This window comes from Chiloscyllium plagiosum, chromosome 28 (genome assembly GCF_004010195.1).
Source record: "Chiloscyllium plagiosum isolate BGI_BamShark_2017 chromosome 28, ASM401019v2, whole genome shotgun sequence".
Classification (NCBI taxonomy): Eukaryota; Metazoa; Chordata; class Chondrichthyes; order Orectolobiformes; family Hemiscylliidae; genus Chiloscyllium; species Chiloscyllium plagiosum.
Window position 1 is genome coordinate 12362888 of NC_057737.1, and position 63321 is coordinate 12426208.

Here is a 63321-nt window from a genome sequence, read left to right on the forward strand (position 1 = left end):
CCAAACACACCCACGCCCCCCTCCTCTAGCTTATCTCTCCACGCTCCAGGCTCTCTGCCTTTATTCCTGATGAAGGGGTTTTTCCCAAAACGTCGATTTCGCTGCTCCTTGGATGCTGCCTGAACTGCTGTGCTCTTCCAGCACCACTAATCCAGAACCATGCTGAATGCATCTGGTATTCAGAAAAAAAAACTTATTTCCAACTTTTAGATTCCCTACAGCATGGAACAGGCCCTTCAGCCCAACAAGTCCACACCAACCCTCCGAAGAGTAAACCACCCAGTCCCATTTCCCTCTGACTAATGTGCCTAACACTATGGGCAATTTAGCATGGCCAATTCACCTGGCCTGCACATCTTTGGATTGTGCGAGGAAACTGGAGCACCCAGACCCAGGGAAAACATACAAACTCCACACAGCCAATTGCCCAAGGCTGGAATTGAACCTGATGCTGTGAGGCAGCAGTGCTAACCACTGAGCCAACATGCCACTCTTTGAAGGTATAGATCCCTGAATGTAACAGTTCCTATAATACCAAAGGAGAGGGAAACAAGTTTAAAATTTATTTTTAAAGTTACGCTGAACGGTCTCGTCTGCTACCTGTTCAATAAAAAGGCAGTGAGGGGATTGAACAGTCAATGGCAAATCAAAATGTGCAATTAACTGCTCATTACAAAAATAAAGTTTCTGAACCAAACTGCAATTGATTTTTCACTTCACAAAAATATTTTCAACATGAGGTATTGCCACCCAAGAGCTAATTCAGATTGATAAGCATCCAGGGAATGGGTCATTGAGACTTGAAGAAGGGTTTGTTTCAGTGGTGGGGTTTCCCTCCTTGCCACCTGAAGAATTAGTGGCAGCTGCGTGCCACTAGAACTGATCTCCCAAAATCTGTTAATCCTTCTAGGGAACCCCCTGCTGTTAAAATTTCTCTCATCAGTCTCAATATTAACATTGGGTGGGAAATGGCCTTCCAATTGTCAATGATTAGCCACTTAAGGGCCTCAAATATGACAAGAGAGTGTGGTTATTCCACCATAAAGTTACAGAGAGGTCAGCACAATGGGAACATCATCCCGGGATTGTTTCAAACCCATGATTTTGGATACTAGAACCATAGATCCCTATAGTGCGGAATCAGGCCATTCAGTCCATCAGTCTACACTGACATTCTAAAAAGCATTCCACCCAGACCTATCCCATTCCTGTAACCCTGCATGTCCCATTACCAATCCACCTAGCCTGCACAACTCTGTACACTATGGACAATTTAGCATGGCCAAGCCATCTAACCTGCACATCTTCAGACTGTGGGAGGAAACCAGAGCACCCAGCAGAAATCCACGCAGACTCAGAGAACATATAAACTCCACACGGATAGTTGTCCGAGGGCAGAATTGAACCCAGGTCCTTGGTGCTGTGAGGCAGCAGTGCCACTGAACCCCACTGTGCTGCCCTAACTGGCAGCAGAGCTTTTTTATAAACTGAAAAAAATGAAAGATGTCCAGGAACATATTAGAAGTAGTGAAATCTGGTAGTAACAAAAGCACAGATGAGAGTTTCAGGGAAGCTAAGGCAGGGACAGAACAAGCAGTGTTTCAGAGTAGGCAGTTTTGACAGTGGTTCAGATATGTAGGCAAAAACTTATCTCAGGTCAATTAGAGTGCCAAGGTTGAAAATAATTTGGTTGAACCTCAGAAAGTCACAGTATGAGCAGTCCTCAGTGCTGACCACTGTGTTGTAAGAGATTGTCTGCACTGTTGCTCACTATATGGTAGGAGAAAGTGAGGACTGCAGATGCTGGAGATCAGAGTCGAGAATGTGGTGCTGGAAAAGCACAGCAGGTCAGGCAGCATCCGAGGAGCAGAAGAATCGATATTTCGGGCATAAGTCCTTCATCCAGAAGGGTTTAATATAAGCTTCACTATCGGGTAAGCCAGCATTGTCTGTTAGGGAAGGGATTGACAGGGCTTGCTCGGTCTAGTATGGTACAGGAAAGCTACCTGATACTCTAATAAGAAGAAGATCCTGTATTAAACAGCATGGAATTTATTGCACGTAAATACAAGTAACTCTGATATGATAGGCATTTTTACAGAGACTATGAGGAGGACCTGGATAGTTAATCTCACTCTTTCAAGCTGTACTCCATCTGTGTCTGTTTGACATCATCATTGTTAGTGGTGCTTGAAACATGCCTCAAATTTAACCCTTTCTGTCCCTTGCACCCTTACACAATAGTGATCACAGAGTGAGATGCTGTCGTGACTAGGGAATGGATGTTGCAAGGGGGAGCAAAGATAATTGCTTTTGTCTTCCCAATACCGATTTTTAATCAGCAAGGGAACCAAAGGTTATGGGATAAAGACAGGAGAGAGGAGTTGAGGGTTATCAGATCAGCCACAATCCCTTTGAATGGTGGAGCTGACTCAATGTTGTGACTGGCTTGCTTCTGCTCCGACATCTTATGCTCTTGTATTTACTGGGAAAATATTTCTGGACATTAAGTACTGGACATTGGACGAACATCCTGAAAAATGAGAGGCAGCATGGAAGCTGTGGTGATGAGGTGGAACTGGATATCACCAACACACTCAAGGAACCTGTCAATTATTTTCTGATAATGCTGTCAAGGATCAGCATGTGAGAACATACATGGGCATGAGGGTGGTATCTTTGTAGAACCCCTGAGAAAATACTGAAGGAGCAAGAAGACAGACCACTGCAAGAGATTGGATGGTATACTGGCTCGACAACATTTGAAACTGGTGAAAGTGGTCCCATCTCCCTGAACACCAGGAGAGAGTGATGGATAAGGGTGGTGTTGTCAACAATGACAAAGACTGCTGACAGGTTGGAAAAGATGAAAAGGGCTAGCCAATTGATCAACAGAAGCAACACACTTTTAAGAATAACCACTAGGCACCAAGTCACATAGTTGATGATTCAGAAAGCAGGGTTGTGGGCAAGCCCATGAATCAATGCCTTTGTTCGTTGATACCTTTAAGTTAAAATCAATACCCTGTAGGTATGGAGCAGAAGCCAAGATAAACTATGAAACAGCTGGAAGAGCAGTTTGATTTCAACCAGAGCTGACCTATACAGTCTTGTCATTCACCTCTGGGATCCCTGAGAAACCACCCACAATCAGTCAACCTTGGACAAGCCTTGTCAAGGAATACTGTTCCATTTAAATCAAAAGTATTCTTCATTGTTCCTAATTGAAGCTCAATGGTTCAGAGCTACAGGACCTATAGAAATATCAGGACATTCTCCTGCAAAATGTGATTTTTTTTCTCTCAAATGGTTGCTATTGATTGAAACGTGCACACTGCTGCATTAAAGCTTCTATTACTCAAATTTAGCCTGATACGTTACTGTCAATTAGCTAGCTAGTTTTATATGTGTGGTATTTCATTTTTACATTATATAAAGTGACTATGTGAAGTTTGGGACATATCAGATGTAAAAGCACCCAATGTATAACACCAAATGGATTGCAAACCATAATAATGGATAGTAAAGCACAGTTGTGCTCTCATACTCAAACATGTGAAAAATGGCACCCTATCCTATGTACTGTGCAAAGATGCTGCATCGTCTACAAAGTTCAAAGTACAGTTTTATAGTGTGTGGATATTACTGTTCAGTTTCAGCAAATTCATCTCTGAGGTGGCCCACATCAGATTTAATATATTGAAATTTACAGATAATGATTTGAAGAAAATGAATACTTCAAACAGTTTCATTGGAAAGGTGCTGACATTCTGATAATCAGATATTTGTATATGTTGACTAATGTTACCATTTATCTGGTTTTGAACTGGATATGCTGGTTTTTGAACAGGTTTTGCCAAGAACGCCTTAACGCACACCCAAGGTGTGTCTTTTATATGTATTAAAGTCCATTTTCTGCTGTATCAGAGAATTTGGAAGGAGTAACAGGAATGCAGAGTACTGGGCTGATGGTAAGATTCTTGGTAGTGTAGCTGAGCAGAGAAGTCTCGGTGTCCAAGTACAAAGATCCTTCAAAGTTGCCACCCAGGTTGATAGGTTTGTTAAGAAGGCATATGATGTGTGAGCTTTTATTGATAGAGGGATTGAGTTTCGGAACCATGAAGTCAAGCTGCTGCTGTACAAAACTCTGGTGTGGCCACACTTGGGGTATTGCGTACAGTTCTGGTCACCACATTATAGGAAGGATGTGGAAGCTTTGGAAAAGGTTCAGAGGAGATTTACTAGGCTGTTGCCTGGTATGGTCTTATGAGGAAAGACTGAGGGACTTGAGGCTGTTTTTGTTAGAGAGAAGAAGGTTGAGAGTTAACTTAATTGAGACATATAAGATAATCAGACAAGGTGGACAGTGAGAGCCTTTTTCCTCAGGTGACAATGGCTAGCACAAGGAGACATGGCTTTAAATTGAGGGGTGATAGATATAGGTCAGATGTCAGAGGTAGTTTCTTTACTCAGAGAGTAGTAGGGGTATGGAACGCACTGCTTGCAACAGTAGTAGACTCACTAACATTAAGGGCATTTAAATGGTCATTAGATAGGCATATGGATGAGAATGGAACAGTGGAGATTAGATGGGCTTCAGATTGATTCCAGAGGTTGGTGCAACATTGAGGGCCAAAGGGCCTGTACTGCACTGTAATGTTCTGTATTCTATGGTGAGTGCTATGTATTTGGTGTCATGCCTTACATATGACCACAGTTTGGATCTAACCTGCAGGCTTTAGAAGAAGACACTTCAAGATGGAAGGGGTCTCTTTCCAAAGTTTTCAATTCAAAAGTCTAGTTCTGAATTTAATATAATATTTTAAATAAAGAAAATAGCTTTATTTATGTGGTGTTCCAGTTTGACATTATAGAAAATAATAATGTGAGGTTTGGGATATATCATATATAAAAGCACCCAATGGTCACATGGTGTGTGTGGGGACAGTTTTTCTACAGGGTGGCCTGCAGCTGTTACAGCACCTAAGACAAGGTCAACCTTAGTTTTCCAATGAGTGGTCAACTCCATGCAGTTAAACCGCACCCTAACCCTATGAATCTTGCACCTTTAACAGACCTTAAGCAGTCCTTAATGAGCTTGATCAGCTAGTTGTCATGTACAGGCGAGCAGCCTGCTGTGCCTCTCTCCCCCTCTAACCCACCTCTGTGAAAATATTCTGCAGAGACACAGTGGAGTTAGGGAATTGCTATGCCAGCTGATAGTGCAATTCTTGAAAACCAACCTTCCTCCATTTCTGGCACCAGCAGTGCCTAAACACGAGGCCCAGGTGAGTCATATTGTCCAACATCCAAAATTGTTTGAATCACACCAATACTCTTGATGCATTTAGAGAGAGTTGGATACTGCAGGGAGTGAAGTGCTTTATCTCCCCATCCAACTCCATTGTGGTTACTTCCCCTCTCTCTCTGCCTGTCTTACCCTCACTTTTGGTTTTGTTATACTACCCCTTATAGGCCTTGCATTGATATTTGATTGGAAACATGGGTGATTTAGTGGTGATGGATAAAGGTGAAAAGTAACTTGGGTGCTTTGGTGGTGAGAAGCAAATATTCTGTTGTCTGTGAAACCACTTCTCGATATTTAAAAAAAAGCATAAACCAAAGTTATAACAATTGAGCTTCCTTGATATACAAGCTACATTTTAAGATTTTTAAGTTTGCCTTCATTCGTGTTTCTTCAAATACTTGAATGCCAACTGAAAAGAGGTAGGATAAGATCAAATGCAAATGATTTATTTCACAATGGATGATAACACAGAGCAACAGCTAGAATTAAACATATTTAATCAGCCAAAATATTCACGATGATAATAATCATATAAAATGGCTAATATACTACACTTCCCTACAAAAGGGGATCATTTTACTTGACTTAAAGTAACTTCCACCTAGTCTGTATATTCCCACAGCTATAAAATTAGAATTTGTGGGCCTTGTACCCACTTTCCAGGCTTATAATGGGTGCTACCATGGCAATTTATTAGTAAGATAGCTGTGGGCAGCCTGCAAGTATTCGATCCCACTGACAAATATGTAATTCCATTTTCTGGGGTTCCTCAAGGGCCCCATGTCAAATTAGTATCTTGATAAGCAGAGCAGACTTGCCCACTGCATGCTAAACCAATGAAGGGAATGACCTCTGCCCTTAACTGCAACCAATGGGAAGAATGATTGGTTCCAGGTTCTATCAAATTGGAAAGGAGCAATTATAACTATTCAAGAAGGGAGGAAGGCAGAAAACAGGAAACTGTAAGCAAGTTAACTGGATGATGGTCATGGGGAAGAAGTTAGAATTATAGAGTCATAGATATACAGCACGGAAACAGACGCCTCAGTCCAACCCGTCTATGCCGACCAGATATCCCAACCCAATCTAGTCCCACCTGCCAGCACCCGACCCATATCCCTAAAAAATCTTCTTATTCATAGACCCATCAAAATGTCTCTTAAATGTTGCAATTGTACCAGCCTCCACAGTTCTTCTGGCAGCACATTCCATACACGTACCACCCTCTGCATGAAAAGGTTGCCCTTTAGGTCTCTTTTATATCTTTCCCCTCTCACCCTAAACCGACGCCTTCTAGTTCTGGACTCCCACACACCATGGAAAAGACCTTGTCTATTTACCCTATCCACAACCCTTGTGATTTTATAAACCTCTATAAAGTCACCCCTCAGCCTCTGATGCTCCAGGGAAAACAGCCCCAGCCTGTTCAGCCTCTCCTTATAGCTCATATCCTCCAACCATGGCAACATCCTCGTAGATCTTTGCTGAACCGTTTCAGGTTTCACAACATCTTTCTGATAGGAAGGAGACCAGAAATGCACGCAATATTCCAACAATGGTCTAACCAATGTCCTGTACAGCCGCAACATGACCTCCCAACTCCTGTACTCAATACTCTGACCAATAAAGGAAAGCATACCAAACGCCTTCTTCACTATCCTATCTACTTGTGACTCCACTTTCAAGGAGCTATAAACCTGCACTCCAAGGTCTCTTTGTTCAGCAACACTCCCTAGAACCTTACCATTGAGTGTATAAGTCCTGCTAAGATTTGCTTTCCCAAAATGCAGCACCTCGTATTTATCTAAATTAAACTCCATCTGCCACTTCTTAGCCCATTGGCCCATCTGGCCAAGATTCTGTTGTAATCTGAGGTAACCCTCTTTGCTGTCCACTACACCTCCAATTTTGGTGTCAACTGCAAACTTACTAACTGTACCTCTTATGCCCGCATCCAAATCATTTATGTAAATGACAAAAAGTAGAGGATCCAGCACTGATCCTTGTGGCACTCCACTAGTCACAGGCCTCCAATCTGAAAAACAACCCTCTACCACCACCCTCTGTCTTCTATCTTTGAGCCAGTTCTATATCCAAATGGCTAGTTCTCCTTGTATTCCATGAGATCTAACCTTGTTAATCAGTCTCCCATGGGGAACCTTGTTGAACGCCTTACTGAAGTCCATATAGATCACATCTACTGCTCTGCCCTCATCAATCCTCTTTGTTACTTCTTCAAAAAACTCAATCATGTTTGTGAGACATGATTTCCCACTCACAAAGCCATGTTGACTATCCCTAATCGGTCCTTGCCTTTCCAAAAACATGTACATCCTGTCCCTCAGGATTCCCTCCAACAACTTGCCCACCACTGAGGTTAGGCTCACGGGTCTATAGTTCCCTGGCTTGTCTTTACCACCCTTCCTAAACAGTGGCACCACGTTTGCCAACCTCCAGTCTTCTGGCACCTCACCTGTGACTATTGATTACCTCTCATTCTTCAAAACTCTAAGTAATACAGATGGTTTCTTCAATCTCTCCCCATAAGACAATCCTTCCATCTCAGGGAATAGTCTTGTGAACCTCCATTGCATTCTCCCTGTGACATGTACATGCTTCTGTCAATAACAAGACTGAAACTTATACATTACTCACCAAGGCTCTGTACATTGCACCAAGACATCTTCACACTTGTATTTGAATCTCATTGTGATGAAGGCTAACATATCATTTACCTTCCTGATTGTTTGCTGCCTTTGCAAGCTTGGTTTTAGAGACTCACAAATGATTATACTCCAATATTTCTGGTCAGCTACACTTCCCCAACCTCTCGCTATTTAAGAAATATTCTGCCTTTTTGGTTTTTTTCAATCAAAGTGGCTAACCTCAGACTTACTCACATTATATTGCTAACCTGCAATGAAGGACTATATCTGAAAATCCAAATACAATACAGCTACTGATTGTCTTTTATCTCTGTGACAAGTAACACCCTTAAAAAGAATGTTCTAAGCAAGGGACAACGCAGTGACTTTATATTTAGCACTGCTACCTTCACAGCACCAGCGACGTAGCTTTGATTTTAGCCTTGGATGACTGTCTGTGGGGAGTTTGCAGTTTCTCCCTGTGTCGGCATAGGTTTCCTCCTCAGTCCAAAGATGTGCAGCTTAGGCCATGGTAAATTGACCATCGTGTCCATGGGTGTGTAGGCTAGGTGGATTAGCGATGGTAAATGTGGGATTATGGGGATGGGTTAGGTTTGGGTGGGGTGCAATTCAGACAGCTGAATGGTCACTTTCTGCACTGATTCTATGATTTTCCTTTTATAAATGCATAATCACTACTATCTATTTCTTAAGTGTTCAGTTATTACATTCTTTTACAATATATTCAAACATTTTCCCAACTTCTGATATCAAACTAACAGGTCTGTAGCAATGTTCCCTTGCAGTCGCTCTGATTTTCTGCACACAACATTCAGTATCAGCAGGCTAATCATGGCAGTGGTGTCTGGTTCTGAAAATCACTGTCATTCACAGCTTCTGCAGGCCCATGCAGAGCACTAAGAAAATGAAATGGAATGCTGCTCTGTAGTTCTTTGTTTCTCTCTTCACCTTTCTTAAACAGTAAGATTACATTTGCTAATTTCCAGCCTTGCAAGAACCTTTCCAGAATCCCCATAATTTTGAAAGATAACTACTGATGCACCCATTAGCACTATAACCACCACCTTCTATACTATGGGATGTAGCTCATCTGGTCCAGGGATTTATCAACCATTAATCCAATTAATCTTTTGCATATTATCTCCTTACTAACATGAATATTTTTCAATTTCTCATTTGACCAGTCCTTTGGTCTCTGTGCATTTCTGTAAAGTGTTCTGCACTTACTCAGTTAAGGAAAACTCAAAGTAATTGTTTAGTTTCATTACTATCTCCCCATTATCCATGATAAAGTTTCCTGTCTCTGCTTATAATGGACACACATTTGTCTTTGAATACTTTTCCTTTTCACTTATTAAAAAAAGCCTTTGAAATCCATCTTTGTGTTATTCATCCTTTTGCATTCATATTCTTTTTGTCTTTATTAGTTTCTTCATCATTCATTATTGGATTCTAAATTGCTCCCAATAACTTTTCTGGCAATCTTATAAGCCATTTCCTTTGATGCTACCTTTAATTTCGTTTGTTAGCCACAGTTGATTCACTTTTCTTGCTGTGTTTTTGTGTCTTGGATTATGAACTTGCATTCACACAGAGCCTTTCATATTCTCAGGATATCATTATATTTTTCATGATTTGTTTTGTAGGTAAATGCTACAGTAAATCTGAGTACCTTGACATCTCAGTGCCAGCCAAAAAAAAAATAGAAATTTAAATTATTTTGTGGTGTTGGCTGATAGAGCAATATTGGCTAAGGCATCCAGAGAACTTTGCATTGTTTTTTGAATATCTAATGGTGTTTTCCATATGCAACTATCAGGCAAATATCTCAATTTAACACCTCGTCAGCAATACAGCACACCCAGCAATGTGGCTTCCCCTTGGTATTGCAATGTGTACATTAAACACTCAAGTTCTGAAGTAGTGCTTGAACCCACAGCACCCTGATTCAGTGGTGAGTGCTACTAATGAATCAGACTGGTACTGTTTACATAACTGCTGTAACTCTTCTTTTCACATCAGTTCCTATGTCTTGGCTGCCTAATCCTGTTGTATCTATACACTTGCAGGTTTTGCAAGTTTTGTTCTGAAGAATGTGACATTGATATCACGTGTAATATAAAATTAACAATAGCCAATCAGCAGCACATTTCACACTGTTCCTGAGTTTCTTTCTTATTGTGGAGTAAAAAAACAGGTTGTTTTATACAAATTATCAAAGTGCAAAATGTATAATATATGAAAGTGTATGGTACCATTCTGTTTAATTTTATAATGGGCTAAAGATTGGTCAAACCCTTTGCTTTGTCAGACCCATGCTGAAGATTTCAATGTAGAGAAATAGAAGAATTCTGTTATTACAGGCATTTATCCAGTCCAAGTTCCGGTGCAGGTTGGGTCACCTCCCACCCACTACCTCCTCCCATTGACAGAACAGATTGGAAATCTCCCCTAAACCACAAGGAAGCACACAAGTGGCCTGGAGTGACTGGTCATCTCGGTCTTCAAATGATCTTCAAATTAGTTTTGAAGTCACTCTGAAGGCCACTTCAGTGATGATGAGAGGGTAGCACTGAGAACGATCTCCAACAATCACAAGCATTGAGTATTGTCAAATGAGCTAAAAGTTTTTTTGTGTGTAAGGGAAATCATGTCTCACAAACTTGGTTGAGTTTTTTGAGGAAGTAACCAAGAAAATTAATGAGGGCAGAGCGGTAGACATTGTTTACTTAGACTTGAGTAAAGCTTTTGATAAGGTTCCACATAGTAGATTAATTAGCAAAATTAGGTCACATGGGTTTCAGGGTGAGCTTGCCAATTTGATACAAAATTGGCTGAATGACAGGAGACAGAGGGTGGTGGTGAAAGATTGTTTTTCACACTGAAGACCTGTGACCATCAGTGCTCCACAGGGATCAGTGTTGGGTCCACTTTTGTTTGTCATTTATATAAATGATTTAGATGAACATACAGAAAGCATGGTTAATAAGTTTACAGATGATACCAAAATTGGTGGTATAATGGACAGTCAAGAAGGTTATCTAAGATTACAGAGAGATCTTGATTAATTGGGTCAGTGGAATGAAGAGTGGCAAGTGGAGTTTAATTTGGTTAAATAGAAGGTACTACATTTTGGTAAAACAAACAAAGACAAGACTCTTTCTGTGTTGTACATCGCTACGACTTTATGACTCTATGATAAGACTTAAATAATTAAAAGTAAGGCCTTGAGCAGTGTTGTAGAACAGAGAGACCTAGGGGTTCAAGTACATAATTCTTTGAAGTTGTCATCAAATATGGATACAGTGGTTAAGAAGTCATTTAGCACACTTGCCTTCATTGCTCATTTCTTTGAACATTGGAGTTGGGACGTTATATTGAGGATATAGAGGATATTGGTGAGGCCTCTTCTGGAATAGTGTGTCCAGTTCTGGTCACCCTGTTAAAGGAAGGATATTATTAAGCTGGAGAGAGTTCAGAAGAGATTTGCCAGGATGTTGCCAAGAATGGAGTGTTCGATTGTAAAGAGAGGCTGAATAGGCTGGGACTCTTGTCACTGGAGTGTAGGAGGTTGAGGGGTGACGAATTTCAAGTCTAGGTGGCATATTTTTAAGGTGAAAGGAGTAAGATTTAAAAAAGACATGAGAGGCTATTTTTTCACACAGAGTGTGGCTTGAATGTGGAATGAACTGCCAGAGGCAGTGGTTGATGCAAGTACAGTCACAACATTTCAAAGACATTTAGATAAATACGTGAATAGGAAATGTTTGGAGGGATATAGGACAAGTGCAGGCAAGTGGGATGAGTTTAGCTTGGAATTACAGTTGGCATGGACTGGTTGGACCAAACGATCTGTTTCTGTGTTGTATGATTCTATGATTCTATGAACATCATCAGAAAAATGCACAGAAGAACTAAATAAAAACTCTGAAGCTGAAGCAATTAAACAATTCTGTACAATTTTAAACCAAATTGGTGCAAATTTCCTTGAACAGCCAGTCGCCTTAGTGAATAAACTAAATATTTATGGGAAATAGTAAAGTGATGGCCTGTTTAATGTGACATTTATGTAAGCACATGCAACCTCCATTCAGAAAACAGGTTGCTGCTGAACTTCTTCCAAGAAATCTTTTGGAGTTCTCATTTTGAAGACTGATGCATGACAGTTTTTTGTGTGGTATTTGCGCTGATGGCACATTAGGAAGATCGATTAGGTAAGGTGGAAAGGAATGGAAATGGTTGGTACCTCCTAGGAACTTATGACACAACAAGGGCCCAGAGTAAACGGTGTGATTGAAGTTAGCGTAACTACCCCAAATTCTTATACACGTTTTGTGAGGTTTGGCTAAAAGTAATTCTGTACTAAGGAGGAAGAACTGCATTCCTGATATCTCATCTTCTAGTTTGGGAAGCACCGTGCTTTGAGCACTGTGGTGTCACAATTTTGATATTTCAAAAAGAAAGTCAAATTAGTCAGGCAAGTACACAGCAATATTTTTCAAGCCTAACCTGATCTGAAATATGGGGAGCCATTCATAGAATGAGTCATTTTGCTGTCAGGTTATAACAATGGAAATGCTTCTCTTTCACAATAGGACTGACTGCTTTACTATAAATTTAGATGATTAAATATATTACACAATCTCCTGCTGTCTGTAATCTGCCTTGAAATTGTAACTGGATGTTTCAACTTGATAATGCATTAGAAGCCGTTCTGTTTAAATTACAAATAAATGGTCACATTTTGTAAATGTTCTCCTCACACCCCTGAACAAACTGACCTTTTCTGGTATACTCACACCGACCTTCTCAGGAGCAACTAGAGATCGGCAATAAATACTGGCCCACCAATGATGTCCATATCCCCAAATGAATACATTAATAAAAGGAACTGATTTGGCTGGGGCATCTCTATAGGCATCTATAGCTCCTGCCAAAAGGATCAATAAATTACTACAATAAGGATCTGTGGATACTTTTGTGAAATTCATCTGCTTCGTGATAAGTTCGTTCAGCAATAAAAAGCAAAGAACCATCAGCAGGGCTATATAAAGGGCTCAATCACAATCACGTGAGAGTTGTTGGTTTGTCCTTATAGATTGTTGGTGAATGTCTAGCTGATTCATGGCTTACTTGTTGCCATCTGGGTTCTGCTAATACCTTTCTATTGTACAACTGCAGGGTTACTTTTGTCAGCCTTCAACTCAGGGTCACAAGAGTCAGGTGTAGTATGATAGGCCTACAGGAGGGGAGAGTATCCAAAGACATCACAGAGTGGAGGAGCCTTTTGGAAAAGTGGGAAAAGGGAACTTTTGCAAAGGTTATACCCACGCCAAGCCTTCAGAGAATCTTGACTGAGGAGCAATATGTTAGATCTATGTCATGTCAGGAACATTGCTGTGCTATGTCATCTGCTGAATAGGGAGAGGCTGAATAGGCTGGGGCTGTTTTCTCTGGAGCATCAGAGGCTGAGGGTTGACCTTATAGAGGTTTATAAGATCATGAGGCGCAAGATCTTTTCCCAGCATAGGGAGTCCAGAACTAGAGGTCATAGGTTTAAGGTGGGAGGGGGAAGATTTTTGAAATAAAAAAGGGACCTAAGGTCTACTTTTTCATGCAGAGAGTGGTGTGTGTCTGGAGTGAGCTGCCAGAGGAAGTGGTGGAGGCTGGTACAATTACAACATTTAAAAGGCATCTGGATGGAAGAATGAATAGGAAGGGTTCAGAGGGATATGGGCCAAATGCTAGCAGATGGGACTAGGTTTATTAGAATATCTAGTCAGCATGGACGAGTTGAACTGAAGGGTCTGTTTTCATACTGTACAGCTCAATGACTCTAAGATTAGATTGAGATGATTATATGGATGACTCATTGCAACTTCTGCCTGTGGGAGTTTGTGAAGCCCTTTGTGACTGTGGACACTTTGATTTGTAGTAAGTGCTTGAATTTTAAAGGAACCTCAGCTCAGAATTATTGAGTGCTGGAGTCGGAGTTGCAGGCAGCATGGAGCACGGGGCGGGGGGGGGGGGGGGGGTGGTGGTGCTGTAGGAAAACATAAGCAATCGCAACCCTTCAACTGGAAAGTGACACAGGCCTGTTTAATGGACATAGACAAGAGAGTGAGAATGTGAATCAGGCAGATAAAGGGACTGTACATGTAACAATGAAGAAAGTTCAAACCTTTCCCTTATCTGAAAGGTTTAAGGTTCTTCTTGTCTGTGTGGATGAGGACAACATCTGCAAACTGGTTGAGCAAACCGTGACACAATGGTAGAGAAGGCCATTCAAGTGGAAGGAGCGTGATTTTAATCCTTGCAGCTGCAGAACAGCTTGAAATGTAACAGGTGGACCTAGTATCATAGACTGCACAGCAAAAAGGTGTAGAAGGGACTAGTTGGACCGAAGAATCTGTTTCCATGCTATATGACTCTAAGAAGGCTCTGCTAAGAGAGTTTAAAAGGAATCAGAATCCAAATTAATTCTAAGAACTTCACAAGTGAAAATCTATAGATAACTATCTAAGCACAAATTAGCAGTGGGTCAAACAAGTCGGAAATTGAACACATGTCATGTGCTTGCCTACCCTAGACTTAATCGGGACAGTGGTATCAGTTTGTGGTTCACTAGGTTCATAAATAAAACATGAAGTAGAGGGAGGGCAAATTTGACCTGGTAATACTTTATCATGGATCGACTCAGCTCCACAGTCAGTTTTAGACTCTGTCCCCTTAGGTGCTGCCTCTGGGTCATCTGACCCACTCCCTTAAAGGGACAACACACACACAACTACATACATAACAAGTGTCAAAGACAGCAGGATCCCCACCCGACGCAGTCCTGCTTCCAACTGCACCTTGAGATTGGGCAGTAAGCTCTGCCCTTGTACTATATGTAACTACTTTTAGTCACTTTGGAAAGTCTTGTGGTCTAGAAAGTACAATATAAATGTAACTCTTTCTTTTGTCTGCCTATTCGGGTAGATATAAAAGATCCAATGATACTATCTGAAGAACAGGGGAATTTACCCATTGCTCTGACAAACCAAGACCATCAAATTAAAAACAGAAATTGCTGGAAAAGCTCAGTAGGTCTGGCAGCATCTGTGAAGAGAAATCGGAGTTAATGTTTTGGGTCCTGTGACCCTTCCTCAAAACCCTGATTTCTCTTCACAGAGCTGAGCTTTTCAAGGAACTTCAGTTTTTGCTTCCATCAGATTAGTTGGTTTCTCATATCAATATTCTGGAAAATTGATTGTCATCTTTGCTGATAAAATAAAAATGAGTGCACACATCAAAAGGAGTCAGTTGACTGTGAAGCTTTGTGGTAAAAGGTATGTATTGTTGTGCAGCAGATGCACTATTTCACGTTTAGTACACACTGTTCCATGTATAGTTAGAGCGACTGTTGGACTAGTATAGTTGAAGGCCCTGATATCCTATGCTTTACTTGGGCTTTCTCACTGTGCAAACACTGTCTGACTGAATGGAATGTTGCAGCTGAAGATCAAAAAATTAAACCAATCGTTACCAAATTTAACAATTTGTGTAAGTATAGCTGTGGTTGTGTTGTGCAGCTGAGATTGCTCATTTCAACCTGTCATCTTGGGACTGGGCTGAAGGCTTCTGATTAAAATGCACTGGAGGTACACTGGAGCTTTGTCTGTTCTTTGCAATATGTGAACACGGAACCACAGCAATTTTCGAATCCGATTTTCTCCATCCACATAATATTGAATTTATTGTCACGTGTACCGAGGCACAGTGAAAAGCTTTGTATATAATAGGTGTGGAGGAGGTGCCAGTATTCCACTGGCCGCTTCACTGTTTATCATTTCAAGTGATTGGTCAACCAGAAGCATTCCTGATCAATTGAGAATAAACTCCATAAATGGAACTCTCCCAAACAGCCATTGGTCTTTCAGGAAAATGAGCGTTCCCTGTATTTTATCATAGCTAATCCACCAAGTCTGCACATTATGGGGCAATTTAACATGGCCAATCCACTTAACCTACCTACCTTTGGACTGTGGAGTACCTAGAGGAAACCCACACAGACACAGGGAAAACATGCAAACATGTGAACGAGAGGATGGCATGGTGGCTGAGTGGTTAGCACTGCTGCCTCACAGTGCCAGGGACCCAGGTTTGATTCCAGCCTTGGGGAACTGTCTATGTAGAGTTTGCACATTCTCCCCGTGTCTGCGTGGGTTTCCTCTGGGTGCTCTGGCTTCCCCCCACAATCCAAAAGATATGCAGGACAGGTGAATTGGCCATGCTAAACTGCCCACAATGTTAGGTGCATTAGTCAGGGGTAAAGGGTCTGGGTGGGTTACTCCTCAGAGGGTCGGTGTGCACTTGTTGGGCCAAAGGGCCTGTTTCCATACTGTAGGGAAACAAATCTGTTCCTACAGACAGTCACCTGAGGCTGGAATCGAACCCGTGTCCCTGGCGCTGTGAGGCAGCAATGCTAACCACTGAGCCACCCTTTAATCTTCAGCAAGGTAAAGCTCATTGGATAATAAGAAATAGTTTAGTATGACCATCCAGTTGTGGCAGTGCATGCTGCATAAACATATTTCTTTGCTATCTGTGACACTTATCAGAGCTTTAATACACCCGGCATCTTTGATGTTTGTCCACCATCCTGTAGAGAACAAAAAAATTATTGCAACTGGCACATCCAGCTAGACTGGCCTGTATGAGAGGCATAGACATTTCAGAATAACAAAATCTCATATTTCTATAGCACCCTTAGTGTAGTAAAACTGCCGAAACCTTCAACTTTTGAATTGCTTTCTGGTCCTGGCATTGTTTGTCAACTTGACATCGAGAAAGCAAGCCGTTCACTTGTAGCGAAGTACATAGATAAAAGAAAGTACAAATTTGTAACAATTTTATCTCCATTCGCAAGCTGCGTAGCACTTGTCAAATCTTAGGGTATTGTGTGCTGTTCATGTTTAGTTGTGAGAAAGAATACGAACTGCATTCCAAATAATTAGCGCAATTCCATCAAACCCTTTTGTATTCTTACAGACCTCTTTCAGGACCCCCCTCACCGCTCCCTCAGCATTGTTTCCCAAAAAGTCCCAGTGTATTCTTTCTTCTCAGAATTATTAGGAATAGCATCAGTTCATGCATCAATATTTAGGTCATTGCAACTGGGCATCAAAGCCTCTTCTGACAGGAAACTTGATCGAGGTGAACTGTTGCTGTATTTAATTCAAGATGCAATGACCACTACTATGGAATGCTAATACGTGGCTTCATAACTATAAACTTCCAGTGACACAGTGCAACCTTGATCACATGGTTTGGCTCAGAGCAAGCTTTGGTGAAATGTGAGATCCTGTCCGACTTTAGACAGAAAAGAAAATGTAATGAAGGTCTGAATATTTGCACGGGTCAGAAACCTATTGATCTAGCAAAGCTGATTACTTCTAATTTGCCCTCAGCCTCTCAAGTCACTGTGGATTATGTGAAAAGCTTGATCAAACCTCCCAGTGAGGGGTCTGCATTTGATTTCTGTGCAATTTCTGCTACCAAACAGCACATGGTGGAGGGGCAACTCTGTCCTGGCTGGAAGATGGTATTGCACACTTGTCTGTATGTTTAGATACATGATCATTTAATGATCAATGGTACAACAATGTGCTATAAACTCAGTTGTGCAGAATTTAAATTCAACAAAAATTATTGCTGTACTTTTCTGCAACTCTAATTACTTGTTTTTTTTCCCTTTTAACTTAGATCCATTGGCAAGTCTTCCTGTTTGAGATCTTAATACTGCAGCCAGTTGAAAACATATTTTGAATAGAAATTTTGAGTTTGGAAGGGATCAGTACAAATAAGAGGTTAACAAGAAGAAACTACCGGATATCATCCCAATCCTTACCGTATGTCCAGACTGGTCATGCAAAAAGAGAAGACTCCTTTGAAAGAGTTCTCTTTAGTAAACAGTGTGCTATGTGTAGCTGCTGGGAAGGCAAATATCCCAAGCAGGAATATGTGTAACAGATCCTCAGTGGCAATGGTGATGGAGGGCGCCAAACAGGGGAGCTCAAGCAGTCATGTCAGGATCTCTAGCAAAGCCTGCTTTGGTGAAGGAGGGCACCTAGAGCGATCCAATGGAGCTTCCCTGGAAAAAGAGAAGGTCTTTAAGAGAAGGAGACCTCATAAGAAGAAGAAGCAGACAGACAAATCTAGTATAAACCACAGGCTTTTTTCCATGCAAATGCTTCCTTCTTTAAGCTTCATTTCCCTTCAAGTTTGCAATGACCTGATACCAGTGGAATAAATAGTCCCTGCTTTATGATGTTTAGGTCTTGCTTGTGTTCAAATCTCATGTTACCAATGCTTTCTTAAAATCCTTTGGATCTATGCACACTCTCAGTTTTTCAGTTCTTTTTTCATTATTACCATGCTGCTAGTCTATTTTGCAGGGGCTGTCCCTTCCTTGATTACACCCTTCTTTTCCAGCTCTTCTATCTTATCTCTCAGGCTGGCCTTGAGGGCAGCTGGAATGCTCCTCAGCAGATGTTGCAATGGTCTCTCACCTTCGTCTATTCCACAAGGACATTTGACGGGAAGACAATCACGATCTGAATAATCTTCAGCAATCAATGGTTGAGTGAATTGCGAAATACTACACACGTTTACATGGCATGATGAGGTTTTTTTTAACCTATTTCCTAATCAGAAATGTTATTACATAGCTCTGGAGCAGGTGGGACTTGAATCCAGGCCTCTCTGGTCCAGGGAACAAGGACACTACCACTGCATCACAAGAAGGCCACAATTAGGCTTATTAGTCCAAGGTTTAGACTTGCTGCAACTGTGATGAATGGATTTTACTTAATTTCTACTTTCTAAACTCAGGATCCTCCTATTTCTTCCCATTGCATTGGACTCTCAGCTTCATTTGTCCACTTTGGACAAAGATCGTTGTATCATATAGACTCAATGTTATCTTTGAGCTTCATTTTTTGGTCGCCATTGTGAATGATTTTACACAGATCAGCAAAAGTTAATGATGTTGCATGTAACATTGGTGTCTATCTGGCACTCCATTTTGACCTGATGACATCAATGTGTTGTACATACAATATTTCTTCAGAATCATTGGCTAGCATTTCTTCAGCAGCCATCTTTATAGACCTCCTTTGCTGAGACCATAAGACCAAAAGACATAGGTGTGGAAGTAAGGCTATTCGGCCCATCGAGTCCACTCCACCATTTAATCATGGCTAATAGGCATTTCAATGCCACTTACCCACACTCTTCCCGTCTCCCTTAATTCCTTGCGAGATTAAGAATTTATCAACCTCTGCCTTGAAAACATTTAACGTCCCAGCTTCCACTGCGCTCCATAGGCCCACCACTCTTTGGCTGAAGAAATGTCTCCTCACTTTCGTTCCCTTCTAAATCTAAGGCTGTGACCACAGGTCCTAGTCTCCCCGCCTGATGAAAACAACTTCCCAGCATCCACCCTTTCTAAGCCACGCATTATCTTGTAAGTTTCTATTAGATCTCCCCTCAACCTTCTAAATTCTAATGAATACAATCCCAGGATCCTCAGCTGTTCATTGTATGTTCGGCCTACCATTCCAGGGATCATCCATGTGAATTTCTGCTGGACACGCTCCAGTGCCAGTATGCCCTTCCTGAGGTGTGGGGCCCAAAATTGGACACAGTATTCTCAATGAGGCCTAACGAGAGCTTTATAAAGTCTCAGTCGCACTTCACTGCTTTTATGTTCCAACCCTCTTGAGATAGATAACATCCACTGGGTTTCCCTGGTCTAACCTACCTGTTACATCTTCATAGAATTCTAACAGGTTTGTCAGGCACGACCTCCCCTTACTAAATCCATGCTGACTTGTTCTAAACTGAAACTGCACTTCCAGGAATTTAGAAATTTCATCCTTAATGATGGATTCTAGAATTTTACCAACAACCGAGGTTAGGCTAATCAGCCATAATTTTCCATCGTTTGTCTTGATCCTTTTTTGAACAAGGGGCTTACAACAGTGATTTTCCAATCATCTGGGACTTTCCCTGACTCCGGTGATTTTTGAAAGATCACAGCCAATGCCTCCACTATTTCCTTAGCAACCTCCCTCAGAACTCCAGGATGTAGCCCATTGGGGCCAAAAGATTTATCAATTTTTGGACCTTTTATCTTTTCTAGCACTTTTTCTTTTGTAATGGCTACCATACTCAACTCTGCCCACTGACTCTCCTTAATTGTTGGGCTATTACTCATGTCTTCCACTATGAAGACTGACGCAGCGTACTGATTAAGTTCTTCAGCTATTTCATTATTTCCCAGCACTAGCCTTCGTGCATCAGTTTGGAGCAGCCCCATGTCTACTTTTGCCTCTTGTTTATTTCTTATGTATTGAAAGAAACTTTTACTATCATTTCTAATATTACTGGCTAGCCTACCTTCATATTTGATCCTCTCCTTCCTTATGTCTCTCTTTGTTATCCTCTGTTTGTTTTTGTAGTCTTCCCAATCTTCTGATTTCCCATTGCTCTTGACCACTTTAAAGGCTCTCTTTTTTTCCTTTGATACATTTCCTGACTTCCTTTGTCAGCCATGGCTGTCTAATTCCCTCCCCGCCCCACCCCAGATAAGCTTTCTTTTCTTTGGGATGAACCTCTATACTACGTCCTCAATTACACCCACAAACTCCTGCAATTATTGCTCTACTGTCTTGCTCGCTAGGCTCTGCTTCCAGCCATAAGACCATAAGAAATAGGAGTGGAAGTAAGGCCATGCGGCCCATCGAGTCCACTCTGCCATTCAATCATGGCTGATGGACATTTCAACGCCACTTACCCACGTTCTCCCTGTATCCCTTAATTCCTTGCGAGATTATGAATTTATCAATCTCTGCCTTGAAGATATTTAACATCCCGGCCTCCACTGTGCTCTATGGCAATGAATTCAACAGGCCCACACTCTCTGGCTGAAGATTTTCATCAGTTCCTCTCTCATGCCCCTGTAATTATTTAAATGTAATACCCTTACATTCAATTTTGCCCCTCTCTTTCAAACTGCAGACTGAATTCTACTATATTATGATCGCTCCCTCCTAAGTGTTCCCTTACTTTAAGATCTTTATAAAGTCTGGCTAATTATATAGCACTAAGTCCAGTATAGCCTGCTTCCTTGTGGGCTCCATCACAAGCTATTTCAAAAAGCCATCCTGTAAGCATTCCATGAATTCCCTTTCTTTGGATCCATTGGCAACATTGTTCACCCAGTCCACCTGAATATTGAAGTCCCCCATGATCACGGTGACCTTGCCTTTCTGACATGCCTTATCTATTTCCTGTTACATCTTGCTCCCCTGGTCCTGACTACTGCTAGGAGATCTGTACATAACTCACATTATGGTTTTTTTGCCTTTGGGGTTCCTCAGCCCCATCCACACAGATTCCACATCATCTGACCCTATGTCATTCAGTGCCATAGATTTAATTTTATTCTTAACTAACAAGGCAATCCCATCCCCTCTACCTACATCCCTGTCTTTTCAATAAGTTGTAAATCCTTGGATATTTAACTGCCAGTCCTGAACCCCCTGCAACCATGACTCTGTGATGCCTACCACATCATCATTCACGATGGTTTGTGTCGCTAATTCATCTAATTGTTACAAACATTATGAGCATTCAGGTAAAGTGCCTTAATGCTAATTTTCTTATCCTCATGATTATCAACATCTCTAGTGATACATCCTAAGTTATCCTTCCTTTTTGCTTCATTCCTAGTTTGCCTTGAACTTAAATCCTGCACACATGCTAACCTGCTGATTATCTTTCTACTTGGCTCCATACTCTCTGTCGCTTTCCCTTTCCCTCCCCCCCGTCTCATAAGTTTAAATCCTAGTGACCACCTTATTTATCCTTGTCGCTAGAACATTGAGTGCATGAGACCTGCTTTATGTAGGTGTGCAGCATATGGGGGTACCAGAAGTGAAAATTCCAACACATAACTTTGTCTCACCAGCCTTCTTTGAAGATGAATATCAATTTTCTCTCCTCTTAATTTTGAACAGTTGAATTCACATTGGGATAAGATATTGGAATTTCTGATAAACCCTAACTTAGTGATGGAAGTTAAATCAAGTTTTCATCATTTCCTGGTTGATTAGATGCCTTGATAAATGTATTGAGTGGTGATGACATTTCATTAAAATAATTTGAGAGTTAAAATAATAACCGAAAACAAAGTGAGAAATTATCAAGGAAATTTTTATTCATATTACATTTTCCAAACTTTTATCTAAATATCTTTTTTAAATACTGTTAAAATAATCTCCAAAACAACATGATGGTTCAAAAATCTTTAATGATAAAATTAGTAAGCAAAAGACAAAGTTCCAGCCTACACAATCCCAGAGTAACTGGCTCATGCCTGATAAGAGAATGGCATGCCATATTAAAAAATAGCTGCTGTATCTAACCAGGAGGACTCCCTGATTGGTTAGGATTTGCATAGTTAGTCATGATATTCCAATAACAACGATCAATGTTTTTAAATCTCATCATAAAAGAATACATTTGAAACAAACATATTTGATTTATAGACATTCATGTTAGTTACAATGAGTTAGAAAAAGTAAAATTAGCACAATATTAAAAAAAAATGTATGGGATTAGGAAGCTTTTCAAAGACTCCAAAATAACTTGAGCTCCTCTCTATATTAATGAGGTGTTTAATGTTAATCTTTGGCATGAAATTAGTTGCAATAAAAACTTCAGCAACTGATGAAGAAAATATCTATTAACTCTGGAATTCTATGACATTATTTTTGAAAAGTTTGTCCATGAGTTAGATTTAAAATTGAAGAAAATACTTGGTTTGCAGATACATGATGAAAAAGAACACATCAATGCCATTAAAAGATAATTTTTAAAAAATTGTACTTCAGTCACAGAAGTCATAAAACAGGATAAAATCCTCAATTATGTTTTGAATGTAGAAATCCAAAAATTATAAAAAGTCTATAGTAATTGGACATCCCTTCTCTTGGTTACAGTCCAACAGATTTATTTGAAATCGCAAGCTTTCAGAGCACTGCTCCTTCATCAGGTGAAGTGATTTTAGCTGAAGGAGCATGGCTCTGAAAGCTTGTGATTTCAAATAAACCTGTTGGATTATAACCTGATGACTTCTCACCTTGTCCACCCCAGTCCAACACAAGCACCTCCACATCATCCCTTCTCTCATCAGAGGACAATATTTTGAATTTTAGAATTATGTAGTTTTCAAACTCACTTCCAATCCTGATAGCTTTCAGCTCAGCTAAGTACAGCTCATTACAGTATGAAGACCCTGCTACCCCAAAGGATAAAGATTCTAACCAATCCTTAGTAGTGACACTGATATGCATTGTACAGATTCATGGCTCCTAATGAAACTAAAATGTAAGGCAATGAGAATTGATTTGCAAGTATTATTAAACCATTAGTTTCGCCACACTCAATGGTAGAATATTGACAATGCATTTTCTTAAATCAGTATTACATATATTCAAATAAGAATAAAAGTTGCTGGAAAAACTCAGCAGGTCTAGCAGTGGGTTCAGTGACACTTCTTCAGAACTTTCTGTTCTCTTGAGGTCTGAAGAAAGTCATTGGACCCGAAATGTTAACTCTGATTTTTCTCCACAGATGCTGCCAGACCTGCTGAGTTTTTCCAGCAATTACTGTTTTTATTTCTGATCTCTAGCAGCTACAGTCCTTTCGATTTTTCATCAGATTTCAAATGCCGTTCTCACCTTGAAACATTATAGAGCAGTATGGTTCCAATCAAATCATACTCCTCTATTGGAAATAAATTACACAGATTCACAGCAGTGTAAAGCAAGGGTTGATATAAATCTCCAGAGAATTTCAGATAGACACACTGTGTTTATCATGGGATATGTGACCTATAGCCTAATCCTGTCAGAGATCAAAAGCATCTACTATCAATTTCCTTGTGTAATTTTTAGGGCAATTAAGCCTTTCATGATTTACAGAATGATCTTTGGCCTCTTTGCACAATCGCAGATGCCTCCAATGTTTATTCACTCATTTTCAGGTTACTAGATACTGTTCCCAATGTCAGGACTCTAAGAGAAACAGCATTTCTGTTTCCACTTTGGTCTTGAACAATCCCTCATTAGTTTTCTGTTCTGCTGCCAGTAGGCACAGATTCACACTGCCCATAAAACTCCCATTTTCAATTGTCATCCTGCTATGGTCACAGGCCCTGTCTACAGTATGAGTGTCATGAAGGAACTCCTTATTTGTCCTGCTGAATTACCTAAGATGTCAGTAGGATTGAATTCACTGATTCATTCATTAATTCAGTGAAGCATTGATTTCATTTCCACATTTTCTTTGCAAGGCTGGTACACGATGCTCATGATAAAAACAAAGCCCATCCTCTGGTTTCTAAGTTATTGATTTAAGAGGTGAATATATTGCCACTTCAAATCATGACTGCACTTTCAGCCCTGGTGCAGAAACCACATAAATGAGAAGGAATGGAACCAGAATATTCTCCTGAGGCTTACCAAGTGGTTTATCTCTTTCTAAAACGGTTTAGTATAAAATGAAGTTGGGCATCCTTTAAAATATCAGTCTGCAGGTTTTAGATTTGGAAGGTATCACTGTCCTGAGGGATCCCAGAAAAAAGACCAACATGTAATATTAGAAGATGTTTAAACACAGATTGTGTTTTAAATAAAAACTAGCATATATTTGCATTATTTCAACATACTGCTGTATTGGAAACCAGAAAAAAAATTACCCTGCACTGTTGTAAACGTAGGTTTAGTCACTCCAGGGCATTAGTTGCAAATTAGTCCACATTTATATTTTCATAGTGCTCAGTGAACAAGGGGAAAGTTAACTCTAATTCAAAAGAATTGACTAATACAAAATCTTAGCACCCCATTTTCATGCTGATGACTTTGCAATTGTCTGTACTGAGGATAGGCAGTAATAACTGCTTAGAGAACAAGCTTTTCCACATTCTCTGATAGATAGAAATTCTTGCCACAGCTAAATGGTCCTTTTTGACACAGTTTGGGAAATGAATGTTACCTTTTCCTCCAAGTTGTGACTCACAACAGCTGACAGTGATTCAAATGAGATACTGCCTGTTCAAAATAGACTGGCTGCACTAGTAAACATTCACCTTTCTTTCAAATAAAAAGAGAAAAAAAATTAAAAGCAGCAATGCTTCTTCTGTTACAATGCATAGTGTTTGTGGAATTAGTCTTTGGTCTGATTAATGGCAGTTAAGATGTCTAGACAATCCATTAGATTAAGTTTTTGAAACCTTCACACTATTTGCTTTCAGAGTTACTTTCTCAGTTAACAGAAAGGCTGACTTTTTCTCATAATAAGCAGCTTCATTCACAAACACTGGATACACAGCACTGCTTCCATTGTAAGGGATAGTCCTTCCATTCAGGGTCAGAAACGAAGGATCACCTGGTTTCAGTTGTTTCCAATCGTTGTCCTGTAAAGTCAAAGTATTGAGTAACTTCAAGAGATTTCTGGTTCATGCAGACTCTCCAGTACATCATGGCTGACAGTGTTATTTGCAAACGTTTTTATGTTTCAAGTTAGCAGCACACATTCCCGAGTCAGGCATTGGATGGGAGTTAATATTCTTTTGCTCTTCATAGCAATGTTTTTCAGGGTCAATTTTAGAACAATAATCCTAATCTGTCAGAAAATCTAGTTACCCTTAGCAGTGAACAGTTGAAACCACAATGATTACAAAAGCACCTTTGTTCAATCTCTGGTCTGTTTATTTCAGCCAGAATACCACTAGGGATGACAAAGTGTTAGAAAGAAGAAATACTGACAATGATACCAATCCTTTACTACTTTATAAACAACTTCCAATGGAAGTTTTGTGTAGAATGGGAGCTGAGGACAGTATTTGTTTCCATAGGTGATGGCCCCTCAGGATAAAATAACTTGCTGATATTGATTCTGTGACCCATGAATGAATAATGGCCATTTAAGCAAAGTATCAGTGGGTTACTGGAACCAAAGAACCAAACCCCAGCTGTCAAGTGAGGAAGATGAGACACAGGAAGGAAGCTAATCAGGACAAACAGAACTTGCTTCATCCAAAAACAAAATCACACTTACTTGAAGCTGAGGATGAATGATACCAATAATCTGTCCTTCCGAGTCCCTGGGGTAATCGACTTTCTCAAAAGCTCTGTAAACATCAAGGGTGCATGGAGGGAATTCCTTACCTTGATATAAATAAACATTATGTGAGCAACCTCTTAAATCTCATGAGGCATAGATAATTACAATGATGTCACCTGTAATTCTATCAGGGTAACTAAATTCATGTTTTCATCATCACTCAGCAAATAACTCTATTTCAATGGGCTGAGAAGTGGCAGATGGAGTTTAATTTAGATAAATACGAGGTGGTGCATTTTGGGAAAGCAAATCTTAGCAGAACTTATACATTTAATGGTAAGGTCCTAGGGACTGTTGTTGAACAAAGAGACCTTGGAGTGCAGGTTCATAACTCCTCGCAGGTAGATAGGATAGTGAAGGCGGCGTTTGGTATGCTTTCCTTTATCGGTCAGAGTATTGAGTACAGGAGTTGGGAGGTCGCGTTGCAGCTGCACAGGACATTGGTTGGGCCACTGTTGGAATATTGTGTACAATTCTGGTCTCCTTCCTATGGAAAGATGTTGTGAAACTTGAAAGGGTTGGGAAAAGATTTATAAGGATGTTGCCAGGATTGGAGGATTTGAGCTGTAGGGAGAGGTTTAATAGGCCAGGGCTGTTCTCCCTGGAATGTCAGAGGCTGAGGGGTGACCTTATAGAGGTTTATAAAATCATGAAGGACATGGATAGGATAATAGACAATGTCTTTTCCCTGGGGTGGGGGAATCCAGAACTAGAGGGCATAGGTTTAGGGTGAGAGGGGAAAGATATAAAAGAGACCTAAGGGGCAACTTCTTCACACAGAGGGTGGTACGTGTATGGAATGAGCTGCCAGAGGAAGTGGTGGAGGCTTGTACAACTGCAATGTTTAAAAGGCATGAGGATGGGTATATGAATAGGAAGGGTTTGGAGGGATATGGGCCAGGTGCTGGCAGGTAGGACTAGATTGGGTTGGGATATCTGGTTGGCATGGACAAGTTGGACCAAAGGGTCTGTTTCCATGCTGTACATCTCTATGACTTTAAATAGAACCAGTCTGATCTTTGTTTAAGAATTGGGTCAACGAGAAAATAAAGACTTGGACAATCAAATTGATGAACTTCGCCTGGGAGGTGATGCAAAATGACGGACAGTGAAAGTTATGCTTTGCCCAATTTTCATTTCCATCAATTGGTGTGATTTTCTGATTTTTAAAAAATATGGGGCGGGCGTATTAGGTGGCGACTAACCACCGCAGCCACTGCTGGGAAAACCTGACCTAGACCTAACAGGCTGCATGTCGTTCTCCACCTCCTTCACTCAGCAGGCAGGGTTTGGAGGGATTTGTAAGCTGGGAAACTAGCCACCATTCCTGCTCCCTCTCCACGGGAAGGGCTAGTGATGAATTGAGACCCTTAAGTGACCATTTATTGAAGGATGGAATGAAAAGTTGCCGAGAACAGAGTAAGTGAGATGGCAAGGAGGAGGGGATCATCTCGTCAGGGCCAAGTCTCCCGATTATTTTCCTCTACTTTCCAACTTCTTCACCTTGTCTGGGGAGGGAAAATTGTAGTCAATGGGAAAGAATATTGTGCAGGGCAGGAAGCAACATCAGGTTCAGGTTCACCATCAGCCTTTTTGCACTATTGCCAAACACAAATTCACTTCCTGCTGTCCCAAGAAACTGTTGTAAGAGTTTAGTAATATATACTCACTTGTAAAACTACTATGAGTCACCTTTCGACACAATGCTTCTGGACAAAATTTCCAATCTTATTTTCCAAGACGTTTAAAGGCTGTATTTTTCACTTAAAGGCAACAATGCTTTTGTCTTGTAAATTTTCTCCTAACTTAAGTTTTCTTCATTTTAGGCGTCCTACTTTATTTCCTGTTTTCTAACTGAGAGTGCAGAGGCACAGCCAACATCATGTGAGATTGTTTTAAAAAACGTTAACATCCCTGGGACATTGAACACCACTCCCAAATCTCTGAGTAAAGAAATGTCTTCTTAGCTTAACCCTAAATAGCTGACCCCTTGATTGTAACTTCCTTGAATCCTCCCATTTCCTGGTTTACAGCTATGTTTGGAATGTTAGATATATTCTCTGTAATAAAGACTAATGAATGTACTGTTTGATTTATCTGTCATCTCCTTACTTTATATTAATAATTTCTCAAAGGACCACAATGTTCATGCTGTTAACGCTTTTTAAATACCTATATTCTTACTATCTGCTTTTATACCTCTAGCTAGCTTTCTCTCACAGCCTAATTTTTCCTTATTAACCTTGTGATTATTCTTTCCTTTTTTAAAATATTCTGCCCAGTCTTTTGACCCGGTTCCCATCTTTGTATAGTGATATGCTTTTCCTTTACATTTCACACTAATTATTTTAGTTAACCATGAATAGGTCTTCCTCTTGGAAATTTTCTCAGTCGTTAGAATCTACCTATTTTGCGTATTCTGAAATATTCCCTTCAATGTCCTATTCTCTATTGAAAATCCTTTAACAAATCTTCCATCAAAAAACATGAGCGTTGGTAGCATTGGGTTCTTTTCAAACAAATATCTGCTAATGATTTCAAGCTAATGATCAGTCTGCTCCTCTTTTGAAGGATAAAGTTATTGGGAAGGGCAAAGTGCCAACTTTGTCAAAGTGAGTCTGCTCTTTCAAGATTGAGCAATTGTGAAGATATACGATCACTAGAGCAAAGAGTGAAAGATTTATATGCTACGAGTAATCGGCAATTTAAAGGAGGTCATTATCTTGGTGAACAGGGGAAAATATCATGCTGCTCAAGTTACATGCAGGTGCTCAGCAAGTCCCACCTTCATTGTAGAAATGTGCAAAATCCAGGGCACTGTTAACAAGCTTCCTCATATTTTCTAAAATATTTGCCCTGATTACTCCTTGAGGTTGAGGACCTATTTCGAGTCCTGTGGGAGAAAGAAAAGAAATCGGGTTAAAAGTGATGGTGGTGAAATGCAGGCACATTTTGACATACTGATATCTGTAGCATTTCACAAAACCGAAAGCTGGACTTTCCAGTGCCTTTCCTACAGGTTTCTGGGAAGCTGGGAGTGGGAATACAACAGGTACCACAACCACCGTTGAAAGTGACATTAAACATGTTTGGTGGACTAATGCAAATGTTGGGTTTTTGGGAAAATAAACATTGATCTCCCGTTACTAATATATTAGCAATGCTGACATTTGGCCACATTGTCTACTTGCACATCAGTCAGCACTATTAGCAAATATTACACCACAACCCATGGGCGATTTGGCAGCAGTACAAAACTGCTTGGAGCCTGCCACAAATTCTAAATAGTCCTGACCACAGAAGATTAACTGGGGTCAAGGCGTAGGAGAACATGAGTGTGCAAAGCTATTTATTTTTAATATCCAAAGCCTTTTCTCCTGGATTGCTCACAACAGTGACTAGGAGATTAATATTTAAAATGTTAGTTGGCAACTCCAAGCGAGTTCAAAGTATATTGATAAGTATAAAAGGGGAATTTGGAACAATGCCATACAATGATGCACAGTAAATTCAAGGATAGCTTTCCTTGAGCAGCATGTTTCGGACAAAGAAAGTTGTTGAGCTGAAGGCCTTTTTGGAAGATCGACAGTCTTTTTTTCCTCTAAATCTGCAGCAATCGACCTTCAGAAATTGATGGAACCTATTGTCATGTTTGTTTCAAATCCATTCTGTCAAGTAAATATTGGTGTGTTGGGAGGTTGGCTACCAAGTTTGATCAGATGTTTGATTTACAAGTGGAGTTGATTAAAAAGATAATTGTTATGCAAAATGATATTGGGCTGAAAGTCAGATTAAAAGATAGTGATTTTTGGGACTCAAACAGAGAAAAATACCCACTCCTATCACCTTGTACTTTTCAAATGAAAGCTTACTTTGATTTCACATACTTCTGTGAGACCATGTTTTCCCAAGTTAAGATAATCAAATCCAAGCATTGCACTCAGCTCACAGAAAGCCATTTGGTGGACTGTATATGACCAGCAGTCTCAAACTGCAGCCCAGACTTTAAGGCACTGCCAATCAAATATCTGACGCTGAGACTTGGTGAGTACGGGACAAAACAAATAATTACATATATTTGATTTTAGATCTGTACAGCACTAAAAACAAACTAAATAAAAACCAAAAGAACTGCAGAAGCTGTAAATCAAAAACAAAAGTTGCTGGAAAAGCTCAGCAGGTATGGCAACATCTGTGAAGAGAAATCAGAGTTAATGTTTCGGGTCTAGTGACCCACCTTCTGAACTTATGGTAGCTAGGAAAGTGTTGGTTTATATGCAGGAAACCAACTGCATATAAACCAACATTCTCTCTGCAACCTTTGATCCTTTTGGCAATCAAGAACTTATCTACCTTGGTTTTAAACATACTCAATGACCTGGCCTCCACAGCCTTCTGTGGCAATGAATTCCACAGATTCACCACTCTCTGGCTGAAGATGTTTCTCCTTATCTCCATTCTAAAGGATCTTCTCTTTACTGTAAGGCTGTGCCCTCAGGTCCACGTCTCTCCTGCCAATGGAAACATCTTCCCAATGTTCACTCAGTCCAGGCTGTTCAGTATTCTGTAAGTTTCAATCGAATCCCCCCTCATACTTCTAAACTTGTTAAAGTCCCAGAGTCCTCAAATGATCCTCAGCTTTTAAGCCTTTCATTCCTGCGATCATTCTCCTGAACCTGCTCCAGGGCCAATACATCCTTCCTGAGATATGGGACCCAAACATTGCTCACAATACTCTAAATGTGGTCTGACCAGAGCCTTCTAAAGCCTCAGAAGTACATCTCTGCTTTCATATTCTAGTCATCTCGAGATGAATGACAACATTGTATTTGCCTTTCAACCGCATGAGAGCTTGAAATATCCAAATGATGAACTTGCTGAAACAAATTCAACCAAGATAAATCTTCAAGCAATAGAATTTTCCATGAAGTACCCTGAAAAATGTCTTGAACAGAAGGCATTGTTAATGCATCGGACCAGTCGACTGAATGTAGAATGAAAAACCCAGACTGGCAAATCATTGGAACTTTGTCCTGGAAACAGCAGACTGGTGCAATCTGGAGAACAGGAATAGTGAAACTTGGAAGAGTTCAGAAGAGATTTACAAGGATGTTGCCAGGGTTGGAGGGTTTGCGCTGTAGGGAGAGGCTGAATATGCTGGAGTTGTTTTCCCTGGAGTGTTGGAAGCGGAGAGGTAACCTTATAGAGGTTTATAAAATCATGAGGGGCGTGGACAGGATAAATAGACAAGGTCCCTTCTCTAGGAGAAAGTGAGGACTGCAGATGCTGGAGACCAGAGTTGAAAAATGTGATGCTGGAAAAACACAGCAGGCTAGGTAGCATCCGAGGAGAAGGAGAATCGATGTTTTGGGCATAAGCCCTTCTTCAGGTTCCTTCCCTGGGGTGGGGGGAGTCCAGAACTAGAGGGCATAGGTTTAGGGTGAGAAGGGAAAGATTTAAAAGGGACCCAAGGAGCAACGTTTTCACGCAGAGGGTGGCACGTGTGTGGAATGAGCTGTCAGAGAAAGTGTTGGAGGCTGATACAATTGCAACATTTAAAAGGCATCTGGGTGGGTATATGGGTCAAATGCTGGCAAATGGGACTGGATTAATATGAGGTATCTGGTCGGCATGGACGAGTTGGACCAGAGGGTCTGTTTCCATGCTATACAGCTGTGACTCTATGTCCAGTGTGGAAGAGCTGATCCAGTTTTACAAGCAGCTTTGGATTATGTTTTTAAGAACAGAAAGAGCAACTGACGAGTAAAAGGATAGTCTAAACAGCAATCAGTAACTATGGAGGAAAAATTCTAAAATAAACAGAATACTCATGGGAAGTGATCAATATACGTACAGTACTATAAAAACATGTTAAAATTACACTCAATTGATGAAGTTTTGATTGATTGTGCTCCACCTAATGGCAGAAACTGGCTGGTGCGGCAGAATTACCTTCACCAACCAACTTCTGTCATTAGGTGATGCCCAGGATTTCAATGCAAGTTCAGAATGGGAGGCAGGAGGGCAGTGGAGACTTTAACGGTAAGAACAGAGGGTAGGAATGGGACCTAAAGCGGTGAGTGAAGAGGAGCACCAGGGACCCAGGTACGATTCCCGCCTCAGGCGACTGTCTTTGTGGAGTTTGTACATTCTCCCCGTGTCTGTGTGGGTTTCCTCCGGGTGTTCTAGTTTCCTCCCACAATCCAAAGATGTGCAGGTTAGGTGAATTGGTCATGCAAAATTGTCCATAGAGTTAGGTGCATTAGTCAGGGGTAAATATAGGGTAGGGGAATGGGTCTGGGTGGGTTACTCTTCGGAGGGTTGGTGTGGACTTGTTGGGCCTAATGGCCTGTTTTCATACTGTAGGGAATCTAATCTAATCAATCAAACTGGAGGACTTCAGCTATATAATACAAACAAGGTTGGGGGTTGGGTTTTAGTCCATGCCCCATTGACATCCTAAACAAGAGGAAATAGTTTCTCTCTACCTGATTTATTTGCTGGAGGTTGGGAATAAAAACAAAGTGCTGGAGAAACTCAGCAGCACTGGCTCAATCTGTGGAGAGAGAAGCAGAGTGAACAGTTCAAGTCCAATATAAGTCTTCTTTGGAATTTGTTTAATTAGAAACTGGATCTTCTGATTTTCTCTCCAACACTTTCTGTTTTTATATCAGGTTTCAATTACATTTGCTCACCACTGAGAATTTGTATGGAGCTTATTTTGTTCAGATTAGCAATCTCAGTCAGCCAAATGTCCCAAGAGGGAAATGCACATGTTCCTGGTGCTGTTTGAAATGGAGTTTAAGATACGTGTTGTAGCAGATGAAAGGATTTCTTATACATGGCTATGTTGTTTGGTTGATACAGACAGAGGAAGATATTCTACAACAGAAACAAAAATGACTGGAGAACTGTTTCAATTCCGACATAACTCTTCTTTAGGAAGTGAAGAATGATAGAGTCAAGAGTGATGAAGAGAACTAGAGTTCTGATGATGAGTTCACCAGACTCCAAACATTAACTCTGCTTTCTCCCCACAGATGCTGCCAGATCTGCTGAGTTTCGCCAGCAATTTCTGCTTTTCTAACAATGCTTCATCATTTCCTCTGGAGCACATGAGGACAAAAACAATATAAACCACTACATTGATGTATCTGCCCTTCTTGCTGTGCATATGGACCATGGTGAATAGTAGTGGCAAGACAGATTATGACAGTACTACAGGTACAGAACATAATCAGAAAGACTAATGGGATGTTGGCCTTTGTATCTAGAAGTCAAGAATCCAATTGGACAGAAGTCAAACTTCGACTATACAAAGCCCTGGTTAGATCACCATTGGAATATTTTGAGCAGTAGTTGGCATCTTGTACAATAGGAAGGATATACTAGCCTTTTGCTAAGTAGGTGAGAGTAAACAAGGTAAGGTCCTATTCCTTAAATGAGAAGGTTTTGGAATCTACTGATTGAAGTTTCAAGGCCAAAGAGAAATAAATCAGGTAGAGAGAAACTATTTCCTCTTGTTTAGGATGTCAGTGGGGCATGGACTAAAACCCAGCATGTGGTCTTTCAGGTGTGAAAACATTTCAGAGTTACCATTTCAAGTCTGATATGACTTTTTTTCGGAATCGCTATTAGATTAGATTAGATTACAGTGTGGAAACAGGCCCTTCGGCCCAACAAGTCCACACTGCCCTGCCGAAGCGCAACCCACCATACCCCTACATTTACCCCTTACCTAACACTACGGGCAATTTAGCATGGCCAATTCACCTGACCTGCACATCTTTGGATTGTGGGAGGAAACCGGAGCACCCGGAGGAAACCCACGCAGACACGGGGAGAATGTGCAAACTCCGCACACAGTCAGTCGCCTGAGGCGGGAATTGAACCCGGGTCTCAGGCGCTGTGAGGCAGCAGTGCTAACCACTGTGCCACCGTGCCACCCTAAAAACTTGAAGTTCTGAAGAGGAGAAATATCAAATTTGGAATATTAACTTTATTGCTCTCTCCACACATGCTGCCAGAGCTGCTGTTTCTCCAGCAATTTTTGTTGGGGAATATCTTCCTAGGTCTGCATTAACCAAGCAACTTACAACACAATAACCTGCAGGACAATGTTTCCTCTGGTACAAAATATATCTTAAACTCAATGTCAGAACAGCACCAGAGACATGTGTATTTCCAGAAATCACATGACACCAGGTTATCATCTAACAGGTTTATTTGAAGTCACAAGCACTGCTCCTTTGTCAGATGAAGTCTTTTTTTGCACCTTGCCCCTCAGCCAGAGGTACCAGGCTCACTGTGCTGCTGTACTGCCTTGCTGTTTAGCACAGACACAAAGACAGATGTTTCTCCCGGTTGTCAGCATGCATCAGTAGAACCAAAGGAGACAGCCTTCTTTCAGGGGTCCCAGCAAGCAAGTCAAGGGCACCCTCTGATACCAGTCCAGAGGCTTCGATATGGTCAATCAGCCACTTGGGACGGTCAGAGTCAGAATTCTCTCCACTTAAGGAGTGAAGAGCTGAATGTTGGGCAGCCCACCATCCATCTTGACTCTACCGCCCGTCTTAGAAAGCCCAGTGTGGGGAGGCTGCAGGCTATAGAGAGACCAACGTTTATCCATTAACTTTATTTTTTTATCTTCCCAATTTATTCTATGAAGAACTGCAACGTAGAACTTTTAGCTTTTCTCCTTATTTCTCTAAGCTTGTACCTAATCTATTTTAGTACCTAGGATTTGTACCTAGGTGCTTTGTACCTAAGATGGTGCCATGTGTGGGGTCATTGTACACATCACGATACTTCTGTAAGAATGATATGGTGTTTGTAGTAGGGGATTTTAACTTTCCAAACATAGACTGAGACTGCCATAGTATTAAGGGTTTAGATGAAGAGGAATTTGTTAAGTGTGTACAAGAAAATTTTCTGATTCAGTATGTGGATGTGCCTACTCGAGAAGGTGCAAAACTTGACCAACTCTTGGGAAATAAGGCAGGGCAGGTGACTGAGATGTCAGTGGGGGAGCACTTTGGGGCCAGCGACCATAATTCTATTAATTTTAAAATAGTGATGGAAAAAGATAGACCTGATCTAAAAGTTGAAGTTCTAAATTTGAGAAAGGCTAATTTTGACAGTATTAGGCAAGAACTTTCAAAAGCTGATTGGGGGCAGATGTTTACAGATAAAGTGATAGCTGGAAAATGGAAAGTCTTCAGAAATGAGATAACGAGAATTCAGAGAAAGTATATTCCTGTCAGGGTGAAAGGAAAGGCTTGTAAGTATACAGAATGCTGGATGACTAAAGAAATTGAGGGTTTAGTTAAGAAAAAGAAGGAAGCATATGTCAGGTATAGACAGAAGAGATTAAGTGAATCCTTAGAAGAGTATAAAGGCAGTAGGAGTATACTTAAGAGGGAAATCAGGAGGGCAAAAAGAGGACATAAGATAGTCTTGGCAAATAGAGTTAAGACGAATCCAAAGGGTTTTTATAAATACATTAAGGATGAAAGGGTAACTAGGGAGAGAGTAGAGCCCCTCAAAGATCAGCAAGGTGGCCTTTGTGTGGATTCTGGATTAGAGTGGTGCTGGAAAAGTGGAGCAGTTCAGGCAGCATCCGAGGAGCAGGAAAATCGATGTTTCGGGCAAAAGCCCTTCATCAGGAATACAGGCAGAGTGCCTGAAGGGTGGAGAGATAAATGAGAGAAGGGTGGGGTGGGGAGAAAGTAGCATAGAGTCAGGGCAGAGGAAATGACCTGGGAGTTGCAGTGGGAGAGGGACTCCCTGAGATTCTTGTAGAGAGAGGAGGAAAACTTCAAGGCAGGCATCCTTGCAAGAGGATTCGCAGTAGGGTTAAAATCAACGAGGTAAAAACAGTGAAGAATCTGGTTTCCTGCATCTGCAGTGATTGTTTTTACCTCGCTGCGAATCCTCTTGCAAGGATGCCTGCCTTGAAGAAGTTTTCCTCCTCTCTCTACAAGAATCCCTCTCCCACTGCAACTCCCAGGTCATTTCCTCTGCCCTGACTCTATGCTACTTTCTCCCCACCCCCACCCTTCTCTCATTTATCTCTCCACCCGTCAGGCACTCTGCCTGTATTCCCGATGAAGGGCTTTTGCCCGAAAATCGATTTTCCTGCTCCTCGGATGCTGCCTGAACTGCTCCGCTTTTCCAGCACCACTCTAATCCAGAATCTGGTTTCCAGCATCTGCAGTCATTGTTTTTACCTAGTTGATTTTAACCCTACTGCGAATCCTCTTGTAAGGATGCCTGCCTTGAAGAAGGTTTCCTCCTCTCTCTACAAGAATCTCAGGTCATTTCCTCTGCCCTGACTCTATGCTACTTTCTCCCCATCAGGCCTGTGTGGAGCCACAGGAGATACTAAATGAGTATTTTGCATCAGTGTTTACTGTGGAAAAGGACATGGAAGATATAGAATGTAGGGAAATAGATGGTGACATCTTGAAAAATGTCCATATTACAGAGGAGGAAGTGCTGGATGTCTTGAAATGCATAAAAGTGGATAAATCCCCAGGTGTACCCTAGAACTCTGTGAGAAGCTAGGCAAGTGATTGCTGGGCCTCCTACTGAGATAGTTGTATTATTGATAATCACAGGTGAGGTGCCGGAAGACTGGAGGTTAGCTAACGTGCTGCCACTATTTAAGAAAGGTGCTAAGGACAAGCCAGGGAACTATAGACCAATGAGCCTGACGTCGGTGGTTTTTTGAAGAAGTAACAAAGAGGATTGATGAGGCAGAGCGGTAGATGTGATCTATATGGACTTCAGCAGGGCGTTCGACAAGATTCCCAATGGGAGACTGTTAGCAAGGTTAGCTTTCATTGAATACAGGGAGAACTAGCCATTTAGATACAGAACTGGCTCAAAGGTAGAAGACAGAGGGTGGTGGGGGAGGGTTGTTTTTCAGATTGAAGGCCTGTGACCAGTGGAATGCCACAAGGATCGGTGCTGGGTCCTTTACTTTTAATCATTTATATGGATGTGAGCTTAAGAGGTATAGTTAGTAAGTTTGCAGATGACACTAAAATTGGAGGTGTATTGGACAGCGAAGAAGGTTACCTCGGATCACAATGGGATCTTGATCAGGTGGGCCAATGGGCTGAGGAGTGGCAGATGGAGTTTAATTCAGATAACTGCGAGGTGCTGCATTTTGGGAAAGTGAATCTTAGCAGAACTTATATACTTAATGGTACGGTCCTAGGGAGTGTTGCTGAACAAAGAGACTTGGAGTGCAGGTTCATAGCTCCTTGAAAATAGAGTCGCAGGTAGAAAGGAAAGTGAAGAAGACATTTGGAATGCTTTCCTTTATTGGTCAGAGTATTGAGTACAGGAGTTGGGAGGTCATGTTGTGGCTGTACAGGACATTGGTTAGGCCACTGTTGGAATATTGCGTTCAATTCTGGTCTCCTTCTTATTGGAAGGATGTTGTGAAACCTGAAAGGGTTCAGAAAAGATTTACAAGGATGTTGCCAGGGTTGGCGGATTTGAGCTATTGGGAGACGTTGAATAGGCTAGGGCTGTTTTTCCTGGAGCATCGGAGGCTGAAGGATGACCTTATAGAGGTTTATAAAATCATGAGGGGAATGGATAGGGTAAATAGGCAAACTCTTTTCCCTGGGGTGGGGGAGTCCAGAACTAGAGGGCATATATTTAGGGTGAGAGGGGCAAGATATGAGAGAATCCTAAGGGGCAACTTTTTCATGCAGAGGGTGGTATGTGTATGGAATGAGCTGCCAGAGGAAGTAGTGAAGTTTAGTACAATTACAGCATTTCAAAAGGCATTTGGATGGGTATATGAATAGGAAGGGTTTGGAGGGATATGGGCCAGGTACTGGCAGGTGAAACTAGTTTGGGTTGGGATATCTGGTCGGCATGGACGAGTTGGACCGCAGGATCTATTTCCGTGCTGTACATCTCTATGACACGTGACAATAAACCTAATTGTAATTCTTTCTGCATTATTGCAGGCTGTTTTATTCCAGAATGAGAGAGAGAGGCAGGTAATGAAGGTAATGAAAGTTGGTGCCACAGTTGTTACTATGGCTGCAGGTGAAAAGATGTCCCAAGTGACAGTAGGCAGGGCAGATGGTATAAACCTCTGGTTTAAGTGGGTTAGGGTTTGTGATGGATAACAACAAATGAGGGAACATGCTGCAGGCAATATAAGATGGTAGAGCACGAGTCACAGTAGGAGGTGGGTACAGTCCCGGAGAGCTTTTGGAGAGGAGATGGTGGCACATACGCCAGCAGAGTGGAGAAAGTCATTGCCCTTTTTCCTACATTGCTGGGCACTGACACAGACAGTAACTTCAGAGCAGGTGGCGTAGACTGGTGACAGTCTCGGAGAAAAGGAGGTCACACGTCTGTATCAGCCTGTCCACCGGGATCCCCAAGTCCTTGTCTGCAAAATGAGACAGAAATTGCCCCTTCTCCAGCCCAATTGTAGGGAACTGCACAGGGCAGTTCTAGACTGATAGTGCCTGATGGTGTGGACACCAGGGATTCCAGTCCACTCTGGGATTCCCAACAATGGCAAATCATTTTGGGGGTATGGTGACTGCTAGAATGGGGCTACAATCAAGCAAAAATGGGAACCATGGGGCGAGACAGATTTTTAATCAGGCAGGATTGGCAAAATACTACAAGAGATCTCAGTAGACCTCACTGCAAAAAACCCTTCATGAAATCTGACAAAACCCACAGCCAAAAACCCCTAAGATTCAACCAATAATCATTTTATTGATCATTAATTGACTCGACTTTAAATTAGACTTACTGCACCTATTGTAGATTGCATGGCTGTTCTAACTTTGTATAGTGAAGTTTGTGGTTGTCTGTTCAAAACTGTGGAGCCTTATGGCTTTGCTCTGTTAAAAAGGATCTGGGAACACATAACTTTTTGTCAAATTAAGAAAAGTTACTGGTTCCTAGCCAAATCATAATGTTAATTTGGCAGCCTGTTCTGGGATTATAACAATACAGTCCTGTTAACTTTAGCACCTAGGGTGATGTGAAAAATGGTGAATTACAAACGTGTCATGTTGCATTTGCAATGATAATGCGAACATGAACTAAAGGAATTTTCACTCATTATTAAACTCAAACTGTAATTGTTCCCAAAAAAATGTTAATCCATTAATCATTCCTGTTAAAAGTGTTCAGGATTCAGCTATTGTTCCCATCTAAAATCTAATAATGTGTGCGTATTTTAAAAAACAACATAAAAGGAGTTACATATGTTTGTCCAAAATACATTTAGTCTAGTGTAACAGGAGAGAATATTCATTCTCCAAGTTCACAATTCCTCTTGTCAGTCCATTAAGAGTAAACTACCTTCTGATATCTAGGTAAAAACAATGACTGCAGATGCTGGAAACCAGATTCTGGATTAGATTAGATTACCTTTTTTTTTTAGATTAGATTACATTACAGTGTGGAAACAGGCCCTTCGGCCCAACAAGTCCACACCGACCCGCCGAAGCGAACCCACCCATACCCCTACATTTACCCCTTACCTAACACTATGGGCAATTTAGTATGGCCAATTCACCTGACCTGCACATCTTTGGACTGTGGGAGGAAACCGGAGCACCCGGAGGAAACCCACGCAGACACGGGGAGAATGTGCAAACTCCACACAGTCAGTCGCCTGAGGTGGGAATTGAACCCAGGTCTCTGGCGCTGCGAGGCAACAGTGCTAACCACTGTGCCACCGTGCCGCCCAGTGGTGCTGGAAGAGCACAGCAGTTCAGGCAGCATCGGAGGTGCAGCGAAATCGACATTTCGGGCAAAAGCCCTTCATCAGGAATAAAGGCAGAGAGCCTGAAGCATGGAGAGATAAGCTAGAGAGAAAGTAGCATAGAGTACAATAGGTGAGTGGGGGAGGGGATGAAGGTGATAGGTCAAGGAGGAGGATGGAGTGGATAGGTGGAAAAGAAGATAGGCAGGTAGGACAAGTCATGGGGACAGTGCTGAGCTGGAAGTTTGAAACTAGGTGTGAGGTGGGGGAAGGGGAAATGAGGAAACTATTGAAGTCCACATTGATACCCTGGGGTTGAGGTGTTCCGAGGCGGAAAATGAGGCATTCTTCCTCCAGGCGTCTGGTGGTGAGGGAGCGGCGGTGAAGGAGGCCCAGGACCTCCATGTCCTCGGCAGAGTGGGAGGGGGAGTTGAAATGTTGGGCCACAGGGCGGTGTGGTTGATTGGTGCGGGTGTCCCGGAGATGTTCCCTAAAGCACTCTGCTAGGAGGCGTCCGGTCTCCCCATTGCAGAGGAGACCGCATCGGGAGCAATGGATACAATAAATGATTAGTGAATGTGCAGGTAAAACTTTGATGGATGTGGAAGGCTCCTTTAGGGCCTTGGATGGAGGTGAGGGAGGAGGTGTGGGCGCAGGTTTTACAATTCCTGCGGTGGCAGGGGAAGGTGCCAGGATGGGAGGGTGGGTTGTAGGGGGGCGTGGACCGGACTAGGTAGCCACGGAGGGAACGGTCTTTGAGAAGGTGGAAAGGGGTGGGGAGGGAAATATATCCCTGGTGGTGCGTCTTTTTGGAGGTGGCAGAAATGTCAGCGGATGATCTGGTTTATGCGAAGTTTGGTAGGGTGGAATGTGAGCACCGCGGCATTCTGTCCTTGTTACGGTTGGAGGGGTGGTGCTTTTCCAGCACCACTCCAATCTTGACATTAAATAAATATCAGTGAAAGCTGCTACACGCACACCCATTCCATTTCCGGTTTGCTGAAAGACTGATTGATTGCATTTTCTTCACTGCAGGAAACTTTGCTATTGTGTAGTCTTACTGCAAATATATGTATAGTCTTATATATGTATAGTCTTATATATGTATAGTCTTAAATATGTATAGTCTTAAATATATGTGTAGTCTTACTGCGGGATGTGGACGAGATGCGTTAGAGGGCATCTTTAACCACGTGGGAAGGGAAATTGTGGTGTCTAAAGAAGGAGCCCATCTGGTGTGTTCTGTGGTGGAACTGGTCCTCCTGGGAGCAGATCCGGCGGAGGCGGAGGAATTGGGAATACGGGAAAGAATTTTTGCAGGAGGTAGGGTGGGAAGAGGTGTAATCCAGGTAGCTGTGGGAGTCGGTGGGTTTGTAAAAAAATGTCAGTGTCAAGTTGGTCGTCATTAATGGAGATGGAGGGGTCCAGGAAGGGGAGGGAGGTGTCAGAGATGGCCCAGGCAAATTTAAGGTCAGGGTGGAATTTTATTGCATTATACAGGCAATGTTTTCAATTCTCCCTATTTCTGTTCCCACAGATGTCTGGAAGCAGGTTTTTGATCCTCTTGGCTGCCTAACTAGGAGAAGGAAGGGAAGAAGAGCACACTGTATACAGAAAGTCTCTTATGTAGCAATCTGCTACAGTTATTCTCACCATGTGCATGCAGAGAAGCCTGGGTGAATTTGCTAACCGACAGTAATTGTACACTATTGAAAGATGTTCTGCACCAGTTATTACACAACACTTTTTCAGTGCAGTCTAACTCGGTGGACCCAATGCTGACATTATGCTTTTCATCCAGTAAAGGCTGATTCTATCCATTTTTGTCACTTGGGGGAAGCCTCAGAGACCATGGCACACTGTCTTCTTGAGCAGATGTGCATGTTCATAGGTCTCTTGTTCTATTTAAAATCAGCTGCTATAGGATAGTTCCTTAAACCTTCCTAATATGGTACAGCAGTGTGCATTTGGAGATTTGCTTGCCTCATTCATCTCATGTTTAGAGGTGACTAGTTTATGTCACAGGAAATGGTTTGAATTTAAACAAATATATTTGCAGTAAGACTACACAACAGCAAAGTTTCCTGCAGTGAAGAAAATGCAATCAGTCTTTCAGCAAACTGGAACTGGAATGGGTGTGTGCGTTTATGTGGAGCAGCTTTCACTGATATTTATTTACTGTCAAGATTGGAGTGGTGCTGGAAAAGCACAGCAGTTCAGGCAGCATCCGAGGAGCAGCAAAATTGACATTTCAGGCACAAACCCTTCATCGCCAAATTCCTGATGAAGGGTTTTTGCCAGAGACGTCGATTTTCCTGCTCCTCGGATGCTGCCTGACCTGCTGTGCTTTTCCAGCACCACTCCAATCTTGACTCTAATCTCCAGCATCTGCAGTACCCACTTCTGCCTATATTTACTGTCAGTCAGAGATTTCGCGTGATGTTTTCTCTGTATGTACCATTTATATAAAGAAATGCAATCAGCACTTTTCTACTCAGGAAATATTCCAAATACATGTAGCTTCAACAGCCAGAAAGTCATCTTGTATCAATTACGTAGTCTTTGAAATGCAGAAACAGGTCATTTGGCCTGACTAATCTATCCCATTGTTTATGGTCCACTTGAGCCTCCTGCCTCCTTTTTCATCACATCATCAGCGCAGTCTCCCATTCCTTTCTCCGGAATGTATTTATCTAGGTTCAAATGTAGATGCCTGTATTACCTTTGCTGGTGTACTGATGACTAACCTATATCAATACTTATGTTCAGTCTCCCCATCAAGTGGAACCACCCCCACTGGGAAACCATAGGCTACTATCTGCAATTTCTGTGTCAGTTACAGCCAACAGGTGAATTCTGAAAACTGCCTGCCTCTACAGGAAAGGTTCATTTTTAGAATGGCTTTGGGGGTAATTATTGTTTTTGCACCTTCTCTCCTCAAGTTCCTTCAGCTACAGAGGAGTAAACACATGCTCCCTGACCACTGTCAATGTCAATTAGCAGAAGGTAGGGCAAGTCTGGTCCACTGTCTGGCTCACTGATATTTTTGTCCTGCTCTCTCTATGGAGATTTGCCTAATCTGGGTTCAAGAATTCCCATGCTGTAATGTATCCTTTCTGAGCATGAGGACACTTTCATTGCATGGTCAGTGGTCCAACATGCTGCACCGTTACACTTAAGAAAAAAAGGTGACTTTGAATGACAGCAGACCTCTTATACTTCCTGAAATAAAGTGCTTAAAAAACCTTACTAAGTTTGAGTAGACTGTCATCTTTCCAATGTTACACCAATGAGTAAAACACAACAAGAGAAATACTTAACTGCCCTGTGAAACATTGCAACACCATATGGTTTTGAAAGGCAGCTTAAGTGCAGGTTATGATTTACAGGACAGTCAGTGGACTTTTTAGATTAGATTAGATTCCCTTCAGTGTGGAAACAGGCCCTTCGGCCCAACCAGTCCACACTAACCCTCTGAAGAGTAACCCACCCAGACCCCTTTCCCTCTGACAAATGCACCTAGCACTACGGGCAATTTATCATGGCAAATTCACCTGATCTGCACATCTTTAGATTATGGGAGGAAACCGGAGCACCTAGAGGAAACCCACGCAGACATGGGGAGAACATGCAAACTCCACACAGGCGCCCAAGGCTGGAATCGAATCTGGGACCCTGGTTCTGTGAGGCAGCAGTACTAACCACTGAGCCACCGTGCTGCCCTCTTGAGTAATTCATTGCATGAAGTACTTCAGCTCTGAAAATGTGACAAGGTGTTATATAAACATAAGCACTTGCCCAAATCTATGAATTTTATGCGCATTATTTTCACTATTACATTTTTACAAGATTGATTAAAACAAAGGATCGAAGATGGTGACGGCCAGGGAGGAGTCAAATTCAGATTCTGACAGTGTGCGGGAGCTACTTGGAATGTCAGCAACACCAATTCCCACAAAATAATCAGCAGTGGGCGCTTTGTTTGTAAGATTTACCAAGTTTCATTCATTGCTGAAACCAAAACTGAAGTTTCTGGGAGAGACTCGGGAGGTCTGGCAGCATCAGTGGAGAGAAAACGGAGTTTCTACTGAATCAGATTTCTCACCACAGATGTTGCCAGTTTCTTCAGCAATTTCTGTTTTGTTTCAGATGCCTAGCATCCCAGGTCTTTGTTTTACACGCCCATTGCTGGTTCTAGTTTTTAAAAATCGATTTTATCTATTGCACTGGGAGACGTCAACTCGATTCCTCTCTTGGAAATGAAATTAAAAAAAAACTCAGCAGATTTGACAGTATCCAAGAAGACAGACACCGTTAACGTTTCAGGTTAATTCTGTCTTTCTCCATCATAGAAAATTTATTGCTGTGAGGGATTGTGTTAGTGACAAATGACCTAGAGAAGGCAATCCAGTTTAAGACCACTGCAAGAACAAAGTTATTGATTTTAAGCAAGTGTAGAGATAACAGGGAGGAGAGCAAAGTTGAAAGGTGAGGGGAAGGAGGAATTAAATGATAAAGCTACATGCAAAGCAAAAAGGAGATGATGGGACACAAGTAAAAGAACAAATGAGTCATCCGTGCCATGTCATTGTTATGTGAAACAGTTGCAGTCTGAGAAAATAAAAATAATTATTTGAAATTGGGTGAACTCAATGTTGGGTCTGGAAGGCTATAAAAAAAGCTTAATTAAAAATTAAGTGATCTTCTGTTCACAATTGCAGAATTGTTTCAATACAGTAGGAGGCCATTTAACACAGTGTCAGCACCAGCTGTCTGAACAAGTATTTCCCTAGCTGACATCCTCCTGTACTCACCCTGTAACTCTGCATTTTTTTTGGGAAAAAAGATGTCTAACTTCCTTTGCTGGGATTGGAAGGTTTGAGCTATAAGAAGAGGCTGAGTAGGCGGGTCTTTTTTCCTGGAGCGTTGGAGGCTGAGGGGCATGAATACGGTGACTAGCCAAGAGCTTGTTCCCAGGGTAGATGAGTCTAAAACCAGACAGCGTAGGTTTAAAGTGAAGAGAAATATTTTAAAAGGACCGGAGGGGCAACGTTTTCACGCAGAGGGTGGTGTGTGTATGGAGTGGGCTGCCAGAGGAAGTGGTGGAAGCTGGTACAATTGCAACATTTTAAAGGCATCTGGATGGGTACATGAAAAGGAAGGGTTTAGAAGGATATGTGCCAAGTGCTGGCAAATAGGACTAGATCGGTTTGGGATATCTCGTTGGTATGGACAAGTTGGACTGAAGAGTCTGTACAGTTCCGATTCTGACTGCTTTGAATTTGCCTCCACAACACACTTTGGCACTTCAGACCCTAGCCACTTGTTGCACGAAGAAGTTTTTTTGTTGCTTTTGTTTCTTTTGTCAATTGCTTTAAACCTGTGACCTCTTGCTGTCAATCTTTTCACAAGTGGGAATAGATTCTCCTTACAGTATTTGCTCCATCCAGGCCCCTTATGATTTTGAATACCTCCTTCAGATCTCTTGGCTTTCTCTTTGCCAAGGAAAACAGTAATAAAATTTCCAATCTGGCTTCATAACTGAAGTCCCTCATCCTGGAACCATTATCAGCACTCTCCAGTACCTTCACATCTTCCTAAAGTGGCACACAGAATTGGACACAGTGCTCCAGTTGAGATTGAACACGTGCCTTTCCATGTTCAACATAACTTCCTTGCTCTCATACTCTATGTCTCTATTAATAAAGCTTAGGAATGATACTGTATGCTTTATTAACTGCTTTGTTAACCTGAGCTTCCATTGCACCTCATAATAACAGAGTTGGAGGTCAAGGATGAGGGTGATCAGATTTTCCAAAGTCAAAACCAGGATATATTGAAAAGCTTTGAGAAGGTGAAGAAGCATGTATTGGGCGTCCAATGGTGGGAGTCTAAGTGAAGGGCGGTTGACAGTAGGTGGTCACAAGAACATCTCCTGGAACACTTGAAACCAGATTTCAATTATTGGAAACAACAATTATGAATCATTGACTTTTGTTTCAATGAAATTTCTCTCTCGTTTTCTTTAAAAAAGCAAACCAAGACATTGGATGACACAACATCACAGAATCCTCCATTTTGCTCTAACTCTACTGCCCAATACACAATGGCAAGACCAATCTGCAGTTAACAGCCTTATTTATTTTAATTGGTTCACTGAGTATGAGCAATAGATATCTTCAGGCAGATGCTCTTGTTTAAATTAGTGAAATTATTTGAGTAGAAGTTTTGTTTGCATCTAGTTGGACATGCACATAATCTTTCAATGACTCAACTGAACCTTCCTGCCACATTCATCAGTAGCAGTTGTTGCTGATTTATTGATGGGTGTGTCTGACTACTTTTTCATGTGCTGTGGTGAATATGGATGTCATAACAGATGCAACTTGCAGATGGCTCACATGTGGTCATCGGATTAATTTGAAGTAAATCTTGAGGGTAAATTACTTGGGAATGTCAATGTGGAAGCCTAAGCCAAGAGACCTCAACATGAACTGCCAGAGGAAGTGGTGTAGACTAGTAAAATTACAACATTTAAAAGGCACCTGGATGGGAAAATGAATAGAAAGGGTTGAGAGAGATATGGGCTAAAAACTGGCAAATGGGACTAGATTAGGTTAGGATATCTGGTCAGTGTGGACAAGTTGGACTGAAGGGTCTGTTTCCGTGTTATACAGCTCTATGGCTCTATGAAAAGCATGGGATACCTTGAATATCATGAATTTCTAATATACACTTTCAGAGAAAGAAGCTCTGAATTGTAAGCACTAAAGCTGCCGTTTTAATTCCTTTATCTTGACTTCAACATGCTTTGATTGCACAGATGCATGAACAGCACGACTGGTAGCTAGAATAGTGTTAGAGCTTCTACTCTTAAATAAAAGGACACCTGTCCTGCACTGTAATAAGCATCAAAATAACTTGATAGAGGCCAGTATCCCGTCACCAAGTCACCCTTTATTTACACTTGGAGCGTCCTGGACACTGATCCAGCTCCCTCAGAGCTAGCTCTCAGAGTGAACAGAACCTCTGACACTCCTGTCTATATCTGTCAGCCAATCAGGGAACTCATATTCTATGAGGTCTATCTGGCTGACCTTGTTACAATCACTACAGTTATCTTTCTTATTGTCGCATTCTCACACTCCTGAGTTTGATGCTTACCTACGCAGTGTTTAGCAACAGTTCGTACTGCACCATATTGGACCGCAGGGTTTTCAAGCAGCAGCACCCGGCAATTATCATGTATCAACGTATTCTGGAAAGGAATGATCACAGAAATTATCATTCTCATTTACATCGCTTTATATTGTAAATTAATTCTATGTATTCATGGAGAAAATTTACAATATACTGAACTGAAGCAGTTACATAGACATAGAGTCATACAGCACAGAAACAGACCCTTTGGTCCAAATTGTCCATGCCGACCAAATTTCTTAAACTAAACTAGTCCCACTTGCCAATGTTTGGCCCATATCCCTTTAAACCTTTCCTATTCATGTCACCAGCCAAATGTCTACTAAACATTGTAACCAGTTTAATAAAGTTTTTTGATTCTACTTTTAGAAATATTTACAGAAAGAAAAAAATGTTTTAATGTTATGTCTTGCCCCCCCATCACAGTGGGGATGAAGAAATTATTGCCAGGCCTTGCTAAATGTTGTTGCGCATTAAATACACTATAAAATAGAAGTTTTTGTTAATGTGAAAAAAAGTTCCAAATAGCATCACAGAAGCATAATCTGACAAAAAATGATGCTTGAGCAAAAGAAAACACCCAAAAATGTTAGGACAGTGACTAAAATCTTCTTCAGAGGTAGATGTTAAGGAGCAGTTTAAACAAAAAAGAGTGGTGAGCCTGTGAAATACAGAAAGTAGGCAGGGGTGGGTACTGCGGATGCTGGAGATTAGAGTCAAGATTAGAGTGGTGCTGGAAAAGCACAGCAGGTCAGGCAGCATCCGAGGAGCAGGAAAATCGACGTTTCGGGCAAAAGCCCTTCATCAGGAATCATTCCAGCACCACTCTAATCTCAAATACAGAAAGTAGTCGAGGCCAAAACATTAAATGTTTTCATGAAGGAGATATATATAGTTCTTACGGCTAAAGAGATCAAAGGGTATGGGAAGAAAGTGAGAACAAGGTATGGATTTGGACGATCAGCCATGATCATACTGAATGGTGGAGCAGGCTCAAAGGGCCGAATGGCCTTCTCCTGCTCCTATTTTCTATGTTTTTCTAATACAGGTACATGAGTGCCTAAAAGGCTCAGATAACTGAAACAAAGGCTGCCAATACTGGGGTGAGGGAACTAAGTATAGAAGGAAACAAATGTTTTAGGAATGCCGAGTTGGCAGATAGTTTTTGGGCTGATGGAGGTTTCAGAGCTTGGGAAGGGAAAGACGGTGTGTAGGGAATTGAATATGAGGAATGAGAATTCAAATTTAGAGGCTTAGGGGTCCTGTTTAGGAACCAGACACTGTCATTTTGAATTATCTGAAGCTTATGGAGGGGCTTAATATGAACATGACCACACTTTCCTAAAGATGTAGAGTCAACCTGTAGTGGAGCTATATTGTGTTAATAAAAGTCATTTTTTCTTTGTTAAAACCCCCCCCCCCCCCCCCGCCAAGATCTAAATGCAGCACTGACGTCCGGACACTGTAAAGGGTTTGTCATTTTTTACACTCCAGAAGAAATGCACACAAATTTCTGTGGATACAGCTGCCCAAGTCACATAGTTTTGCAAAGATACTGTCAGAGGCAATAAGGCGGCCAATTTCTGAACGGATCCATTTTTACATCTTCAATCGGCTCTCCTACGTTACTCAGATTGTATTATATGAGTCTAATTTTACAAGCTACGTGCAGGTGGAAAATCAGACTGGGGCACCCTTACGGATGGCAGGGGTGCCATCAACTGAGGTGCAGTTCAGAGTCCTATATGTCTGCTTCTCTAATTTAAGTGGCCTAAATAGATCCTTCTCGGGCACCCTATTCCAATTTGGGTAGAACCTGGCATCTCACACTCACTCCTGCACATACAGTTTCATTATCACACGTTCACCCTCACTCCTCCAGGATTGAGATTTGTTCCTGGAGGTGGTGCAAATCCTGCCTCTCCCTTAAAGGACCATTGCCCAAGAGTGGATTTCTGCCTGCCTCCACAAAAGAATCTCATCTCCTAGAGCTTTTAGCCGGAGGTGGCTAATTGGAGGTGGGCTCATCCCTAAAATTCAGCCTGTCTTTTTGACAGGTCATCAAATGCTCCCAGGTTAGAACTCACAACTCCATTCACAAATCCTAATTGGCCCCACACCAGTGTCTCAAACTGCTCATCACACGCAAAACAATACTTTCACTGTATTTTGGTACACATGACAGCAATAAATCAAATTCAAACTTAATCTTTGCTGACCTAGAATGGCTACTTTTCTAGCAACACATTCAATCTAAATTCCTTCTCCCCAATGTTCAGATTCCCTAATTCCCCTCAATTAACAGTATAGGAACATTTTACATAGAAATGCACAGAATTTTCAGCATAGATTTGGGAACCTGGGCAAAATGGTTTTTGGCAACTGGCATAAGGCAATGTAAAGCAAGTGGTTTATATTAGAACTTGAAGTGCAAACATATAAGTAATTCTGAAAGGAACATATTTACAGCACAATGAAGGTTGTCTCATTGAGAGTACCTACCTTAATATAATGAATCATCTGGATGGTAAAATCATCCTTGGACGTTTTCATAATCAGGCAATTTCCAACGTTGGAGGTAGTATTGTGAAGATCTATAATAAAGTCATAGGCATTCTCATTGCCTTTTGGTCCAAATAAATGGTTTATCTCCTGGGCTCTTTTCACTTCATAAGGCATTGAGTCACTCAATGGCATGCTGTCGTGTGTAAAGATTTTATTTGAAAGTTAATAAAATAGTTTAAAAATCAGCCAGCTTTTGAACTGTTTGATCTTAGTCTGAGTTACAAATACAGTGCACTACTATGTTGCTAGAACTTCGAGTCATAGAGCATGGAAACAGACCCTTCGGTTCAACTTGTCCACGCTGACCAGACATCGCAATCTGACCTAATCCCATTTCCCAGCATTTAGCCCATATCCCTCTAAACACATCCTGTTCATATTCCCATCCAACACGAGAACACAAACCAAAGAACTATTTAACCTTTCAAGCCTGTTCCGTCATTCAGTAGGATCATGGCTGATCTTTGACTGAACTCTTATATCTGCCTTCGCTCTGTACTGCTTCACACCTGTTCTTAACAAAATCTAGAAAAGGATAAATAGGTGAAGGACGTTCTGTATTCAACCACACAGAAAGAGACACTCATTGACGCTTGTGTGGTGAGTAGAGTCAGGTGTTGTAGATTTGTAATGTTTCACTGGGTGAATAAATCTAAACAGAGTGAAGATTGGCATCTGGTCTCCATTGGCAAATAGGATATATAGGTTTGACAAATTCTATCTTAGTTAAAGTACCAACTGCCAGTTGTGATAGAGAGTGCCAAACATCCAAACACCTGGTGTAGAAATGTCTCTTATTTTTACACCTGAAAGATCAAACTCTGGGTTTTAGTCCATGTCCCATTGACCTGGACTCCCAAACAAGGTGAAATCGTATCTATCTACTTGATAGATTTCCCTCAGTCCTTGAAACCATAATTAATAATATCCAAAAAATTCTCATTTGTAAGGAAAAGAACCTTACCTTGTTTACTCTCACAAGGCCAGTATATCCTTCCTATTGTATAAGATGCTGTGAACTTCTCAAAGTATTCCAGGGCTGATCTAACTGGGGCTTTGTATAGTTGAAGCATGGCTTCTCCCCATTTGAGATTCTAGACCTCTAGATACAAAGGACAACATTCCATTGGCCTTTTTGATTATTTTCTGTACCTGTAGTACTGCCATAACCTATTATGTCATTCCTATTCACCAATGGTTTGTATGCAGAGCAAGAAAGGCAGATAAAACAATGTAACGATTTGTATTATTTTGTCCTCATGTGCTCCAGAGGAAAAGATAAATTATTGTTACAAAAGCAGAAATTACTGGCAGAAACTCAGCAGGTCTTGCAGCATCTGTGGGGAGAAAGCAGAGTTAATGTTTTGAACCTGGTGACTCTTCATCAGAACTCGACTTTTCTTCATTACTCTCGACTCTATCATTCTTCACTTTGAAAAGAAGAGTTGTGTCGGAATTAAAGTGTTATCTTTGTTTCTCTTTCCACAGATGCTACCCATGTACTGAAATTCTCCAGAAATTTTTGTCTGTTGTGGAATATCTTCCCATGTTTGTATCAACCAAACAGTGTAATTGGGTGCAAGACATCCTTTCATCTGCTACACCAATGTGTCTTAAACTCAATGTCAGAATAGTGCCAGTGACATGTGCATTTCCCTCTTTGGACACTGAAACCCAATATAAAAACCAAAAATGCTGGTGAGAAAGTCAGCAGGTCAAGTTTTGAACTAAACTAAAGAATCATACTGGGCTGAAAATATTAACTCTGCTTCTCTCTCTACAGATACTGCCGGACTTGCTGAGGTTCTGCAGCACTTTCTATTTCCATTTCAGATTTCCACCATTTGCAGTGTTTTGCTTTGAGTCAATACCAGATTATAGAAACATCACAATGGTTTACTCAAATACAGGTAGGGCATAAATTTTACTTTACAAGTGACAGCAAAGCAGCAGCATGTTACGGTGGAAGTATATGCAATAGTAAATTTCAAAAGGGCGTTAGACAAATTATCGAAAGCAAAGAATTTGACGGGCCATGGGGAATGAACAGCCAGTGGGGCTAATTCAACAGCTGCTCTTTCTGTGCTTTTTGATTGTTTTGTATCTCTCGCTGCCAATTCCTTTCCATTCATTTGGATGGACAGTTTTTGACCAGAATGCTACATTCTGCTTTTGTAAGCGTTAAATTCAATTTGCTATTTGGCTGCTCAGTTGCAGTAGAAATCGAAGTCTTGTGCTATCATATGTAAGTGTACTCCCTCTCTCTATTCTTGCGGCACCAGCCAATGTCATAGTCTACAGTTATGATATTCATAAGCTACATGTTTGATATTCAGGCCACTAATGCAAATTAAAAGCAATGGTGTTGAAACACCAATTCACAAAGAATTCTCTTTAATGCTTCTTTTGAATGACTCTTTGCTCATCGATGTCCACATTCCAGGTTTTTTTTAAAGCTTTTAATTCAATTAGAAATCAATCCATTGTCAGAGTTATTTGATAGTCCAAAAAGAACATATCCAAGATTCCCACTATCTACCCTATCAGTCATGACCACAAAGTAATCAAAGACAGGATATTCTCCTTCTACCCCAATATTGGGTGTTTTAAATTAAGTTAATGCTACCTATTTTTCTAAGTATTAGTGTTCACTACAGGGCCTGCAGCTATTTGGATCAAAATTATTGCCGGTTTTAAAAATTAGTACCATGATTACTTGGTTCCAAATATGTGGAATCTCATGAAAGTGCAGCAATCCCTTAGTAACTGACATCCCACAGATTTCATCCTAAATGCCTTCTGACATTCCTCTGTCCACTGAAGTTTTCTGCACTTTTTCACCAAGTCAGCCAATAGAGCAACCACTCTGCTCACATTTGGTAGAAACTTCTAATATGGAACCATTCAGTCCCAGGAATCATTGCATTTCCCTCTTCTTGGATGGTATGGGCAATTCTGCAATAAACTTTCTTTTCAAATTCAGTGCAGCCATTGTTCCCTGTCTAAAGATTTGGGCCAGGAATGTGATTTGGGCTTTTGGGAATTCACTCTTAGCCAGGTTTATCACCGAACCCACCTCCCAAAGTCAATCAAACAATTCCGATTGATGTTTCAGATGTTCCTTCCATGTGTAACTAAAAATCACCAGATCTTTGATGTACACCACATAATTGGGTAATCCAGAAATTACTTTATTGGTTAGTCTTTGAAATATAGTATGTGCAATTTTTATACCAAATGGCATGACTTTATACTAGTACAATCCATGTGGTGTCATGAAAGCTTTTTTATATAAGGTTACCTGCCAGTATTCTGTGTCAGTCCAACTTAGAAATATAAGTTGTTTATCCCACCTTCTCAATATATAGTCTTTCAAACATGGAATTGGATGTGAATTAGATCTTGTAACTGCATTGGCTTAGCGATAGTCCACACATGATTGCAGCGTACCAGCTGGTTTTGGCACCATTACTATGGATGAGCACCAGTCACTGGAACTCACTTCAATTATGTTGTCCTTGAGCATGGATTCGATGCCTTTTTGAACCTGTGCCAACTTGAGGGTTAAGTCTATAAGGATGTTGTTTAATTGGAACAGCATCTTCTACATCTACATCATGCATAATTAGATTAGTATTTCCTAACTTATTCCCACATATCAGCCCATGTGCTTGTAATAAACCTTTCAGGTTATTTCAATTTCTCTCTAGAAGGTAACTAAATAATTTATCCCAATTTTTGAATACTTCTGGATTCTCCAATATAATTTGAGGAATGTCTAACTCAGAATCATCTAGTTCACTAGCTCCATCTATGAACTTCACTTGGATCAACAATCCCCATATGGTCATCAGCCATTTCATTCGTTTAACCACTTTCTTAAATTAAATTAAAAAGGCTTCTCCATCCTTCTCAAACTTAGGCCACACTTGGACATATTTAAATAGATCATCATTTTGCTATGGTAGGAGAAAACGAGGTCTGCAGATGCTGGAGATCAGAGTCGAAAGTGTGGTGCTGGAAAAGTACAGCAGGTCAGGCAACATTCGAGCAGGAGAATCAATGTTTCAAGGGCTTTTGCCTGAAATGAAGGGCTTTTGCCCGAAATGTCGATTCGCCTGCTCCTCGGATGCTGCCTGACCTGCTGTGCTTTTCCAGTAGCACCATCTCGACTTTGGTTATGATAGGATTGCTCTCCTTCACTGTCCTCATCACTATTCCTACCTTTCACCTCTGCCATTTTAAGTCAGCTTTGAGTTTTCTGTTCCAACTTCTGAAGTTCACAAGCTTTTTTTCTCCCCTTCTTCTGCCCGGGCCTTCATTTCCTTTTGGTTTTGACCTGCTTTTAATTGTACTTCAAGTGGTTTAATTTATTTTCTTTTTCTTTTTCTTTTGCCTCCATTGCTACTTCATTTTCAATTGAATTTTATCCATTCCCAATGATTTTGATTGCATTCCTAGCAACTGTAAATACTGCACGATTGTCATAGTTATTCCCCCTTTCCTCACTCCAGCTGGTCTGCCAATTCCAAAACCTTTGCCTTCCTCACTTTCTGTAAAACTCCTGAAGTGACTCATTTCATTCGCCAGGAAACTCTGAAGAAGGGCCTGTGCCCGAAACGTCGAATCTCCTGTTCCCTGGATGCTGCCTGACCTGCTGTGCTGTTCCAGCAATAAAGTTTCAGCCAGGAAACTCTTACCAACTGAAAGAGTCATTATTACACATTCTTTTTAAACCAACCAAATACAACACCTGAAATAAAATCCACCAACACTCATCACCTACTGCCTTTGAGTCCAACAATCCTGAACCCAATCTTGGTCCTGACAAGAGTTCCCAATTTGTCGTGGACCAGATCAAAACCCCTGAAAATATATTAAGAGGATTGCCTAGACTGTATTTTTTTCTTATTTTAAAGGCAAGTGCTAGGTGTTGCATTCCAGATGCAATTTGATAGGTCAAACTACCAGATTTGAAGCAAAACACACTTTATTCATACATTATAGTTAAAATACAACAACAAAAAAAGAAATTGGAATAATTAAATCTGTTGGAAAACTTAACTGAATCATATTTTATTTAACTACTAAACAATAATTCTTCCAATATAGTAACAACCCATAAACACACTCTTGACAAAAAGGCAAAATTCAGTAAAACAGATTGTTTCACAGGCAATTCTCCAGTCCAGGAGGAAAAATGATAAGACAAAACTGACAGAGAGTATCAGGGAAAGTTGTAATGCAGCTTCCAAACCCAACTTCAAGTCCCCAGCAACTGTCACCACTGAAAAGCTAAATCTAAAAGTCCTGGCTGTGGGGGAGCTTGACTCCACCCATTCAGGCAGCTTCTATTGTTCCAAACATTAAAAAAACCCAAGGCCTCACAAGCGGTTTACTTTATGGGCTTTCAATAGGCAGCTCTTAACCTTTACCTTAAAATCTCTTCAAAGAAAAGGACAAAATACACCTCTAAAAACCATAGTATCATCATAATTGTTAAAGTTATTTGATAGTCCAAAAAGAACATATGAGATTCCCACTATCTACCCTATTTGTCACAACCACAAAGTAATCAAAGACAGGATATTCTCCGTCTATCTCCATCCTGAGTGTTTTGAATTAAGTTAATGCTCGGTAGAATAGTTTTTTTTGCTTAGTATTAGTGTTCACTATTGGGTCTGCAGTTACTGGGATCAAATTTACTGCACTTTTTAAAAATTGGTACCATGATTGCTTGTTTCCAAATATGTGACATCTCACGAATGTGCAGCAATCCCTTCATGTTGGTCATGGACACCTCACAGATTTCATTCTAATTTTCTTTGAAATTCAAAGAGATTTAGGTCTTTCCCTTCTGCCCCCTAGTCTCTCAGACTTTGGGTATATGTCAAAGCTTAGTGTACAACTTTAATATTTTTATCTTTTATATATTCAGTGGCATACCTACTTTTCAGAATCTTAACTAATCTCTGACCATAGGGATCATGTCAGGATATCAATTGGTGAAGCTACAGTCATTAAGTTGTAACGACTGATGGATTGCAGGCATGCATTTGCATCACTGAATGCAAGAAAAATACATTTCTCTGACCACATAAGACACAGGAGTAGGAGTAGGTCATATGACCCCTCAAGCCTGCCTCACTATTTAATAAGATTGTAGTTTATCTTTGACCTCAAACCCACTTTCCGGGCTGATCCCCATATCCCTGGATTCCCTTTCAGTCCAAAGGTCTAGTGATCTCAGCCCTGAACATAGTCAACAATTGACCATCTCCAGGCTTCTGAGATAGAGAAATTCTAAGATTCACAAGCCTCAGAGGGAAGAAGCTTTTCCAGATCATCAAACCTTTAACTTGGAACTGTGATTCCTAATTCTAGAGCCGGTGATCTGGAAACATTTTTGATTTAACAACTGTTCAATTTATATACAAACACCCACATACAAGAATCAAATAGCTTTAACTTTGGGGAACTGATGTCCTGTCTGCTGGATAGCCCACTCTCCGTATGTAACCTGTTGACTTCTATGGAATTAAATGGGAGCAGTTTTTATTTTATAACAGTAAGGCAATGCCGCCTGCTGGATTATTACTCGGCAATGATGTTGGAAATGACCCACATGAGCCTAACATTCTGTTAGTGTTTCTCCTCATGTAAACTACTCATCTATGCCTAGGAGAAAGTGAGGACTGCAGATGCTGGAGTACCAGAGTTGAAAAATGTGGTGCTGGAAAAACACAGCAGGCCAGGCAGCATCTGGGGAGCAGGAGAATCGACGTTTCGGGCATAAGCCCTTCAACTCTCATCTATATATACCTTCCTCCTTTGTTTGTCTATCCCTTCAATATTCCTATTTTTAAAACAATCATTTAAATTACTTTTAGCAGTGTTTCAAATATGGTTAGTGGCAGATAATCCATTAGTGTAGCATGGTGGCTCAGTGGTTAGCACCACTACCTCACAGTGCTCAGGACCTGGGTTCAATTCCATCCTCGGATAACTGTCTGCTTAGAGTCTGCATGTTCTCCTTGCATGGGTTTCTTTTAGGTTCTCCGATTTCCTCCCATAGTCCAAAAACGTGTAGGTTAGGTGAATTGGCCATGCTAAATTACCCATATTGCCCAGGGATGTGCAGGCTCGGAGGATTAGCTATGGGATAATGCAGTTACCAGGATAGGGTGGGGGGGGGGGAGGTCTGGGTGGGATGCTCCTCGGAGATTTGGTGTGGACTCAATGGGCTGAATGGCCTGCTTCCACACTGTAGGGATTCTATGACTCTAAATAACCTCAACGTGAAGGATTTTCCAAAAGCTCTTGCTGCACGTTCTCACCAACGCCTGGCCGCCGTCCACCCTTTATTGGAGCTGCACAGATGGGAAAGGCTAACATGACAATAAAATAAAACAAGGGATGCTGGAAATCTGAAACAAGAACAGAAACTCGGCAGGTCCGGCAGCATCTGTAGGGAGACAGCCGGGTCGATGATGCCAGTGACCCTTCACCAGGAACGTAATCAAAGTCTGGCGTGAGTTGGTGACGCTTTCCCACCTTATGTTTCAAATGCCAACGCGGAAAAGGACTTCCAGCCCCAGAGGCAGTAATTGGTAAACGATTGTCAATCAACAAACTTGCACCAAGTTTGTGTTTGCTTCCAGCCAGGGATTTCACTTGGTAGCACTGTAATACATTGGCCATTACACTGCTATCCTTATAAACACTGGATACGTCCATTTACTGTGAGGAATTTTGAGTGGGGAGGAACTTGCAAGTTAGCATATGTTTGGGAGCGATTACACAGCAGCTATATCATGTCAGTTCTGAACAACTGGTCCCCCTGCTCGCCACATTGATAAAATTACTTTCTGGTAAACACATCCCCGGTAATATCTCGGTATCTCTGCAGTCCTGGAGAGGGGCACCTGTAAACCGATCTCTCCAGCTCATTGCTAGCCTCCAGCCCAGCACTCTGTATGAATCCACTGCCAGGGCGATGCATTTTCTTACCTGAGGTTTTCCTCCGTGAAGGCTCGGTTCAAGTCACAGTCCACATAGCGGGTACATCTCTGCACAGCGGCGGGGTTGCTGAGATAGGGCTGTACCTCCAAGGAAGGGCGCTGGAGCTCCGATTTGTCCTTAAGCCAGTGCCTGACTAAAAATACCCCTGACAGCTCATTCCCATGAGTGCCCCCGAACACAGCGATCCTGCGGATTGCAGGCAGACACGCCACTCCCGCGGAAGCCATATCCCGTGTCAAAAACACACACGATCTCTTCACCAGGCGAACACTTTTCTCTGCAAAAAAACTTTGGATGGAAGTGAAACTTGGATTGTTGCAGTGAGGGCTAACTTGCCGAAGATCGACCGCATCTCATTCCTGCAGAGACAACGAATCAGTGAGAGCCTGTTAATGTCATGTCAGAGTCAGGAAATTGTAAGGCGTTCCGGACTGAAATAGCGACCTTAATTAAATCAGGGCGTTTCCAGACACGCCCTGGTAATGAATATTCAGTTTCTTCGTAGACTCCCGACAGCATGGAAACAGGCCATTAGGCCCAACAAGCCCACACTGACCCTCCAAAGAGTATCCCATTCCCTTACTCTCCATTTCCCTTGAATGATGCACCCAACCTACACATCCCTGAACACTATGGGCAATTTAGCATGGCCAATTCACCTAAACTGCACATCTTTGGATTGTAGGAGGAAACCAAAGCACCCGGAGGAAACGCACACAGACACAGGGAGAACGTGCAAACTCCACAGTCACTGGAGGCTGGAATTGAGTGGGTCCCTGTGAGGCAGCAGTGCTAACCACTGAGCCACTCCATGGGTATGAATAGATTAATGGCCCTAATTATCAAAGCTGATACTCAGTTTGTGTAGACTGACAAGGTATACTTTACAGTGAAGATACCAATGAAAATTTCAAATGTTTGATCCCATGCTGTATGCCTCATATGGAATGTACATTAACACTCCTACAATTATGTTGAGGCATCAGAGGGGTTTTAGAGTCATAGTTATAGAGCTGTACAGCATAGAAACAGACCCTTCAGTTCAACTCATCATGCCGACCAGATACCCTAAATTAAACTAATCCCATTTGGCAGCATTTGGCTCATTTCTCTCTAAGCCCTTACTACTCTTCTACCAATCCTTTTAAATGTTGTAATTGTACCAGCCTCCACCACTTCCTCTGGCAGCTCATTCCATACATGCACCGCCCTCTGTGTGAAAACATTGCCCCTTAGGTCCCTTTTTAATTTTTCCCCTCTCATCTTAAACCTATCTCCACTAGGTTTTGACTCCCCGACACCAGGGAACAGACCTTGGCTATTCACCCTATCCATTGCCTCTCATGACTTTATAAACTTACATAAAATCACTCTTCAGCCTCTGATGTTCCAGGGAAAACAGCCCCAGCCTGTTCATCCTCTCGCTATAGCTCAAACACTCGAACCCTGGCGACATCCTTATAAATCTTTTCTAACCTTTCAAGTTTCACAACATCCTTCCTATAGCAGGGAGACCAGAATTGTATGCAGTATTCCAATAATGGCCTAACCAATGTCCTGTACAGCTGCAACATGACATCCTAATTCCTATAGTCGATGCACTGACCAATAAAGGTAAGCATACCAGATGCCTTTTTCATTACCCTGTCTACCTGCGACTTCACTTTCAAGGAACTATGAACCTGCACTCCAAGGTCTCTTTGTTCAGCAACACTCCCCTGGACCTTACCATTAAGTCTATAAGTCTTACTTTGATTTGCCTTGAACACGAGGCAAGCTGAATTCTGTGTGCACCTTCTGAAATGTTCTGCAAGAGATTTTTTCGCAATGTACTTTTAATGAATAAAATATACATTTGGGAAATAAAATGTTATATGCATTAAAATTGCCTTGAGGTGAATGAGTATGGGTTTAGTGGGTTGGGGGATAGTGTAGCCAAGTTGGTCCTTCAAATTGCATTCTAGCAATTTTGGCGAATTTTGCTTCAGTTAATCAATGAATCGGAAATAAAAATGTGGTTTCAGATAATGAGTAATGACAAAATTAGAAACTACCAATTGTCATAATAAACAAACCGGTTCACTAATGTCATTTAGGAAAGGAAAACGTACCCAGTCTGGCCTACATGACTCCAGACCAACAATATTACAGTTGACTTTAAACTACCCTCTGAATTGACCTGACAAGCCATGAAATCCACTACCAAAAATAAAATTATAGCCCTCATGGATAGTACAATTCAAGAAGGCAGCTCACCACTTTGCTACACCTCCCACAGGAGAAGTACCAGAGGATTGGAAACTGCCAATGTGACACCCCCATTCAAAAAGGAAGGGAGGCAAAAAGCTGGTAAATATAGGCCAATTAATCCAACATGAATTGTTGGAAAAATATTGGAATCAATTATTCAGGAAGTAAAGGCAGAACGTTTGAAAAATCATAATCTAATCTAATAGAGTCAGCATGGTTTCATGAAAGGGAAATTATATCTGACTAACTTATTAGCGTTTTTCAAGGAATTCTCAGCCAGAGTGGATAAAGGGAAACCAGTAGATGTACAGTATTTGGACTCTCAGAAGATGTTCAACAAGGTACCTCACAAAAGGTAAATTTGTAAATTAGGACTCCATGTGTTGAAGGTAATATTTTGGCATGGATGGAGAATTGACTAATGAGCAGGAGCATGGGCAGGGCAGGGATCAGTGCTGGAACCACAAATACTTACAATACATATATAAAAATGACTCAGAGGAAGGGAGTGAATGTCCTGTGGTCAAATTTGCAGAGAACACAAAAATACGTGGAAAGGCAGGTCACAAAGGGGATACATATAGAATACACAGAGATATCTAGGCAAAAGTGAGGATTGCAGATGTTGGAGGTTAGAGTTGAGAGTGTGGTGCTGGAAAAGCATAGCAGGTCAGGCAGCATCCGAGGAGCAGGAGAATCGACAGTTCAGACAAAAGCGCTATACAGAGATATTGATAGGTTAGTCAAATGGATAAGAAAATTGGCAAATGCTGTATTATGTGGGAAAATGTGAGGTTGTTCATTTTGTAAGGGAGAACAAAAAAGTGTTATTTAAACAGTGAAAATCTGCAGAAAGCTTGAATACAACGAGATTTGGGGAAACCTGTGCACAAAACACAGAAGGTTAGCATGTAGGGGCAGCAGGTAAAAAGGAAGGCTAATGGAATGTTGGCCCTTATTTTAAGAGAGTTGGAATATAAGAATATGGAAGCCTTACTACAACTGTACAAGGTGCTGGTGAGACCACATCTGGGATACTGTGAGCAGTTTTGATCCCTTTATTTAAGGAAAGGTATCATTTCATAAGGGGCAGTTCAGTGAAGGTTCACTAGAATGATCCTTGATAACGAGGGATTGTTTATGAGCAAAGGCTAAACAGTTGGGACTCTACTCACTGGAGTTTAGAAGAATGAGAAGTGACCAAATAGAAACATATAGGATTCTTAAGTTTTAAATAAATGCTAAAATAACATTTCCCCTCATGGGAGTGTCTGGGACCAGAGGACATAGCCTCAGAATAAAGGGACACCAATCTTAGACTGAGATGAGGAAGAATTTCTTGTCTCAGAGCTTGAGAGTCTTTGGAACTGCTTGCTGCAGAGAGTTGTGGGGGCAGTCCTTGTGTATATTTCAGGTTAAGATAGATTCTTGATCAGTCAGCAAGTCAAGGATCACTGGGAAAGGGCAGGAAAGTGGAAGTGAGGAATGTCAGATCAGCCATGATCCTTTTGGATAGTGAAGCAGGTTCAGGTAGCTGAATGGCTGATTCCTGTTCTGTTTTCTTATGGTTTTATAACTTAAATGTATTTAGGGGGTTGGGGTTCTCGTCTTGCCAATATGCAGTGAAGGAAAACAAAGTTTTAGTGAAATTGACTTGAATTATTGTGCCACATTTACTTCTGTTGTATTAATGATTTATTTCCACATGGGAAGATCCTGCTTTGAGGGAGAGGGAGGAAAGGGAGAGTGATGCTGTTTTAGGGAGGGGTTATCAGCAGCTTTATTGACTATGGAAGGAAGGAATGCTCTCAAAGTTTTCAAAATTTTCATGAGTGCACCATTTTGAAGTTCTCACAACAGGAATATCTCGTTCAACTCACCTGAGTCAATATCATAGGAGTGTCAATAAGAATAGCGTGTGAAATCATTTACAGATTCAATATCAAAGTTTATTTAATAAGCTTTTTGTCAATTATGTTGAATTTGACGTAACTGTGTGAAGTTGTTGTTTTCCCCCCAACAGTATCTTTAAACAAGCAACTGTTAGCATTGATAGAAGTTAGAGAATATCCAAGGAAAACTTTAAAGGTACTCATTTCTTCTCCATTAAGTACTCCCCCTTATGTGGGAGATTTATGTGATGAAAATAAAGGTTTTTCTTCAGGAATACTGCCCACTCGAACTGGATGTTCAAAGTTAAAAATCACACAACACCTGGTTATAGTCCAACAGATTTATTTGGAAGCACTAGCTTTTGGACTGCTGCTCCTTCATCAGGTGGTTATGGACTATAAGATCGTAAGACAGAATTTATAGCAAAAATTTACAGTGTGATATAATTGAAATTATAAATTGAAAAAGATCTGGATTGTTTCTTAAGTCTCTCATCTTTTAGAGTGAACATGTTGGTTTCAGTTCTTTCATACGTAAATCGCAGAACATTTAGAAGTTACATTCTCAAGTGAACTTTAACTATTGATGTCATGTCAGCCCAGATAATGCATTTAAGGGGTGAGCTACCCTGTGTGAGACTGTCTATGCAACAATGGTCAGACCATCTAAAAATGGATTTACAGAATCTTATATGAATTCATGCAGTGAGTTTTGAGAAGATTTGTAACTCAGGTTGAGGTTCTGGATGGAAGTTTGCTCACTGAGATGGAAGGTTCATTTCCAAACATTTCGTCACCCTACTAGGTAACATCTTCAGTGGGCCTCCAGGCAAAGCACTGCTGCTGATTCCTGCTTTCTATTTATACGTTTGGGTTTCTTTGGGCTGGTGATGTCATTTCCTATTCTTTTTCTTGGGGGTCTAACTCGAGACCCCAAGTTAGACCCCAAGATGGGGTCTAATTCGATGTGTTTTTTGATAGATTTCCAGTTGGAATGCTATGCTTCTATAAATTCTCGTGTGTGTCTCTACTTGGCTTGTCCGAGGATGGATGTGTTGTCCCAGTCGAAGTGGTGTCCTTCCTTACTTTAACTGGGACAACACATCCATCCTCAGACAAGCCAAGCAGAGATACACATGACAATTCCTAGAAGCATAGCATTCTAACCAGAAAATTATCAACAAACACATCGAGTTAGACCCCATCTACCACCTCTGAGAAAAAGAACAGGAAATGACATCTCCACAGGAAATGACATCACCAGCCCAAAGAAACCCAAACGTATAAATAGAAAGCAGGAATCAGCAGCAGTGCTTTGCCTGGAGGCCCACTGAAGATGTTACCTAGTAGGGTGACGAAATGTTTGGAAATGAACCTTCCATCTCAGTGAGCAAACTTCCATCCAGAACCTCAACCTGA

General features: G+C 41.3%; 1 protein-coding gene across 1 annotated transcript; it reads right to left on the minus strand.

The window, feature by feature from the left end:
- Positions 1 to 22316: 22316 nt before the first annotated feature.
- aspa (aspartoacylase) lies at positions 22317 to 58188 on the minus strand. The gene is made up of 6 exons (XM_043718312.1): positions 57749 to 58188; positions 49676 to 49871; positions 47138 to 47231; positions 28997 to 29104; positions 26146 to 26255; positions 22317 to 25501 (listed from the first exon to the last, which is right to left on the minus strand). The coding sequence occupies exons 1-6, from the start codon at positions 57985 to 57987 to the stop codon at positions 25304 to 25306; spliced, it is 945 nt and encodes a 314-aa protein (XP_043574247.1). The 5' UTR covers positions 57988 to 58188; the 3' UTR covers positions 22317 to 25303.
- Positions 58189 to 63321: the final 5133 nt, after the last annotated feature.

Bases quoted from the DNA above. Each gene is read 5' to 3' on its own strand.
- aspa (XM_043718312.1), bottom strand. From the start codon at position 57,987: ATGGCTTCCGCGGGAGTGGCGTGTCTGCCTGCAATCCGCAGGATCGCT. The intron at 49,872-57,748 runs GTAAGAAAATGC...TACACACGACAG, and splicing joins TTCACGGAGGAAAACCTCAG to CATGCCATTGAGTGACTCAA. The intron at 25,502-26,145 runs GTAAGTGTGATT...TTGACTTTACAG, and splicing joins TCATTCATCCTCAGCTTCAA to GACAACGATTGGAAACAACT.